This window comes from Equus quagga, chromosome 2 (assembly GCF_021613505.1).
Source record: "Equus quagga isolate Etosha38 chromosome 2, UCLA_HA_Equagga_1.0, whole genome shotgun sequence".
Classification (NCBI taxonomy): Eukaryota; Metazoa; Chordata; class Mammalia; order Perissodactyla; family Equidae; genus Equus; species Equus quagga.
The window spans coordinates 118,612,490-118,673,437 of NC_060268.1; the positions used below are offsets into that span (position 1 = coordinate 118,612,490).

Below are 60,948 nucleotides of genomic sequence, written 5' to 3' on the forward strand. Positions count from 1 at the left end.
GAGGAATACCTCAATTTCTCCTTCATTTTTGAAGACTATTTTGCCAGATATAGGATCCTTGGTTGACTTTTTTTTCTTTCAGCACACTGAATACACCACCCCACTGCCTTCTGGCCTCCATGGTTTCTGACAAGAAATCAAATGTTAATCTTATAGAAGGTCCAGTGAATGTGACGAGTTGGTTCTCTATTGCTGCTTTCAGGATTCCCTCTTTATCTTTTGACCGTTCGGTTATAATGTGTCTCGGTGTGGATCTTTTTATATTATAGTTCACTGAGCTTCTTGGATGTCTAGATTAATGTCTTTCATCAAATTTGGTAAGTTTTCAGCCATTGTTTCTTCATATAATTCTACTTTCTCTCTTCTCTCCTGTGACTCCTATCATGCATATGTTGGTACAGTTGATGGTGCCTGACAGGTCTCCTAGGCTCCGTTAATTTTTTTCTTTTTGCTCCTCAGAATGGGAAATTTCAATTGACCTATTTTGAAGTTTGCCAATTCTTTCTTCTGCCTTCTCAAATCCACTCTTAAACCCCTCCAGTGAATTTTTCATTTGTTATTGTACTTTTCAACTCCAGGATTTCGATTTGGTTCCTTTTCTAATTTCTCTTTATTGATATTCTCTATTTGATGAGACATCACTCTCCTGGTTTCCTTTAGTTCTTTGAGCTTTTTAAAGACAGTTGATTTAAAGTCTTTGTTTGGTAACTCCAATATCTGATCTTTCCTCAGTTTGTATTAACAGATTTCTTGTTTTCCTGTGTATGGATCAAACTTCCTTCTTTGCATGGTTCATAACTTTTGTTGAAAACTGGGCATTTTGACATTATAATGTGACAACTCCAGAAATCAGATTCTTCCCTTCCCCAGAATTTGTTGTAGTTTTAGTGACTTCTAAAGTTGGTATTCTTTGTTAAGGGTGGCCATTGAAGTCTCTGTTCAGTTAGGTAAGTGGTCACTAATGATTCAACAAATTTCCTTAAACTCCTGGAACCAAAAAACCCCCCAAAAATCTCTTTGGTCTTTGCAGATGTGTTGTGTGTGTTGGGCACATCTACTGACAATGAGCCAGGCAGCCTGTGACTCTGCCTTAACTTCCTGTTTGTGCAGAACCTGAAGGTCAGCCAGAGGCAAGAGCTTAGGGCTTTCTCAAGGCTTTTCTGAAAAGCATCCACCCAGCCCTGAACATGTGTGTGAGAACCAGGACCAGGATGAACACAGGTGGTCCTCAAGTGTGTAGACCAGGGATCTTAAAGGCTTGCAGGGGCCAAATAGGTAACATGTGCTTGGTGGAATACAATAGGGAGTGGTGGGGCCTGTGGCAAAATGGAGAGCACACGTCTAAAGGGGACAGCTGCAATCTGGCTCCAGCAGCAACTGCTGTGCAGGAATGCTGGGCCAGTGTTGCCAGAATTTCTGGGTTTTCAAGAGAAACCAGAATTCCAGGTTTTTTAAAATACAAAATCTCTCAATGTTTAAATGTTGACAACAAATCCAAATGTCTAAAAAGACTCTTTGGAGACCAAAGTAAATGCATGTACAGGTTAAATACTGCCTGCTGGACAGCAGTTTGAAACCTATGGTATAGACAACAGGGCAAAGTAATATCACAATACATTTACAGTCACATTAGAGCAGGTTGAATCTAGGCCCTGGCACAGCTCAGGAGGCCTGCCAGTAGCAGCCTGAGTTCATGGCAAGTTGTGCAATGCCAAGCAGTGCATCCCACCATGCAGTTCCCACCTGATGCCCAAGGGCAAGGGGTCTGCCCCAGGGGAGGAGCACCTCAGCCAAGCATGCTGGGTCTTGGTCAAGAGGCTCCAGGCATGGAAACTGGGGCAGAGCTGAAGTGATGAGCAGGGCCTGTTATCGATTCCAGTGCCCACATCAGCCTCCTCTGGTGAGGAAGGCAGGTCTAGGTAGGCCAGGTTGGTGTCTAGCTCATGGCTGCTGTATGCCCCTTGCATCATCTCCTCCTCTATGTTCAGGTAGCAGTGAGGAGTCCAGCAGTACCCACAAGCAGATGTCTACTTTGGAGACAAGCCACTCCCTAGGGCCCTGCCAGGGCTCAGCAGGCTTGATCTCAACCCTAGTCTCTAGAGTCTCGCCTTTCTAAACTTTCAACACTGCAGATCACAAAAGGAGTGAGTGGAGACCCCTGACCAGCAAGGCAAGCTCTGGGCTTCTGGACGTGAGATAGTGATTTCTAGAAATGCTTCCCCTTTTGGACTCACCCCCTCCTACCACCACCAACCAAGAGACAAAAGGCTGGGCGGGGACCACACCCAGGAGCACCCTTTCAGACTGAAGGGTCCCTGAGGGAAGGCACTGGTCTTGTGCCTCTCTGAGTTGTCCCCTCTCTCCTCTCTGGCCCCTGGCCATAAGGCCTATCCCAGGAGTCATGCACACCCCCTCTCGCCCATGCCTTTCCTTCAGGACCTGGGTGAAGAGCCACCCTCTTCCTACCTCACCCTCACTGGACTTCAGTGTGCCTACATCTGACTAAATCCCCACACCTTTTCAGTGTCTGGGCCTCCAGAATGGATTTCAGAAACTTCCCTTCTCAGGTCCAAACAACCAGGTCCCTGTAAATTACTTATGCTCAGGGTTTCCTGAGCACAAATTTCTATTTAAAGTCATATAAATTTTCACCAGCTAATAAGCCTGGAGCTACAGGGCAGAATCACAAAGCAGAAAGAAACAAGCTGGCACCAGGGAAACATTTCCAGAACATTCCAGAGCCGGCTGACTTTAATTTAGAAACAGCTTTTGGCTATCGACATTCAGGTTTAAGGCACATTCCAAATTATAAGAAGCCCTGTCAATGGCAGGGAGCTGCCCTTATTCTTGTGGTTTTGCATGGAAGAAGGAACAGATGACTTTCTGGCTTTTTTTCTTTTCTTTTCTAAAAAGGAGTGAGTTTGGCAATAACAAAGCTCATAACACATTCTCACCAGATGCAAAGATTACCCTTAAAAGGTGCTCCCTTTTACTCCTCAGTGAGGACATGGTGTCCCCCCACCCGACCTCTCTCACTCAAAATATGTATGCAGGAAAGAGTCTTGTATGCATCTGTCTGGCAATGACTATAAAAAAAAATGCCTCCAAATAAACATATAAAAACTACATGACTAAAACAAAGCCAAGAGTCTCAGCCACAGGCAAAGGAGAATGATTGCGTGAGTCAGGAAACAAAACGTCTACTTGAGAAGAGAGAAGCAAGAGGCTGTGAGGGGTGAGGAGGAAAGAGATCCTGCGGGAGCTGGAGATCAAGCACGTTATACGGAACAGGAGGAGCACGAGGAGGACAGGGCCAGGGCTCTGCGGACAGTCTGCAGTGGAACACCTGAGGGGCTATTTTGAGGATTTGTTAGAAACAGATGGACATTCCTTTGGCCTTTTCCCGGCACTGCCCTTGCCAGCAGGTGGACAGAAGTGAACCACCAGTCACCGCTCAGTCGTTGCCACCACAGATCTTCAGCAAAATCTTCCGGTAATCCCCTGAAGTGTCTCCCTGGTCACAGAAACAAGGAAGACATCAGTTAAGGGTGGCAGAGCTAGTTCTGGCCTCCTGGGTCTGGATTTCCTTCTGCCTCAAGTGCTCTGACAGAGAGGTAGGCCCATCCCAAGGAAATCCCCCAGCATGCTGGGTGAGGGGCTCACAAACTCAGCGTCACAGCTGGCACAGACCTTGGATAGTGCAATTCAGCCTCCCCAACCCTCTGTAAAAAATAGAAGGCTGCACTCACCCCAAGGACTAAAGTTAGAATTTGAAAAATAAAACCAAAAACATATTTAAACAGCCAAAAAAAACCCCTCCCCAGGGCTAACTAACAGTGGTCTTTTCACAGTGCACTGTTGTCGCACTAAATTGGGACTATATCGTAATGTAGTATTATGTCCCGCGCTGGGAATGTAATCTATTGTGAGACGACCTTCCAGCGGAGGGTGCTGTTATTATTTAGGTATCCAAGCTCACACTGATCTCTCCTCCATCTGAGCCCAGCGCACTTTAGAAGCACGGCCCACGCTTAGAAAATTTCTAATCATTTCCTTCCTTGAGGGCAAGTCCATGAGTTCTTCAAGATGCCCACACAGAAGACACTTTGTGAATAATTACTAACTCTCTGCTATCAACAGCATCATTTTATAGCCAGGGAAATGGAGATTGGCTTCTCTCAATGATACGTCCAACATCAAACACTAGTGAGTCTGAAATCAGGACCTGGTCATGGTGCCTACAGTTTCCAGGTTCATGTGAGTTCAGAATGTAACTTTCAGACCACCCAGACTGGAATAAATTTTGTCAGACTGGCTCTGGCAGACAGTGATAAAAGAATGGCTAGTGTTTATGAGACACTTATTGTCACACAATATGCTTTACCTGGACTGCCTTGTTCAAGACTCACAATACTCCTTGGGGGAGCTATTAGCAACCTCGTCTTATGGAGGATGAAACTGGAGTTCAGGAAGGTTTAAAGAAGCTGTTTGAGAGCACTCAGTGAGCAAGCAGAAAAGCCAGAACTGGGCTCTGAGCAGGTGACCCCAGAGCCGTCGCCTCTGACTGCCTCTCTATACTGCCTCCATCACAAAGCTGAGTGAAGGAAGCAGTTATCAGTGAGCCAGAGCTGCATTCTAGGGAGTGCTGGGACCCGAGTCTCACTGACAGATCCCAGAATCACAGGGTGGCTGGGACTCTAAAGGCCAGGCCCCAAGGTAGGAGAAGTCCTGCATATTCTCTGATGCAGATGTTTAGAATCTCCTTCCCCACCCATTTCCTGAGCAATGAATGTGCTGCATGCTAGGGATGTAGGGTGGGGGTGACAGCAGGGTCAAGACCCCTCCTGCCCTCCAGAGCTTACAATCTGTTCGGGAGCAACCAGATGAACCAGTGAAAACTGGAGAGCAAGGACAAGGCCCATAAACAAGACGCCCATATGGGGCAGAGACCAAGCCCATGGGAGTTCTGAGGAGGGAGATGTCAAGGAGACAGTGGAGGTGGCCAGGGAGGTCCACAGGCAAGTGGGACACCAAGAGGCAGCCCAGTCAGCCCCGAGAAGGCCCGTACCGAGATGTCGTGGTACAATGACTTGCCATACAGCCGCTTATATTCCATTCTGATGTCCAGAAGGTCAATCTCGCTGCGAGACACCATGATGCGAATCAGGGTCCGGTCCTTTGTTCCTGCTCCCTGAAGAGAGTCCGCCCAAGGGCATGAGCAATGGGCCTCCTCACTGTCCCACTGTCCCACCTTCCCCAGGCACTCTGGCCCCCTCTCCACCCATGGGCTCTCTGTCCCCTTGGCTGAGGGGTGGCTCAGCCCATGCCTTCTATGCTGAGCCTTTGGTCCCTGAGACACCCCCACCCAGACCCTGCACATGAGATTTACATACCCTCATGGCCCTGTTGAGCCTTTCAGCAAAGAAGGCTGGGGTATTCTTGAGACATTTCACTAGAAGAGAAAAACAGAATAACTCGATCTGCAGAAAACTCAGTCCAAGTGGGCATAGAGTACACGAGTATCCTCTTAGGAAGCCAGATGTCAAGCACATCACTGCATCCATCTTCTTCTCCCCCATTCTCCAGGTTCAATTATCCATGGTCTTGCTCTATCTCTTTGGAATAGAAATATCCAGAGCCTGGACCAACCCAACCTCTTTCTTGGCAACCCACACGGTAAAAGGAGCTGTGTGGGGAGAAACATGGACAGTGATGAGGCCCGTGTGCTGCTCAGATGGGAGAGGTGAGCTGGAGACGCTGAGACCCTCATGGAGAAAGGACAGCCAGGAGGAACAAAAGTCTCCCTAGACTTTTTAGGCCACGACACAAACAGTGAGGGACACGCAGAGAAATGAGGAGGATTTTCCCAAGTGGGTATAAACCCTCCTGGGGGGCAGGACCTGGCCCATCAGGCCCTGCCTCATAGGGCAGGGCTCAGGCACAGCAAGAAGCCCACCATCATCCTGGGAACTATGCCAGCTCTCCTCAGCAAGGGCCTGTTTCGCTGTTGCAAGGAAAAATCTTTCCATGTGTTTCCATCACAAACATCTGACAACTGCCTGCAGCAATGTATTTTTAGAGGAAACTTGGGAGGATATGAGTCATCTTCCTCCAGGAGAGCAGCTGGTTGCTGGCCCACTAATAACCACACTGCAGCTCCCTTCCCCAGAGCTGCGCCTGAAATATAAACAAGACGCCTCCAGGATGGTTAGGGTACAACTGCACAGGAATCCAGGCAGCACTTTGATTTGCCACCATTTGGGCATGCTAGATTTAGCTATCTTGGATCCTGTGTTTCTTTCACTGCACCACCCTCAATGAGAGGTTGGGTGAGCACCCTGAAAATTACAATACACACCAGTCTCCGGTGGGCAGGCAGGTAGGCAAGGCAAGCCCAAGACACCTACCCACGGCCAGCATGCCCTGCTCCAGGTCCCCAGACATCTCCCGGCAGATGCTCTTCTCAATATCTCGGCCTGTCATTCGCTGATACTCGTTGAAAACTAGTGGGAAGACAGAAGGGACCAGTTATAGACTGAATTCTGTCCCCCCAAAATTCATATGGTGAAATCCTAACTCCTAGTATCTCAGAATGTAACTGTACTTGGAGATAAAGTCTTTAAAGAATTAAGTTAAAATGGGACCCTTAGTGTGGCCCAATCTGACTGGTGTCCTTTTAAGAAGAGATCTGGACACACAGGGAAACGCCAGGGATGTGCACACAGAGGAAAGACCATGTGGGGACATGGCAAGAAGGTGGCCATCTGCAAGCCAAGGAGAGAGGCTTCAGAAGAAACCAAACCTGCTGACACCTTGACCTTGGACTTCCAGCCTCAAGAACTGTGAGAAAATAAATTTCTGTCATTTAAGTCACCTGGTCTGTGGTACTTTATTATGACAGGTAGAGGAAATTAATACAGGACACACAGTGAGGAGACCTCTGCCCCTTCCTCTCTTCCACTTTGCTCCCAGCACCCTGGATAGCCCTATTGACCATACCTTCCCAGCTCTCAATCAGCCAGATGCTTCACCCCCAAGTCGAGTGCACTCCCCTCGAGCTTGTTCATGCGGTCCCGTCCCCTCACCAGGACTGCCCTCACCAGGCTGCTTACCCCATCACACCATAATCCCCTGTTCAGGACCCCTACACACCGATAGCCTGCCCTCTCTTCTCAAATCCCCTACACTTCCAGTCCATGCCATTCCTTCTCCATTGTCCATGTATCAGCCTTGTCTTTCCCAATCTGACTGAGCTATTGCCCACCCAGCACCCCCAGCTCACCCTAGGACAAGCTGAGCACCACAGGAAGTGGACTGCAGGTTCCTAGAGAGGCAGGCGGCACAATGAGACCTGGGTCCTAACGTTAGCTCTGACCCTGGATATAAGTCCTTCTCCAGCCTGGGTCTCAGTTTCTGTCAGTGTTCTCCAAACTTCTGTCATCTGTATATCAGTGTCACGACTTCTGCTATATCTTTATCTGTCTTCATTACTTACTATTTGCTTCAGATCAGCTCCTCTTTTCTCCTAAGTCATAATGTTTGTGAAACCATGGATTTGATGTGCTACTTATATAAGTCTATACTCATTAAAATAAATAATGATTAAAATGAAAATACATTCACTCACGTTCCATCACAGTGTAGTGTAAATGTTAAAAAGTGTGCTGTGGAGCCAGACAGGTGGAGTTGAAACCTGAGCTCGGCCACATTACCAGCTAGATGACCTAATTTCCCGCCCCTGCCCTGGGCCTGCTTTCTCATCCACAGAATGGGAGAACAGCAGCACCTGTCTGCGTGTACGTATTACAAGACCTCGTGCACACAGAGCAGGTGCCTAGGCTTTCACCTGAGCCACCCACCCACCCACATTTCTAAGCGTGGTCAGCATTCTCCGTCTTCGCCTGCCTCACACATTAGCTGTTCTGACACTGCTGGCCTCCAGGACTTCCCTTTCTCTGAGTGTTCCTGCTTAAGTCTCCTGCAACGGCCAGGGCCCTGTCCTCTGACTGCTGGTCTCCTCCTGAGAGGATCTCATGCAGTCCCAGAGCCTCAAACACACCTTCAACCCACTCACAGCTTCCAAACCACCATCTCTAGCCTGACCTCTCCTGATCTCCAGACTCATAAACCCAGTTGCCTACCTCATATCTCTAGCCTGAGGCTCCCAATTTCCTTCCCTCCTAAAGCCTGCTCCATCCACAGCTTCCCAATCTCAGTTGAGGGCCACCTCATTCTTCCACCGGCTCAGCGGGAAGGAATCCTTGTGTCCTCCTCAACCCTTCTTTCTCTCATACTCCATGTCCAATTCATCAGCGAACAGGGCCAGAATCCTACCCTTCTCACCACCTGCCCTTGCCACCTGGTGCTAGCCACCATCATTTCTCCACTGGATTACTGCAGCCGCCTCCTAACTGGTTTGCTGTGCTGCCATTGACCCCTTCACTCTTCTCAACACAACAGCCAGTGAACTTGCAAAATCTAAGTCAAATCACATTGTTCCTCCACTCAGAGCCCTCAACGGCTTTCTGTTTTACTCAGGATAAACAATGAGTCCCAACAACTGTCAGCAGGGCCTCCTCCCATCCCTGACCTCACCTCCTACTACTCTCATTCACTCCATCTGCTCCAGCTACACCGACTGCCTTAACCGGTGCTCAGTCACGCTGGGAGCCCCCTGCTCAGGGCCTTTGCACCTGAAACTACTTCATGTTTTTAAAAGAAATGTCATTACCTCGGTGGACTTCCCCAAGCACCCGCCAATCCTCCATCATTCCCTATCCCTGTTTCCAACTTTATTATTTTCTCTAAAGGATTTACCATCTGGTAGGAATTTTATTTTTGTTTACTGCCCATGTCCCCAAACAAGAAGGTGATCCCCATGAGAGCAGGGATGATGTAGTGCTGTTTCCTACAGTCTCCACACCTACTGCAAGACCTGGCACACGGCAGGAGCTCAATTTGTTGAATGAATGAGTTAATAAACGTTAGTCTTATTGTTATGCTCATTTTTTATGCCACATTTTGGATTAGATGCTCTTGCGCTCTCTCAATCCTAACATTCCACATTCTAGCATGTAAAGATACCAGCCAAGAAGGCTCCCAGTTTCCCTTGCCTCTTCCTTTGCTTTCCTCCAGAACTCGATGCTTGCAGAAACTCGGGAAACCTACTGATAACATCTTTTAAATCACCACCAGGGGCTCTTTTAAGGAAGCGAAAGCCCCATGCAGAGCATAACTGCCAAGTGTTCCTGCAAGCTCTGTTTCCCACAATAATTCATCTGCCCTCATATACCTGGCCCCAGGGAGGCCCAGACTGCCTTACCTGCCACTAGGTGGGCCCGGCTCCGGGAGCACAGAACTGCATTGAACTTGGACTCATCTGTTCCCAAGCGGTTCTCCCCAGCTGCATACAGCTCCTGGACAGACAGAAGGGAAGATGGGCATGCGATACAGGCCTCGACCCAGACACAAGGCCCATGTCACCTGGGAGACCTGGGCAGAGCCTCCAGGCCCTGGAGGCCAAGAGGGAAAGGAAATGGGAGCAGCGCCTCAGCTGTGCTCCATTCACTGTGCCAAACTAGACACCATCCGCACTCCCTCACTGGGCAACACAGAGGGTTCTGAGGCTGGGGGGACTCAGGACCAGGAGAACCAAGACCCATTGGGGCCCAGACAAGGAACAGCTTTAACCCAAACAAGGGAGCAGCAGCACAGAGGAAAATGTGAATGAGACGCCTGGGCTTGAGTCCTAGCTCTGCTACCAACTTGCCAGGGGACTCTAGACAGGCCCCTCTAAGCCTCAGTTTCTCATCTCTAAAAGGCAAAAGCTGGATTAGATTTGGGGGTCACAAACCTGAAAGACCAAGGGGGCCAGCTGGGTAACTTAAATGAGGGAAACAGGCCAGCTATAAGGCCAGGGAGTGGTAGGGACCAAAGCTAGCCACACAGAAGGGCAACTGATTTCTCAGCATCAGCTGAGAACAATGATGGAGGAATGCAGGCTCACAGCTGTCAGATCCATTTCTCATGAGAAGCCAGAAATCCAGATTTCTATGTGAAATTCCCCAATCTTTAAAAAGCAGCTTTCCTATCTAAAAGGAACACGTGAGACAATAACTATCACAATAATTGAAAGATCAGAGTGACAGATGTGGGATTTCATGGGTTAGGCACTTTCCCTGTGTTTCATTGCATATACCATTGCATTAGCAAATGGGCAGAATCTGCACTTGCCTATTAAGCTTTTGAAAGTTTCAGCCCAAATGGCTCTAAAGTGCTTTCCAGGCCTCAGATAGCAGCTCTTGATGGAAAGGCACTGATAGGTGAGAGCAGAAGATGGCCATTGGGGGCATAGATCAAGGAGAGGCCGAGCAGGTCCAAACCAAGAAGGCAGAGCAGTAGGCAGGAGACCTTGAAACTGAGGCAACTTCTGCCTCAGCTAGGAAACGGCCTCTATAAGAAATAGGAAAAGCAACACTGGAGCACGAGCCAGAGCCTGGGAGCTTGGGGACTGTCCAGCCCTGAGTTCACAAATGAGAATGGATGTCTCAGGCCAGGGAGATGTTAACTGAGGCAGACCCTGCAGGAGGGGTCTGGGACCAGGGGTCTGTGTGCTGCCTGGGCAGAGAGAACAGAGCCAGGAGTTGGGTGCTTGTCCAGGCTCTGCCTCCAGACTTCCCTGGGCACAATGCTCAACCTTTCTAGCCTCAGTTTCCTCATCTGGAAAGGAAATGGACCAGACCAGAAGAGTAGCTCTCTTCCAGCCCTGACACAGGGCACTCCACAGAGGTCCTCTTCGCCCTGATAGAAAGCAAAGATAAGAAGACCACTGGCGGTGCCTGGTGAATGCCCTGCCACGGGTGGCAGGAGTAATGAAGGGGGAGAGAGAAGTATGGCCAGCTCCCTCCCACCAGGAAGCCATGGCTCTCTCCAGCCAGAACCACTATGGTCTGAATTCATTAGTGGCAAACCCAAACTCCTCTAGAGAGGCACTCAGATGCCTGGACAAAGAGAGGAAATGGCAGGACACTTTTCATCTTTTGTCTGCAATTCACACAAGGCTGGGGACAAGGGCAGAATTCTAAGGCTACACAACTAATGGGACAGGTGGTTTCTAGGCTCAAACCTTCAAAAGTTTAACAGGCAAGTATGAATTCTGCCCATTTGCAAACATCATGATATATATAAGCAAACCCAAGGAAAGTACCAAGTCACGTGAAATCTCACATCTATAACTATGATTCACCAAGGACTGTAATATTTATTATCTCCCACATAAGGGAACCTCTTATTGGTGGGGAACTATAACCTAGAGTGGTTGGGTAACCTGTTCAAGGCCACATGGTTGATAAGTGGCAGGGACTGTATGAAACGCACAGCATCTGGATACTCCTTATCTGTTGCTCTTTCCATCCCAGAACTCCTCCCTTGTGAAGCAAGAAAGTAGAGGCCATCCCCACCCCCCGGCTTAGGAAGCCAGGTGGCGTACCTAGCCTGGCCATCACACTCACCTGGACATCTCTCTGGACAAGCGACATGTCCACATTTGTGCTTTCATCCCGGTTTCCCTGAAAGGAAGCAGGTGTATGGTCAAGCCCACTCCGTGGAGTTGCACACCCCTACCTCCCCATCCCTTTTCCTCACTGCTCCAAGATCCACGCCTCTCTGAGCCCCAAGCTCTATTGTAGGAAAGGTACCTGAGAGAGAGAGATAAGCAGCCGCTGAAAGTGCCCTGATGTGTCACTTCGAATGGCTTCCTCCAGGGTCTTTTTGAATTCTGAAAGGGAGACACAGGGAAGGTCCAGCTTGCAGCCACATGAATGAAGCTGCCCACTGTACATAGTCAACAGTGGGCAGTGGCAAAAGAAGGGCATGGGAGTCCTGGGCATGAAGAGACAGGCAGCCCACACAGCATCCTGGGACATATAGTTAGAGATCCAGGAGGGGCTATGACCTCCAGGCTGACCTGGTCTCTGGCCAGTCTTGGCCCAAACCACACTCAAGATATTTTCCCCAGCTCTCCCTTACCTTAGTCACCTGGCCTGTGTGTAAACAGCAGGCAAGGTTGGGTCCTGGATCAAAGTCCAGTGCTTGATGAGTGGCAGATGAAGAGATAAGAAGGCCAGGAGAATAGAGACCCTGGGAGAGGGTGTGGCCGAGGCCCAGAAAGCACAGGAATCAGCAGAGGGCAGAAGGCCCTGGGGGCCAGTCTGACCTGTTTTGTAGGCTCTGCTCAATTCCCTGATGTGTTCGTTGCTACGGGAGGCGAGGATCTCAATCAGGCAGGCCTCATCGGTGCCAGCCCCCTGTAGTGGCCGAGAACACAACAAGCCACAAGCTTATAATAGCTCCCTCACTGGTGCCCAGGAAAGAGAGCAGGCGCCATGCTGCTGCCCCATCCCCCAGGGCACAAGCCCCAGCAACAGAAGCCCCAAACACAGGGACACCCCCAGAGGGCTGCTGCCACCTGGGTCTGCAGCAGCTAAGCTCTCTCCACAGGCCCAGGCAAGTTCCAGAGAATGACAGCAACATGGTGATGAGCAGAGATTACAGGATCATCCCCATTCCACCCACCAGGAAACTGAGAACCAGAAAGGTATAGTGACTTGTCCAAGGCCACACAGTAAATGGTGGGTTGAGATGTGGACCCATATCTGTTTTATTCCAAGTTCAGCCTATGAATGAGATGAGAAAAACTGAGAAACTGGGTTTAACACAAGAGAGCAGACATGCGAACAAACTAGAGTCCTAGAGTGAACTGTGGAGCATCTGGAGACATCCAGGAAAAGGTAGCAACAATGAGGATGCAGAGACGACCATGTCAGGGACAGTGAGAAGGTGGAGGACAAGGTGAGCAGCCAGGCTTCTATGTTGGTTTGAATCTCGGCTCTGCCGCTTACTAGTTGTATGACCTTAGGCACGTTACTTAAGCTCTCTGTGCCTCAGGTTCCTTGTCAATAAATGGCAGTGATCCTAGCACCTACCTCACAGGGAAGTCATGCAGATTAAATGCGTTACATACGTAAAGCACTTAGAACAGTGCCTGTCACACAGGAAGCACAACAGAGGGTTAGCTATTTTTTTGATTACTGCTACCATTAGATTACTTAGGGTTTACAAAGAGCTTCCATTAGCCACCTCGCTCAGTGTTCACACGTTCCCATTTTACAGATGCTCAAGGATACATAGGTAGTTCGTGACAGCTGCCCCTGTGATTCACCAAGGGCTATAATATTTATTATCTCTCATATATAAGTGAACCTCTTATTGGTGGGAAACTGGAGCCTAGAGTGGTGGGGTGACTTGCTCAAGGCCACACAGTTGATAAGCAACAGGGACTGTATGTTGTTTCCAGCACTCCACAACCACCACCACCTCATGAAGCTGGCTGGGGGTTGGGGCTGGGCAGAGGGCTGGGGGCCACTGCTGGGGTCCCAGGCCATTGCCCTCCCCAAACGCCTCCTGACCTCCTCCCTAGAAGAAAGCACGTAGGTGTGTTTTAGTGGAGTCACAGTGTGCCCACCTATCAGGCCTCAAAGAAAAGGTGGATTCTTTTGGAGCATCTGTTCGATTCACAAGAATTTCCCCTTCTGTGGGAGCTGCCCTCTCCCCATCCGGTGGATACCTGCTGTGGGTCTTGGGAGGCATGAGACTCTCCAGAATGGTCATAATCTGCCCTTGGTCATAACCAGCTGGACTGGGGGAGATAGTGAACCCAAACTAAGCCAATCAGAATCTGCCCCCTGTTTGGAATTTGGAATGAGGGGACAGTGGTCTCTTCTGTGGCTGGATCCCTGAAAGGTAAATGGAGAGGGGTCAACAGGGATCCTCTGCCAAGCAGACATAAAAAATGCAGCAAAGAAGTAGATGAAGAATGACTTGGACACTCAAGAAGAAGCAGAGACAAGAGGCAAACCCTGCCTGGGTCCCATCCCTCTCCACACCAGGCTGCTAGTCTTTATCCCCATAACTGATTCTCCATCTTTGTTCTGCCTACACTACTCAAGAGTGTTTCTGTTATTTGCCAATAACAGAGCCCTAATGAATGAGGATGACATCACCCATGCCTCATACCCCTCTTCTTTTCACTGCACCACTAGCTTCCTCTACAACCCCAGCCTCCACTATGTTTTTAAGATGGAGAGAAACTTAGATGCTCCCTGATGCTGAATGACACCTCATCTGCCTCTTGGGGAAGTCATTGGAAGTTCCCCTTTCTGTAGCACTTAGACTCCAACCCAAAGGGGTCCAGAAGCCACAGTGACAACAGTAGCTAATGAGCAGGCTAAGATACATCACGCCATCCAGGCCTTCTCCTGGGCTGTGTCTACACATGTGAACACAAACACACACACATTACACACCTTGATGGCTTCCTTTATCTCATAAATGTCAAAGAGGATCGGGGTCTTCATCAGAGCCAAGATTGTCTTCTCAAAGTTTCCTGACAGTTCAGATTTCAGATCTTTGATCAAATCCTGATTGGATATGCAAACAAACAAAAAACCCTACTTTGAGAATCCACAGAAGGTGATTAATAGGGACAATATCCCAGATCCGAGGACCCGCAGCATCAACAGAAAAGCCAAACCCAAGGCCCCAGCCCAGACCTGCAGAATCAGAGCCTGCATTTGAACCAGATTCCAGGGGATCTAGGGCACATTAAAGTTGGAGATACTCTGGGCTAGAACACTTGCCTATTCAATATCTACTGTTTTCACCTTTCTAAGATTCAAAAGTTCAAAATACAACCACCTTGCCTTTTCCTTCAAAGCTCTTCTATCAGCTAAACTTCCTGAGGTGGTGGTGAAGAGGGCAGGGAGAGCAGCCTGGGTTCCAGGAGGAGACACACCAGGTGGGAGTGGAGAGGAAATGAATTGCCCCTGGTCTCAGTGAGTGATGGCAGACGCAGGGCTAGAACTCGGATCTCTGGGCACCTCTCATCAAACCTCAAGTATCCTATGGACTGTGAGATTTCTCCCTCAGAGCATCCTTCACCTCTAGAAGACACCATCAGCTGAGAGGCCACTGGCCAGGTGGACAGCAGGAAATACCCTAATACACCTTATGGTCCATTCCAGGAGATGGAAGCCCCCCTCCGCCAAGGAAAAGCAAGAGTGAGTAGGGCTAGCTGGAGACTATGCCTTGATTTGCGAGGGACCACTCCCCTACCCACAAAACACATATACACACAGACTCACCTTTCCATAAGCTGTCTTGAAGGACAGGAGGATCTGCTGTCGCTGCTTATTGGAACGACTCCCCAGGCAGTCAATGATGGCCTGCTCATCAGTCCCTGGAGGAAGAAGAGGTGGGAGTGGGCAGGGCCGGGGGTCGTGGGCATGCTCTGCAGCTGGAGACTTCCCTGGTCTGGGTCCTCCAATTCTCCTGGGCCTCTCAACTATACCCCCATATCCACCTTCTCTTCCACCACCCCTGGTGCCAGGCTGCCTCCACGTAGCAGCCCCAGCCCACAGAGCCATGTGTAACTACTTGGGGAATCAAAGGGCAGTTAGCATTTGAGCCACCCAGGGTCTCTCACCAAAGCCTTTCATAGCCTTCCGCAGGACCTCAGCATCTCGCAAGGGGTCAAAGGCAGAAGCATCTGTGATGGTGCCTCGGTTTCCAAACTGCTCAGACAAACAGACTTAGGTGAGATGCTGCATCCCCCAGATGTGAGATTGCCCTACCCCAGACTCTGGGAATGGCCTTTTCTCTAAAAGTTGGGGTACCAGAAGGAGCCCGCAAGCAACAGTGCAGAGGACTCTACATGGAGTTGGACTAACGTAACCATTATCTGTCCTCGTGTCCTGGTACTGAAGCTTCTGCTTGGCTCTCTTGGCTAGGAGCCCACCTCTAGCTGAGTCCTGACGCTGAAAAACCTGCCCAATGCCCAGGTCCTCCAGGGCTTGACCTGGGTTCCTGATGAAGGGGAGGCCTTGGAAACAAGGGGCACTGGCCTCTCTCAGTGCCTCACCACCATAGCACACGAGAGCACATATCAGGGTCCTTGTAACAGGGCCTGGCTAGTCCATGGAGCACCTTTGTGTGAATTAGAAAAAAGTGCTCCCTCTAGGGGAATGAAGGTGCCCGACCTTCACAATGGTACATGTAGCCCGACTACCTCTTAGACTAGCACTGGTTCCCTGGCACTGTTTTCTAAATTCTGTGACCTGTGTTCCTGCCGGACTTCCTCCTGACACCAACAGCTGCACTCCCCAGCATACCTGAATTTTCCTGCCTAAACTGTGTCCTGGTGGATTATCTTCTGTGGCTAGTACAAACTGGTTATAACACAGTTAAGGAGATAAGCTCAGAGGAAAGATAAGGCAGAAGGCAGGGAGGGAGACAGCAAGCAGGGCAGGGGTGGGAGAATGTGTGGGGGTAGAGACAGGAAGGAGAGGGGATCCTCTGTCTAAAAATAGTAGTCAAACACATACCACTAGCCTTGGGCTTGGCTGTTTGGCCACATAACCATGACAATGAATTCTAGGCTCTGCAAACATGAATTGCTCTTCAAAGTGAGCCAAGAGCAGCTCTGAAAGAACTGCCAACAATCTTCCCTACCCAAAGGAGGTTTTAAGAATCCTCTAAAACAAGCCTGGAAAGGCACATCCAAGGGACTAAAGACTAAGAGCCGTTGGGCATAAAGCCTGGAGACCAGTGGCCCAAACAGTTCTTACAAAACACAGAGCCCAGGCAGCAAATAACACAAGAGGAATGAAGGGTACCCTGGGACGTTAAGACCCAACTTGCACACAGAACATCTAATCAAACTGGGAGAAACCAGGCAGCTCCCTGAGGTCTTCAGAAATACAAACCAGGGGTGAGGAGTCTTTGAGAAAGTGACAGTCTCTTAAAACAAGAGGTTATAGCCAAAGGACTTAGCTCTCCCTTGTACCCTCCCTGGCCTTGCTGATAGAGGACGCTGAGCCACACGTCTCAGGCCTTTGGGGCCCAGGCTAGACTGAGGGTAGGGCAGGGCTGGCACTCACCTGGGCTGGGGACACAGCAGGGGTGACAGTCCCAGACCCTGAGTATCCTGGATAACTTGGCATGGGCTGCTGCTGCTGCCCAGGAGGTGGCATTGGTGGCTGTCCAGGGTAGGTCATCGGTGGCTGCCCAGGGTAGGCCCCTGGGGGCTGCTGCCCAGGGGGCGGCATGGGATGGCCTGGCACAGGAGCCCCTGGATATGGCGGATATGAAGGCATCCCGGAGGGTGGGTTTCCTCCAGGGGGTGGGTACATTCCATATGGAGGCTGCTGGGTGGAAGGGGGTTGCCCAAAACCCCCAGGGGGCACCGGAGGGTAACCACCCCCAGGGGCCCCAGGGTACAGGTTGGGCATGTTGGCTCCTCCGAATGTCCCAGACATGTTGGCTGCCTGAAAGTCCACAAAGCAGAGCCTAAGATTAATGGCCCCTGCTGAGAGAGCCACACTCTGCCATCTGCCCTTCCCTGCCTTGAGCCCTGCAGTGGGCTCTCAGGAGCCACAACCAGAGCTGGAGCAGAGTCTGAGCACCAGTGGCTTCTCAGCAAGGCCCACCTTGACACTGTTCCACATCCCTTCCACCTGTACTGCTGATCTCCTGACTTGCTCTAACACCACACCATTTAATATGGCTACTACCTGTCTCCTCCCAGTGGATAAGTACTCAAGGCTGAGACTTTCATTTGTTTTATCCACATATCCCCAGTGCCTAAAACAGATCTGAACAAATCAGACTATGCACTGATTGCACTGTTTACATAAAGCATACATTTGTTTTCAGATTACAAAATACACTATTTTAAAAGCAAATCAACAAATAAAAGTAGTATGCCTGTCCATGCTACCAGGCACCCGCTCCCAGTCCCAACCAGAATAGCCATCCATACAGACATGCACAGGCATGTGAACATGCATGTACACAGCACATGCACACACATACACATTCTCACCTCCTGATCCTATGCTGAGCTCATACAGAAGGTGCTCAATATGTATTTCATGAAGGCATCACCCCTACCCAATCCCCCAGGGCTGAAAGGGACCTGAGAGACCACGCAGCCAAGGCATTCCCCTTGCCCTCATTTTACAGGTGGGAAACGTCAAGATGCAGAGAGGGATAGCAAGCAGGTGAGAGTCCCTGATGAAAACTCTTCTGTCCTAAGATGCAGCTCAATACACTCAGCACCCACAGGTCACACACACACAGACACCTCTGATGCCATGGAAGCTAGCAGCCTCTAGCCATGCAAGTGTGGCCCCAGCGGCAGCCCCAGCAGGAGGGCTGGACTCACCAGTCCTGAGAGGTAGTCCTGGTTGAACTGCCCTGTGTAGCTGGCCACATTATCCAGCCCAATGGGAGGCATGTTGGGCGGGGGGTAGCCAGCACCTCCCCAGGCACCACCACCTGAAAGCAACACCAAGCCCTTTAGCTCCTTGTTGGCCCTCCAACAAGGAAAGGCAGAGCATCAAGCTCCCAGGGGTTCAGAAGGGGAGACTACCCAGGGAGGGCCTTGAGGATGGTGCTACAGACCATACAGAAAACACTCAGTCAAGAAAGTCTAACCCAATCCCACTGCCAGCGGAAGAGAAGAGGGAACCTTCTCCTCCTTCCGGGGAGGAAGGTGAGGTTCAGCAAACACCCCCACGACCCTCTGTGGGGTATTAAGGAGTAGGAGGCCAGGGACAGGCTCTGCTTTTAGGAGCCTAGGGGCTCACCACAGAGAGGGAGTGCAGACACAAGAACAGGACAGTGTCATTTTAGGACACTGTACTGAGCCCATGACAGTGGGGAGCTCAAGGAGCACCAAGAAACCAGAGGCAAAAGCATGGCAGGGGGCAGGTCCTGCCAAGTTGGCTGTTTGCTTTTAGGAGTCTGTAAGAGGCAGGGAGAAGTAGAATGAGAGGATGGAGGGAGATGGGGCTGAGTCACATGTCCTTGTGAGGGGACAGCAGTGAAAAGCCCCAGTTCTGAAACCAGCAAGACAGGGGTATGTGCCCCAGGGCGATGCCCTCAAACCCTCTGGTTCAGTTTCCTCAGCTGACAAGTGGGGATAATAGCTAGCATTTGCCTCAAATTGTTGTGATGAGGACTGAGAGAGCTAATGCCTGTGCAGGGCATAGCTGGGTGCCCAGTGAGTGTTCCTATGTTACAGTTGTCACTGTGACAAGCAGTATAGCAGTGAGCATCATCATGTGAGCTGCTTGCCTATGAGATGCATTCCTGTCCATGGCAGTGAAAAGGCCCAGGGACCTCGAGTTTGGCTTTTCAGCTCCAGGACTCCGGGACAGTCAGGACAGAGCCTCCTAGGAACCACCTGCCTGCTCCCTGTCTTGCTGCTCAGAGGTAGAATAGCTGTGCTGACAGAGGTGGCAGTGGTAGGACACAGATGGTACGATTCCTACTAGAGAGGGGACTGAGGCTAGTGCTGGCAAATCTGGGCCCAGGCTTGTTCAGAGGGAAATGTCCCAGCTCAACCCCCGATACACCCTGTCACAGTGGCGGAGCTGCACCTCCCCGCTCCACCTGTTCTTCACCTGTTGAATGGAAGGGCGGATCCAAATGGGCTGCAGGGCCATCAGTGCTCAGACTCAAGGACCTCAGTTCTAGGGAAAAGAATGTGCCCAGTGGTCTCATGGGGTGAGGGGTAGCACAGCTCAAGCAACCTCAGGATGACCTGGAATGGTATCTCTTCTCCCCCTTGTCCCAGGAGCCCTCATTATTTCCTTTCCTACTGTGGGGATCAAATCTCATTTCAGGAACCCAGGAGGGGAAAGGGCCAGAGAAGATGCCTTCTAAGTGTGAAGAGAAGCATTGTGGCTGGGGCCGGGATCCAATCGCCTGACCGGCTGGTGCAGCCTCACTACTATTGGCCCACAGCTTCTTGCAGCCTCAGCAGGAACATCTGACTCTTAGCAACTGCCCCCACTTCCTCCCCTCGGCAGGGAGAACCCTGCCGCTGCAAAACCATGCACCTTGAGCACAGGGTAGCAGAAGTGACAAAGGGCAATTGTCACCTAACAATGCTTCGGAGGACACCGTGCCAGAGGCTTTACCTGGCTATCTCATTAGTATCCGGGACAGCCCAGGGAGGGAGAGATCCTTGAAGCCATTTGCAAAGGAGAAAACTGAGTCTCAGAGAAGGGAAGCCATTTTCCCACTGCTATCAGCTAGTAAGGCAAGAGACCAGGTCCTGGCCTGGTTCTAGACTTCCAGAAGCAGCTTGAAACTCAGGCCTCTCCTGGCCTCAGCATCCATGCTCTTCTCCAGTCCCTCCCCAACCTGGCTGTGCTGTGGGAGCATGACAGGAGTGAGGAAATGACTGGAAAGCCCTACTCCTCCTCTACTCTCTACTGCTGGACACTAAGCAGAGAAGGCATTCCCACTCCGGCCCGCCCCAAACCCTCTTACCTGGTGCAGCTGGGGGATAGCCACCTGTGGGCGGGGGAAAGCCAGGGTAGCTCATGGTTAGATCTGAAAAGGAAGAGGAAAGCGCGCTCAGGCTTCGCCAGGAGCTCCCACCAGCCTTACTGGCGGCTTCTTTGTAGAACAGCAACACCCACAAACCGGTGCCCCTCTTGTATCAGGTGTGACCTGTGGCAACCCAATTTATCCTCTACCTGCTGGGGCCTTCAGCTAGAAATGGCAACCAAGGTGGGCTCATCTTCAGGGTCAGGCTCACGCCCACACCCCACTATAGGATTCACCACCCACCAGCTGGTGGGTTTCCTTGAAAACCCCTTTCACCCAAGCTTCATTCCCACCGCTGCTGACAAAGGATGCTGTGTTTGTGTGGAGCTGTTCTCCAACTTCAGAAGATAGCCTCATGCTCAGGGGTCCAGGTCTGTTTGGTCTTATCTTCCAGTGTCCATATCACCCTCCATCAAACAGGGGAAGCCAGAGTCCATCTCCCTGTGCCCAACCTATAGACTCCAAGCTATCCAGAGCAGCCTCCAAACTGGATCTGCCCCAAGCTACACTTTTCATTCTCCAACCTCTGGTTCACCGGGCAAGGGAACCTGGTACAGTATGGAGAATCATTACTCCTAGAAGCAAGAAGAGACCTCAGAAGGGTTCATCTGATCTAGGATCCGGAATCATGGCAAGTGAGGCAGTACCATCCCATTTCTACAGATGAACCAGCTGGAGCTCAGAAAGGGTAAGTGACCTGCAGATCACAAGTAAGGGAAGAAGAAAGGCCTGGAACCCCGGGCTCTTGCCTGCTGGTGCTGAGTGGGATACCTGCTCTAACACACTCCCTCTGTATACAAATCCTTCTGCCGTGCCCCATGCCAATTAAACTGCCCAGGACAGCCACAGATCTGCCATGACACCAGTCACTCAGAGACTGTCATGCCACCTGCCTACTCTTGCTAATCAGTGGCTGCTGCAGTTTGCAGAGCCATCCAGTGATAGGTGAGGATATGTGAGGAAACCTGTAGGCCCCCTTAACAATCATACCTGCTGGCCCCAGGTGAGCTGCTCCTCCTTGCATGCTGGGCCCCAACCCAGATTAGACCCATTGCTTCCCACACTGCACTGCACTAAAACCACCTGGAGGGCTTGTTAAACACAATAGTGGGCTCCACCTGCAGAGTCTGAGTCAGCAGATACAAAATTTGCATTTCTAACAAGTTCCCAGGTGATGCTGCTGGTCTAGGGACTCCACTTTGGGAACCACTGCTCTAAAGGCTGCTCTCCACCTACAAGATTCTAGTGGCCCTTCACAGCCACATTCGAGAACTGGGCATGTTGTTTTCAAGAAAGCTGAAGGATTTCCTTAAAGTGGCACTGGTCCCCACAGGGTAGGCCTAGTTCTCAGCCCTATGGGTGTGGTAATTCGTTTTGGTCAGTGGGTCCAGAGGTGACTATAGGCAAAGCAATATGAGGCCAGATGATGGGCAAGTAACCTTGGAGAAAGCTAGAATTGCCTACCTGCGGTGTGTGCCAAAGCCCCTTCCCCTTGCCCATTGCAGTGAGGTGGTTGAGCTCCCCAGTGGTGCTGCCCTTGTCTGACTCATCTCCCTGTGGCTGGGTGAGCCGTCAGCACAAAGCCCTCCCAGGTCCTGCCCTCAGCCTGACTCTCCTACCAGAACCCTCAGACCTCGCTGATGAAGAAAGAGCCTGGAGATTTAAAGGATGGATGGGCCAGGAACCTTCCGATGGGAGAAAGAGGCACTCCCCTGCAAAGGAACAGGGTGTGCGACAGTTGTTTTCCTACATCTGTCTCTGGAGACCACCACTGCACAGAAGCTTTGGTCACCAAAGCCCCTCCACCCACCCACTTCTTGTTTCCTCCCAGAGCAATGAGGCCAAAAGGCCTATCCACAGCCAGGTGGGGAAAAAAACAAAACCAAACAAAAGCTGGGTACCATCCTGTTCGATACACCAAAATAAATTTCAGCCAGACCAAAGATTTAAACATAAGAAGTGGTCCCAAACCGCAAAAACATAAAATTAAAGTTCTGCATAAGAAATAAATAAGGAAAACAACTTAAAAAGAAATGACAAATTTAGGAAAAATGTTTTATGATAAGAAAAAGATCAAAAACTACTAGAGAAACTTAAATGATGGGAACAGGTAATTACAGAAAAGGAAGTGAAGCTGTTTACCCTCACTAATACACTGAGAATTGCCAGTCAAAAACACAGACATCAAAATTAAAAATGACACTCTTTGACCCAGAAAGTCTACTTCTGGAAATGTTTCCCAGACACACACCTGTGTGAAATGACATACACACATGAATTTTACTGCAGCATTAGCTGTTACAACCACCACCACCCCCTACATATCCACCTGTAAGAGGCTGGTTAAATAAATAACAACAGATCCATACAATGGGTACTCTGAAGCTGTTTTCAGAATTAGCCAGCTCTACATACAGGGACAGGAAATGATCCCCATTATTAATCAAGGTGCAACACTAAGCTGACTTAAAAAAATAAAACAAACACAAACTTAGTGGGGGTGTGTGTGTGTGTGTGTGTATATATATATATATATATATATACACAGAACCACAGAATCATCCTGGAATAAACAAGAAACTGGGTAAACTGGTTGCCTAGGGAGGAGAAACCTGGGGACAGAAATGAAGCTTACTGTTTATATTTGCATTTTTTGCCACATACATGTATTGCCTGTTAAAAAACAACTTTAAAAAAGGCCCAATTCAGGTAGGGATTTCTGGGCTCACTTGAGGCCATGGCTGTCCTTCTAAGGTTTGAACAACTCACACAGGCTCATTCAGTCCAAGGCAGCGGGCTCTGGGTCTGGGGTTAGCATTGTTACATAAACATACCATGGACTCAGAAATGGAGGCACTGCTAGTATTCCCCGCCCCAGACAGGACCACAGGCCAGCCTCTGCGGCTCACAGGGCAATGGCACTGATTCCCAGTAGCGCTTCACAGAGTTCTCAGCAAGAGTCAAAATCAGTCTCCTGGTGACTCTGGTTTAGCTCTGCCCTGAGTGCCCCACAGGCCGGGACTAATCCCATGTCCAAAGAGCAGTCCTTCATCCCTGGGTCTTCCCCTCTCCCCAAGAGACCACCTCCAGTCTTCCCCTCTCCTGAAAAAAGTCTCATTTTTTTCCACCAGTTCCTGCCTGAAATAGTTTTCAGCCTGCAGCCCACTCCCTTTCTCTTTCTCTGAAAGCTATCTTCAGAACCAAAGGCCCCAGGTGTGGTCTGAAGAGTGCAGGACCAGGTGAAGGGCAGGACCATCAGCCCACTTCTCCCCATGGGTGTGGCTCCCAGCCCCTCTGGCTTGGTAACTCTTGGGTGTTCAGGACAATGAAGACCTGATGCGGATCCTTGTTAAATTTCTCCCTTAAGTTCTGCCCGTTACTCCAGCCTACTGAGATCTCCTGAGATTCTGACTGACATCAAACATCTTTGTGCGCCCTCTCAGCTTTGTTTTATATCTACCAATTTGGTAAGCGTGACATGCGTTCTTCCAAGTAACTGACACAGAAAGGGCCAACGACGGACACACCCCAGCTCGACAACAGCGGGTACAGGCACTCAACCAGCTATCTGGCCACCTAACTCCACCACGACCCAGCGCACATTTCCCCATCTTGTTCACAACAGTATAAAGAGGGCCTCCTCCAAATTAGGATTCTAACACATCTCCCATGCCCAGAGCCCTGCAGTTCATTTGCCTAATAATCCCCAGGAGAAAAGCAAATGCAGCCAAATAACCTGGGGCAACCTTGGGATGCACCATGTTGGCTCCAAGTGCCTACCCAACCCACCCACATCCTAGGGGACTTCAGACATTGCATACAACTCTTTAACTTGCAACAGCTACATTCTTCCCCCCTTTTCAGAAAATTCAGGAATCTGCTGGGCAATTAGACTTTTGGTGATGTAGTCTCTACAGAAGTCAAAATATAATGATGTACACTTGAAATTTATTATAAACCAACGTTACTTCAATTAAAAAAAAAAATCTCATCATCCAGTCTTTGGGGAACTTTGGCCTCCACTTTTTCTCAAAAGAGGCCACCATCAGGGCCTGTTGTCTTTGGCAAGCCATTCCCAGCTAGGACAGGAGCTCCAGCAGGCTCCCAGGTGCCCCTCACCTTCCCCTCACAGCCTGTCCAACCCTCACTCTCCAGGACAGAAGGGGACACAGCGAGTTTCAATCCAGCAGATCTGCTTTCTCTCTGGCCTCCATGGTATCACACACGCACCGACCAATGCCTTTCTCCTACTTCTGTCCTTTAGCAAAGAAAAAGGGTGCCTGCATGGGAATGCGTCACACTGCTAATGCGATTCTGACAGGCTGGGAGATATCCCTGTTCTATGCTGGCTCTGGTCACGGCACTGCCACGGGGACTCAATAGTGAGAGCCTCCCGCACACAGCAGGCAGCTGGCCTCCTCAGGGATTACTCCAATTCTTAGAAACTAGCCTCCAGGGAACTTCCAGCCTCTGGTCCTACCTCTCTCAGGGCACACTGCAGCAAAAATAGCACCCTTCCTCACTAGGACCATCTACCAGCAGCTGTGTACCCAATTTCATCCAGCTGTGGCCCTCTCTGGCTAAACTGGTGATTCTCAAACTTCAACCTGCAAAACAATCACCTGCTGGGCTCGTTAAGGCGAGACTGCTGGGTCCCTCCCCTACAGCCTCTGAATCAGTAGATTTGAGATAGGCCCCCAAACCTGCATTTCCAACACACTTCCAGGTGATGCTGATGCTGCCTGACTGTGGACCACACTTTGGCTAGCACTGCTTCATCATGCATGAGAATCACCTAGAGGGCGCGCTCAGAATGCTGAGGCCTGGGCTCCAACCACTCTGGGCCCTTCAACCTGGGATTAGCCCAGGAATCTGAAATTAAAACAAGCGCCCCATCCCCATACCCAGCAATTCTGATGGAACTGATTCTGTGCTCCACACTCTAGGAAACACCTTTCCCTTCAAGGTACTTGGATACTTTCTACTTATACTGTCTAGCCTTTCTTCCCAGCAGAGCGCTGAGGACAAGCACCAAAACCTGGGCATCCCAGGATCCCATCAGAACCAAGCCTCAGAATGCTGGGGGAATGCTGAAATAATACAGCAGGTACACAGCAGGCTTCTCAGGGACTGTAAAAGGGCCTGTCCCCTAAAGCTGTGTATACGTACACCAGAATACCATTACATCACAAGGGCTCCACAAGGGCACTGGCAAGAGTCCCCAAACAGAAGAATCTAGAAATGCTGTGTAGAGAAAAGAGGCAAAATCACTCAGAACAAGAAGAATCTCACTCACCCCAGCCAGCTACCCCTCTACCATAATGGAGAGCCTTGTTTCCCCACCCCAACAATGGGAGATAGAGATACAGGCTGGGCCACGCACTATGCGCATCTTCTGGTGTCCTGCCTGACTTCCAGGGGCACAGAAGAAAAAGAAGGGATGGTGAAACTGGCAGTTAGCCATTGATGATTAAGTAGTTAGTAACTAAAGTTTTTTTTTTCTTTTTTGCAATTACTATTATAGCTTTCAGTTGTTCACCCACCCATTGTTAACCATGCTGTTTAGGACACACGCTATCTGACTCCCACTAGGTTCCTATAGATAACATCTCCCTGGAGCCTGGGTCACCATGGTAACGGGTGTGTGAGCTGTTTGACAAGAATTAGAACTCCTTGTCCACTTCAGGGCGTTTGAGACCACCAACCCATCCACTGGGCCTGCACAGATGTCTAATAAGTGACCTTTTGACATCAAGAGGCTAAAACCCCCACCCCCAGATCATGCTAACAACACCATTTTGTGAACATAGGTCCTATGAAGAGGCATGAAGTTTGACTACACTTGCGCAGATCATCAATTACCTCACCTCTCCTCACCTCCAAACACCTATCTCCACATTTCAGACCATCTTGTCCCTCTACCCCATAAATATCCCTGAGTCCCCATTTCCAGGGAGGTGGATTTGAGACTTGTTCTCCCCTTTCCTCACTTGGCTGCCTTGTGATTAAACTCTCTTTCTGCTGTAATCTTATCGTCTCCGTGCTTGGCTTTCTGGGCAATGGGCAAAAACGAACCTGGTTCAGTAACAATGGGTGGCGGCAGTGCCTTGCCTTGGCACAAGGATACAGAAGTGTCCTCCCCAGAGGACCAGCACAGAGCTCAGGTGGGATGGAGCTTGCAGCAAGCTAACGCTGGGAGGAGGCAGAGGCCTGAAAGCATCATCCTGCAGCGAGAGCTCCCACCCCTTAGAGCCCGGCAGCAAACCACGCAGGCCTGGACTAGAGTGGATGCTTTCACAGGGTGACCCCTCCAGTGGCCTTCCCCAGCCTGCAGGCTGGACAATTCATTTGTGTGTTCATTTTTTAATATTAAATCCTCAATCTGTTTTTATGCAAAAATTCAGAGTTTAAATCATGCAGCTCAGACAGTCCCTGCTGATGTATTTTTTAAAATAAAAGGAAGAGAAGACAAGCCACAGACTGGGAAAAATGTTTACAAAATACACATCTGACAAAGAATTGTTATCCAAAATATCAAAAGAACTCTTAAAAACAACAGTAAGAAAACACACAACCCAATTAAAAAATGGGCAAAAGGAGGCCAGCCCCGCGGCCGAGCGGTTAAGTTCACGTGTGCTCCGCTTCAGCACACAAGGGTTTCACCGGTTCAGATCCTGGGCGTGGACAGGGCTGCTCTCAGGCCACGCTGAGGTGGCATCCCACATAGCACAACCAGAAGACCTACAACTCGAATATACAACTAGGTACTGGGGCTGGGGAGAAGAAGAAGAAGGGGGAAAAAAGAGTATATTGGCAATAGATGTTAGCTCAGGTGCCAATCTTAAAAAAAGATTTAAAATAAAAAAACAAAGGGCAAAAGACCTGAACAGATATATGAAAAGACACTCGACACTATACAACATTAGGGAATTGCAAATTAAAATAACAATGAGATACCACTACACACCTATTAGAAGGGCCAAAATCCAAACCACTGACACCACCAAATACTGGGAAAGATGTGGAGCAACAGGAACTCTCATTCACTGCTGGTGGAAATGCAAAAAGGTACATTTTGTCACTTTGGAAGACAGTCTGAAGTTTCCTACAAAATTAAACATATTCTTACCATATGATCAGCATTAGTACTCCTTGTTATTTACCCAAATGAGTTCAAAACTTATGTGCACACAAAAACCTGCACACAGATGTTTACAGAAGCTTTATTCATAATTGATAAAACTTGGAAGCAACCAAGATGTCCTTTCAGTAGGTGGATGGATAAATAAACTGTGGTACATCCAGACAATGGAATATTATTCAGTAGTAAAAGAAATGAGTGATCAAGCCATGAAAAGACTTGGAGGAAACTTAAACACATATTACTAAGTGAAAGAAACCAATCTGAAAGGCTACATCCTGTATGATTCCAACTAATATGACATTCTGGAAAAGGCAAAACTATGGAGACAGTAAGTTACCAGGAGTTAGGGAGGTGGGCGGGATGAAAGGGCAGAGCACAGAAGAAATTTTAAGGCAGTGAAGCTATTCTATATGGTACTAAAATAGTGGGCACATTAGTCAAAACCCACAGAATGTACAAGGCCAAGAGTGAACCCTAATGTAAACTATGGACTTTGAGTGATAATGATGTGTCAATATAGGTTCATCAACTGAAACAGACATACCACTGGTGGGGGATGTTGATGGTGTGGCAGGCTCTGTATGGGTGGGGGCAGGGGGTGTATGGAAATCACGTTCCACTCAGTTTGGCTGTGAACCTACAACTGCTCTAAAAAATAAATTACATTTAAAAATAAAAATAAAAGGAATACAAGCACATTGTAGAGAAATTTAAATAGAACAGAAAGGCACAAAATAAAAAGGAAAAGTCACTTTCCCCTTTAAGCCCCTACCGAAGGTCACCGCTGAGCAGTTTCTAATGTATAATTCAAAACCAAAAAAAAAAAAACCACATAAATGTATATGCATATATGTATCTATATAGTTTGCTCATATACATATGTATAACTTTTTTAAAACAAGAAAGATTTGCTTGTCGGCAAACTCTCCTCACTCCAGTACAAAACTCAGTTTGGGTGGGCTCAGGAGTAATGAATTATCTACATTCCTACCTGGTGCACCTCCTGGCACTGCTGGGGAGATGAGGAGTTAGTCAGCCCTCAGCTAGTCCAAGAAGCTCCCAGCCTCCATAACACCATCCTGGGAGTGCTGGGCACATTCCTCCCCGGGTCACTGCGCTGGACAACAGGAGGCAGCGACCCAGAGCAGGATAAAAATGGGGCCTGAGGCAATACAGAAACGTCTACTTAAGGTAGTCCAGTTCCAAGAATCTCAAATGGAAAAGGATCCCAACCAGTGACCTGAAGCCAGGCCCTCACTTCCTCAACCTCCCTACGCCATGTGCATGACAGGGGGCTTCACCCCTCAGGACTCTTCCTTCCTCTTGGATTTTAGGACTCCTGAAGGGGATACCTCTTTAGATTTTCACCCCAATCCTAGATTTACAGACACCCAAGATGCCACACTGGAAGCGATCTTGAAGATTCTCTAGCTTCCAACCACCTTGCTTTTGGACCTAAAATACATCAGGGACATGGCTTACTCAAGTCACAAATGTATAGGGAAAGGGTCCATGGTAGAACTTAGTCTGCTGAGAGCAGAGCTTGCCTGCCTTCCCCTAACAGTGCCATTGTGCAAACCTGTGACCATTTTAAACCAGGGCTAGGCTGGTTTGTTTGGTGGTCCCAGCTGGTGCTGCCATTGGTGACTTACTTTAAGACTCCTCCAAGGACAGAAGGAAGACAGTGCAGTAACTGTGCTCTGAACCAGGTCAGCCAAGACCATTCCTCATGGCAAGGAGGTTCCAGAAACCCTCAGGTACCTTGGCTCACACCAATTCCTTCTCCCCATCCTGTGGGGAGGGGACAAGAGAAGCGAGGCACAGCCCCAGCTCTGCTACATACAGTCATTCAAAGTCTTGCTCAGGCCTAACCTGACCCTCCATGTCCAGCTCAGCCTTGCGAAGCACAAACAGGAAGCATGATGTACAGTGCTTCCCGAACCGTGTTCTTGGACACCATCTTAACATTGTGCAAGTTGAGAATTTATCAGGTACCCAGTTAAAAAAAAGAGAGAGAAAGATTGGTTGTCCAAAAGCGTTGGAAAATGCTGCCTGCTACATCCCCTTCCAGGAAAGTGCCAATTCATGATAGCGTAATAAAGGTTCTGAGAAGTCCTATAACAAAAGAGCCTGCTTAACTTTATGCCCAAATTTCCAAAACTCATTAGGCAAAAATAATATTAGTTAACATTTATTGAATACTTATTATGTACTAGGCACTGTTAAGTGCTTTACATGAAATTTAACTTTACGACAACTCATTAAGACAAATACTAAGATTATGATCCCCATATTAGAGATAAGGAAACCAAGGTATGGAGACATTATGTAACCTGCCCAAGGTTACAGCTAGTAAATGACTGAGCCAGGATTCAAACCCAGAGAGCCAGGCTCCAAAGCCCAGGACTTTTAACCCCTCTGCTGTACTTCCTCACAGAGCCCGCTGGCCCCAGAAACTAGGATTTCAAAGACGGAAACTAGAAACACCTGTTTCACCACGATCCCAGGTACTTCATTAAAGGCAGCATAGGGTGTTGGGAAGAACAAACTCTGAAGCCAAACTACCAAGTTCAAATCCAGTTCTGTTCTCTACTAGGTGCGTGATCTTGGGCAGGTTACTTAACTGTTCTGGGCCTCGGTTTGCCACATCTATAAAATGCAGATACTAATAGTTTAATATCAAATATGTTCTCATTATATCATTTAACTTCTCATTATATCAGTTTCCCCAATATAAAATAGCAAAGAGGATTAGAGGGTCCCAGAGGACCCTGGGCCATTTGATAATACTCAGGATGAGAAACGTTGGGGCAGGGAGGGGGTGGGATAGGGGAGTAACAGGAGAGGTGGGGAGAGTCAGGACAGTGTGAATGGCAGGGGAGGGGAGGAGTGGAGCAAAGTGTGCTGGTTCCTTCTCCGAAACCAAGCCCAGCCCTGTAGCAGCAAGTCCTGGGAACGGCTGTGTTGGCTTTTCCAATCTCCCCAAGGAGAAACCACCAACAGGAAATTGGCAATGTTTTCTTTCCATCCCCTCCATAAGCCAGGTGCCCAGGGGCTTGGTTCAAGCACCAGGAATGCTGGGGGGAGGGGGGTGTAAAGACAAGAAGCTGACAGTAGGGGGAGGATGAGGGGGGAGCAACTTTGAAAAGGCCTCTTGGAGAGAAAACCTGCCTGGGAGGAGAGACCTGTGCCTTGGTCTGCACAAAGCCCATCCCTGCAAACAGCCAGCAGTCTGCTGTCAGTACTTCTACTCTGTGCCCCTGCCCGGACAGAAACCATCTCTCTCCTCTCGGGACCTTTCCAGACTAGGTCCTTGGAACCGAGAAGGGGAGGGAGGCAGGAGGGACTATTTAAAGGTACCGGGAGCACACACAGATTGGCAGGTGAGACCTCTCTACCAACTCCTCCACAGCACAGCTCTCTGGCAAACCTGGGTCCTTCCTGTTCATGGGAACAGCCCCCTTTGAGACCTGCCCACACCAAATGGGCTTCCAGGTAAGCCAACACTTAGTCAAATGCCAACCCCAACTCAGGATTTCTGAGGAGTGGAAAGCAGGCCACAGAGGGGGAAGGTGAACCCAGATATGGTGTCATTATCTGGCGACACCCAGGCCCAGAACATGAAGGGGCTCAGGCCGTGGTCCTCGTAGGTGCCAAAGTTCTTGTGACAGACACAGTAGCAGCGACAGAAAAAGTCCCCTACCCAAGTTCTAAGTCCAAGGTGTGGTCCGGACCTAAGGAAATACTCCATCCCCCCGGAAAAATAGGGAAATTGTGGGTTGTGTTTCTAAGTACAGTTCAGGCTGGAGAGACACATCTGTGTCTTTGTTTCAGCACTTTCACATGGGGGAAGCTGCTCCCAATTACACCACCTAATCAGAAGGGGCTCCTCCCAGGACCAGCCTGAGAAACAAAGTAGGAGGGACCAGCAGATGTCAATCAAGCACAAGTCCCAGAGGCATCTGAGCCCTCCAGGCTGTCTCCCCCCAACCCCCGCTTAGCTCTCAAGGCTCTCCATTTCCTGCAGAATCCAACCCAAGCACCGTTTCCCCAGGATCACCTTGGCCCACAGGGGTGCAGCAGTTACTGACTGCACAACGTGACCCTTCAGTGCTCAGCTGGAAGGGAACTTGGGGAGCTCCTTCTCTGAACTCTTCCCACGTCTGGATGGGAAAAGGTGAGAGTGGCTCATCCCAGGTCACACAGCCTAAGCATCACTGACACTGGGTCTGATAACATCCATCCCCAGATTCTCTACAGGCCCTTTACCACCCCAAATTACTATCGCCCACACCCTACGCCAGTTCCCCCATCTTCACACAACCCACCCTCCCTCCACTAAGAGCCACAAACATCACAGGATGGTCACAAGAGACTTCTCCGTTCTGCTGAATGAATTTTTACCCATGGTCCACACAGCTCTGACATCATCTTCCAACACAGCTGCTAGGAACAGGGTTTGGAGTCCAATGACAATGATTCCAATTCTAGCTCTACCGCTTTCAGGCTATGTGACCTTGGGCATGTCACTTGACGTCCTTCTGTAAAACTGGGAAAAATACATCCACCTTACTATGCGGCTGTGAGGATCTGATGCACTGATATATACATATATAGCGATCCACCACGTAGTTTATTAGCATATAGGAGGTGCTAGGTTAATTTTAACTTACTCCCTAAGAAGTATTAGCCTGGGAGCTAGGATCTGGGTCCTAATTCCACCATACCTTCACTAGACAATTTAACCTCTCTGAACTTCTAAGCTGTCTGCAAAGATATGATCTGCCCACCTACCTTGGAGTTACTGTGAGGACTAAATGACGTAAGATCAGGAAAGACCTCTGTAAAGTGTGGGCAGTTCTCTTCACTCTGTGACCAACTCACCCAATGTCATTCTCTCCCGAGTGGCCAAACAGGACAAGCTCTGACGTTTGGAGAGGGGAAAAAGGGTCGTCAAAGATCCTAGACATACACCCAAACTTGTTCAGTCTCTACCAGATGTCAGCCCACACACTGAGTGCCATACCTAACCAATTGTTATGGTCACAGGGTACCTCAGGACAATGTGGGGAAGGGGAAGAGCAGAGAGGGGAGGGTTTTTCAAAGCCTGAGATGAAGGCACCATCAGGTAGGTCCTTCAAAACCATCCCAGACAGTCCACACCCTGATCCCTGAGAACCTATGAATATGTTATCTTCCATGGCAAAAGGGACTTTGCAGATGTGATTAAGGTTACCAACTTCTCGATTATCCAGGTGGACCCAATCTAATTACATGAGTCCTTTCCTGAGCAGAGAGCATTTCCTGCCTGGGTTAAGGATGAAAAGAAAGAATAAGGAGAAATAAGGATGAAAAGAAAGAAATAAGAAGCATGAGAGGGTTTCCATCCATGGAGGAAGGGGGCCATGAGCCAAGGAATGTAGACGGCCTCCAGAGGCTGAAAAAGACAAGCAAACAGATTCTCCTCTAGAGCCTTCAGAAAAGATATAACCCTGCCAATAAACACCATGAGACCCATGAGACAAAACTGTAAGACAGAAAAGTCATGTGGTCAAACGGTACAGCCGCTGTGGCAAACAGTAGCAGAAGTTCCTCAAAAAATTTAACATCTGATCCAGCAATTCCACTTCTGGCTATATACCCAAAAGAACTGAAAGCAGGCACTCAAACATATTTGTACACCAATGTTCACAACAGTTTTATTCACAAGAGCCAAAAGGTAGAAACAAACCAAATGTCCATCAACAGAAAAATGGATAAACAAAGTGTGGTATAAACATAAAGGAATATTATTTGGCCTGAAAATGGAAGGAAATCCTGTCACATGCTATACCATGGAGGAACCTTGAGGACATTATGAAAGTGAAACAAGCCAGTCACAAAAAGATACATACTATATGATTCTACTTATGTGAGGTACTCAGAGTAGTCAAATTCAGGGACAGAAGTAGAACTGTGGGGGCCGGCCCCGAGGCTGAGTGGTTAAGTGTGCACATTCTGCTTCGGCGGCCCGGGGTTCGCCGGTTCCCGGGTGTGGACATGGCACCACTTGGCAAGCCATGCTGTGGTAGGCATCCCACATATAAAGTGGAGGAAGATGGGCACGGATGTTAGCTCAGGGCCAGTCTTCCTGAGCAAAAAGAGGAGGATTGGCAGCAGATGTTAGCTCAGGGCTGATCTTCCTCAAAAAATAAATAAATAAATAAAAATTTTAAAAAGATATTAAAAAAAAAAAGTAGAACTACGGCTGCCAGGGGCTAGAAGAAGGGGGGACGGGAGTGTTATTGTTTAATAGGGGCAGAGTTTCAGTCTGGAAAGATGAAAAAGTTCTAGAGATGGATGGTGGTGATGGTTGCACAATAATGTGAATGTACTTAATACCACTGAACTGTATACCTTTTAAAAATGACTAAAATGGTAAATTTTATGTTATGTATACTTTACCACCAAAAAAAATTGTGTTGTTTTACGTCACTAAGATTATGGTCTTTTATGGCAACAATAGAAAACTAATACATACAGTGACCATTGCTTCTGTCTTTCCCTCCAGATCCTCCCATGATATTCTCTTCAAAAAGGCCTCTGCTTTCTTTAAACAAGAGATCTGTGCACAAGTATACCTAACTCAGCAAACTTTCTTTGACAAAGAAAGCAATAAACCACCAAGATCACAAAAAGACCATTAACCGAGAAAGGAGGGACCAGGTGCTCACCTTTCCTGCATGTCTAGAAATAAGAGCTCAATAAAGCTTTGCTCACTTGTATTATCAGTCAACATGAGTCACCTGTGTGGCCAGGCCAGCCCCACCCAGCCAGCAATGCAAATACTCCAATGGGGGGAGGTTCAGCAGTGTGATCTGCATGGGCGGGGCAATCACACCCAGTCAGCCAGGATCACACAACTGAGATGCCAGAGGTCACTCAGCCCTAGAGATGACTCAGTTCATTCCCACCCACCCCACCTCAGCTCTCATTTCACAAGTGGGGAAACTGACAACCAGAAAGGAGGAAGTGACATGCCAAGGTGACACAGCAAGATCCTAACAGGAATGGCCCAGGACCCCCACCTCCTGCCCCTAAGCCAAGAGCTCACTGTCCAGAAGACAGGATGCCAGCCAATCGCTGGGTTTTTACCAGCATCTAAGGGGGGAGGTCCAGGTTTTGTGGAGCTTACGCAGTTTTAGAGACCTTCTTCAAGAAAAAGAATACACAATATCTCTTTTTTTGCAAATTTTACAATACTGTATGACTTTGTGAGTTCATTGCTAGGGCCCCTCCTAGAGCTTTGGAAGGGCCACTGGGGCATGAGGGGGATGGCTGAAGCTGAGAATGAAATTTCATTAGATTCACAGTAATTCCACTTCTGGGCTCAGAGAGGCACTCAGCGCTGGGCTAGACTCCCCAGGGACAGAAGGGGAAAAGAAGTCCTGGCCTGCACCAGGCTTTCCCTCTAGACGGGGCGATAAACACAAAGAGCAGTCACAGGAAAATACCCACGCCACGTTGAAGAGCCATTCCCCCAGCAAGAATAGAGATGAAGGCTGAGAATCAAGACGTCTGCTCTTTGGGAACTGAGAGGAAGGGTGGGAGGGGTGTCTAGAAAGCTGGCTTCTCTCTGACGGACCTTGGCAAACCTAAGGCTCTCCTGGGCATCTCCCTCCCTCACCTACAAAACAAGTGAACCTGTGAGGGATCTGTGGTTGTCGACTTGTGCTGCCCAGAACCTGGGGCTCTGGGAAGATTTTGTAGTTGATGAATATTCATTTCTTTGTAGGGAGGGGGTAGGTCTGAAAAGAGACTCTCACCTGATTTAAATTTTTTTTTAATGGAAAAATAAGAGATCTGGCAACATGTCCATTTCCATATGGTAGCACACAGCTAGGGCTACAGGAGCTGTCCCCTTCAGCCAGGTGTGCCTGCATCAGCTGCCCACTGTCCCCACTGGGCTGTCCCTGCAGACAGCTGCACTTGTAATCAGAGAAACCAATGTCATCCAGGGCCCTGCTGGTTAAGATGTGATGAGCCATCTCACCTCCATATGAAAGTCACTAACAGATCCTCTCTCACAGTAAATTGGGGGAAGTGGGGTGGCAGATAAAACTAAATAAAGATCTAAAGGCATCAGGGAGAGCCCTGGGCTCTACTAAGGAGACCCTGATACACCACCGCCAAGTTCTTGGAAAGGCTCAGTCCCTTCAGACCCAGAAGACCTGAGAGAGTATCTATTCCAGCTCCATATGGCTGAGGTACCCCTGCCTTACCTAGAAGCCCCTGGAAACCTCTCCTGCAACTACCCATGGCTGCTCTTCTAATGGTGACAAAGGCCCCAGCCAGCCTTGTACAGCCGGAAGCTGAAAAGAAATCCCTACCAGAGCCTATAGATCACATTAGCGGAGAAGATTCTCTCAGATCTCCACTATGGGCTGACCCCTGTGCAGGAGGGAGCCTAAGCTCAGCTAAAGGGCCGTGGGCCAAGAGTTACACTGTGCCATGGCAAGAAAATGGAAGGTTCCCACAGATACATATGTGATGGAAAGAACTGCAGGAAATGCATGTCCGAAGCTCAGCCAAGCCATTATCTCAGCACTTTCCATCTTCATGACTTCTGCTCAGATAGTCCCTCTACCTGGTCTGTCTTCCTTGTCTCCTTTACCCCTTCCTTAAGCCTATGTCAATCCTGGCCTTCCTTTAGGACAGATGGAGCCCTAAATCCTTCAGGAAGCCCACCCTGATCTCCTCACCCACATTATCGCTCTTCCTGGAATTTATCAGCACTTGACCTAAAATGTTTTCTATGTCCTCTAGTGTTCTAATAATACTCCCCTTTTCCCAGTACCTATAATAGGTACATATATTACCTCATTAACCTTCACAGTGTTCCTCCAAAGTAGGTATTATCACCTCAAGGGAACTAGGGTTCAGAGATGATTCTTGACAAGCAAGCGTCACACACCCAACCAGTGCTAGAGCCAGGATTACTTTTTCCTAGGCCTCTCAGTGACAGAGTCCGTGCCCAGGCCATAGGACAGCACTCTCCACCTCCTGCCAGCAGCTAGCACAGGGCTGGGCACAGTGAGGTCCTTGACACACACCAACAGGACACCAGTGGACCCTGATTCATCTCTTCCACCCTGGGTGGCACCTGTTCCAACGACCTCTTTGATCAGAGCTTCTGGGACACGGGCTCCAGGAATTCTAGGGGTAGAGAAGACACATGGAAGACATTCCCCTTTCTCCCTCCCACAGCAAGGCAGGACCTCAAGTGACTTGGGAGGGTGTATGAACATCCCTCACTCTGCTGGGAAGGTGTACATGGCCCTCCCCTCTGCAGGCACTGCAGAGCCCTAGTGCCCTGCCTTCATGGGGCTCTGCCTCACCTCTGAGGTATGGGTCATGAGTGCCAGTAGGCCACAGAAGCAAGCCACAGAGCCTAGGGCAGCATTCCACCAACCCTGACCATATTTTTCCCAGACTGAACAAAAAGCCTAAGGAACGTACTGTTAAACATTCAACTCCCTAGCTACGCGCCATGAATTAAGAATAGCTGGAGCCTATGTCAATCCTTAGCCAGGCAGTGGCTCAGACCCTGCCTCCAAGGGCTGGCACCGGAGCAAAGAAGGCTGGGAGAGTGGCAAGGGGGCAGTGTCCAGGCCTCACCAAGGGGCTGAACTTGAGCCAAGCTGGGTCTGAAAGACACGTCTTAGAAATAAAGTCAATTCCCAGTGCACTGGCATTTGGATCACATAGAAATCCTAGAACGTCAGAAACAGAAGGGGCCTTCATGAGATCATTTGGTTCAACTGGCTTATTTTACTGAGGTGGGAGCCGAGGCCCAGAGAGCAGAAGGGGCCTGCCTGAGGTCTCAGGATCAGCTGGGGGCAGGACACACACTAGAACCATGTTTCTCAATTTCCAGGCTGATACACCATGGCGCATGATGGCTCCCCTCCAGCCAGCACACCTCAGGGCTCCAATCCACCTTCCTGGGCTGGAGAATGCAGCTTGGGAAATGCAAAGGCTACCCTGGGAAAGAGAGAGTGACACAGTGACTCTGCTGCCTCCCAAATAAAGTCCCATATAATCAAGCCACACAGAAAGCATCATCTGCTCCAGGGAGGCCTCTGTAAAGTTGCTTCTCTCCAGCTTCACCTCCCTGTGAGTTAACAACAGCAGAGAGTAGGGGTCGGCAGACACTTGTTCTGATCTCTCTAGGGTATCAGGAGATGCACGGACCAACAGCCCCAGCTCAGTTCAGGGTTCAAATGCCCTTTGCCCCCAAACTCTCCTGGAAAGTCACTTGTGTGTAATACCTTAAAGTGAGGAAGTCAAGCTGGGAGGAAGAAGCACAGCCAGATACTCTCCAACCTGAAGGTGAGTCTTGGAGGGGCCAACCTAACCCCATAGGGCCTGTAAGATCAGGAGGTGGCTCCAAGTGGCAGAGCGCACAGCTGCCAGACGTGACTATCGGGAACAGCCTGGAAGCTGCTGACTCTCAGAACACAAGCTTGCCTCTTATTCACCAGCCCACAGGATCGAAGCTGCCACGCTTCCACTGCCTGCTGGCTGGCCACTGTTGTGACATACCATTGCCACTTCCTAACTGAGGAATACTGGCTTAACCAATGGCAAGACTGATAAGCACAGCACTGGTTCCAAATTAAGGAGAGCAGTGGGTGGTGTTCCAGAAATGTCTGGTTATCCCCCTCAACCATCTGCCCCCTCTTGCTTCCCTAACAGCCTGGCACATGGCGACCCCAAATAAGGGCTATATTTCCGAGCCTCCCTGGGAGCTAGGCAGGGCCATGCCATGAAAGTCAGCTGTCCTGGGCCACACAGGGTAGGGAAGCACTTAGAGCAGCACTACCCAAAGTGTGGTGCCCAGACTGGTGGCTTCAGCACTGTGTGGGCACCTGTCAGAAATGAGAATTCACAAACCTCACCACAGACCTCATACATGCTCAAGTTTGAAAACTCCAGCCCTGGAGAATGCTGGAAGCAACTCTACCCAAGGAGACTGGTGCCTAGACAACTTTACGGAACAGACACTTACTAACCCTGAACTCCAGTTTCTCAAGAGAGAGCGAGCAGCTCTTCTCCTAATTCATGACCAAATCTGAATCCTAATGCAGGTAGGGTGGGGAAGAGAGATGATGAAAAACTTAACCAAGATAGCAGAAGTCAGGAAAGAAAGAACAACCAAATATATAACAAATAATAAATAGGAAACAAGATGCAGGGCCGGCCCAGTGGCCAAGTGGTTAAGTTTGTGCGCACCACTTCAGCAAGGCAGGGTTCACTGGTTCGGATCCTGGGCGCCAACCTAGCACCACTCATCTGGCCATGCTGTGGTGGCATCCCACAGAGAACTACAATGACTTACAACTAGGATATGCCACTACGTGCTGGGGCTTTGGGAAGAAAAAAAAAAAAGGGAAGAAGACTGGCAACAGATCTTAGCTCAGGGTCAATCTTCCTCACCAAAAAAAATAGAAAAGAAAAAAGAAAATAAGATGCAAGGAATAAAATCAAGACAAGCTGGGAGGCAAACAGTCTGAATTCTCTAGCAAAGACAGAAACTACCAAATCTGTTTTGTTGTTATCATTGCCTTCTGCCATCTTCCCCACAAACCCCAAGTCATGTGCTGATTACAAGATAGACATTTTTTTTTTTTCTGAGGAAGACTGTCCCTGAGCTAACATCTGTGCCAGTCTTCCTCTATATGGGATGCCACCACAGCATGGCTTGATGAGCAGTGTATAGGTCTGCCTCCAGTATCCGAACCTGTGAACCCCAGGTCACTGAAGCAGAGGATGCAAACTAAGCCACTATGCCACTGGGCTGGCCCCAATTTTTTTTTTTTTTACGAGAGAAAGAAAGGTTAAAAATTAAGGGTTGGCATATAACCCAGCTATCTCACTACTGGATATTTACCCAAAGAACTGGAAATCAACAATTCAAAGAGACTTATGCACCCCTATGTTCATTGCAGCATTATCCACGATAGCCAAGACATGGAAGCAACCCGAGTGCCCATCAACAGATGACTGGATAAAGAAGATGTGGTATATACATGCAATGGAATACTACTCAGCTATGAAAAAAGACAAAATCATCCCATTCGCAACCACATGGATGAACCTTGAGGGCATCATGTAAAGTGAAATAAACCAGACAGAGAAAGACAAACACTGTATGATTTCACTCATATGTGGAATATAAACAAACTTACGGACAAAGAGACTAGTGGTTACCAGGGGAAGGGGGTGGAGGGTAGGCACTAAGGGGTGAAGGGGCATACTTATATGGTGTATGACAAACAATAATGTACAACTGAAATCTCACTATGTTATAAGCTATTATGACCACAATAAAAAAAAATGAAGAAAAAAAATTTATGTCAACTGGAACCCCAAAAAGATAAAAATAAAATAAAATAAGGGTTGGGTAAAGACATATTAGGTAAACACAAAGAAAAACAAGAAGTGAAAATATTAATATTAAAAATATTTTGAAGACTTTTCAACAATCCTGCCTCAGTAGGCTGAGAGTTTTTTCCAGCCATTTGCCTTTATCTGGAAATAGGACTTAGAAAACCACTCACTAGGATTTCATGGTACAACAAGGCTTAGCCATTCCAGTCCCCTGAAATAGTTTATGTGACTTAAAATGCAAGCATAGAACAGAGCATAAGACGGGCCCAGTCTTCATACGGCCCTGAAACATTTTTGTGTACTAACTATTTTGTCATATCCCTTGGGGAACAGAGAAAGTCCTTCCTGTGGCCTCAAAAGGGGAAGGAAATGTGTAACAGCAAGTCAGAGCTGTCTATCTCGGACCTACAGGAAGGAGGCAGGAACTGCCAAGGGAGAGAAGCAGTACCCAGGCCTATCCCTGGGGTTTGCAGGCAAATCTCATTTTACCCATCCCTTCTAAAAATCTGGCTATCATGGGGACCATGGGACCACAGGCCATCCACACTGCTAACTTCTCAGGGTGCAATGGGAATAGGAGGATGACTGGTTGAGGAAACAGAAGCAAATACCCCCTCAATGTGGTCCTCCACCAGCATCACCCAATCTTTCTCCTCACCTTCAAAACCGACATTTTCAAAGCTTGTCTACACTCAGTCTCCCCAGATCCTCACCTCTTGCTACTCCTCCACCCATTCATTCCCACCTGGCTTCTGCTCCCATCATCCCACCAAAACAGCCACAACTTAAGGTGTTGAATCTCCTCCACATCACTTCCTGTGGCAGCAATGGCCTCTGCTGACCAATGCCTCCTACTGAAGCAGACTCACCCTGGCTTCTGTGATATGACACAGTCCTGGTTTTCCTTCCCCCTTCTGGCTCCTTTATAGGCTCATCTTCCTTTACTCAGCTGTTCTAGGTGAGTTCCTCAATCTCACCACGCCCTTGACATCAAACACAACCTAGACAAAAATATCTCTCTAGCCTATATCCCTCCTGAGTCCCAGACCCACCTGTCTACTTGGTATCTCAAACGCACCATGTCCAGAACAGAATTCATGATCTACCCCAGCCTGCAGACCTGGTTCTCATCCAGTGTCCGATGTCTCAGGGGAATCCAGGACAACCTAGGGAGGATGGGAGTGGCCTCTGCTTTTGTGCACACAGCACAGGGCTAGGCAAACAGTGGGTACTCACTAATGCTGAGTTCAACAGAAATATGCCTTGTCACCCACTTCCTAAAAAAAGCTGTGACCTTTTAGGTGGACACAACAAGCTCACATCTGCTATCATGAGTCCCCCCAGATACACACCACTTTCCCTCAAAGATGCCACTCCCCAGGCTTAATCTGCCATACTCCCTCTGCCTCCCTGTTAACAGCCTTGGAGGTCCTCCTCTTCACCCTCCCTCAGACTGCTCTCATCTCACTGCCCTCCAAGCCAGCCTCAACCCATGCTCCAGGTGTAAGAGGCTGGCAGCACCTGACTTCCCTCTCAATTTCAAGAGTGAGTCCTCCCTTTTCCACTAAGGCAACAGGACCTTCAGGAGCACAAGCACACCACTGTGTGACATCAGACCTTTATGTCATGGAGTACAGGGTCAGGATCAGTTGGCCTAACTCGGTATGGTTTCACTGATTATTAGAAAGTTCCACTACTTTCAACAACTCCTTTTAAAAATGCAAATTCCTAACAAGGAAACTTCAGTTTCTTCATTTTCCCTAAGAGCTTTCCTATCTAGGCATCACTCAAATTTCTGGTGTTCTAGGGGCAATGGGGTCAGAAGGTGTTGTAGAGAAAAATGCAGAAAACCCTAAGCCTGTTTGCTTGTCTGTGATTGTGAAGCACACCCACACACAGACTCTCCCGACTGCCCCCATGGGACCAAGTGCCAGGAACAGGCTTTCGGGTGGGGGGGTGGCAGGGGGAGACAGCGAAGAGAGATGACCACAGCATCTCCCACTGATCTTGGCCTTCTAGCAAAAGCAATCGAAATGGACCCTATCGATCATCCTCAACCTGGCTACATAAAGGAATCAAAAGGGACTCCAACTTGGCCTCTCGACCAGTGTCTACCCTCAGCTCTCAGTCTGGAATAGTTTCTATCTCACTCTCCTCACCGTTTTTTGTTTTGTTTTGTGTTTTTTTTTTGCCTATCTAAACCGAGCCTTCAAGGTCTAATATTTTACCAATAGAGAAATCTTACTCCCCTGGTCTGCCACTGTCACTCAACCAACATCTTCTGAGCACCTACATGAGGCAGGCACCTCGATGGCTCCCATAAGGGCTGTGATTAATAGGCAAAAATGGGGAAAGCAGGGCATTCCACCATGAGCTAAGACAGAGAGACAGGTTAGGAGAGGAGTGGCTCAACTCAGATGGATCTTCAGCTGCATGAAGGGAGTGACAGCTATTATTATTATCATTATATTACTATCGCTGACACTCACAGATCATTAGTTACACACCAGGCCCAGCTGTAAGCTTTACGTCTAATCTGGGTGACATCTACCTGGAACACACAGGTATAGTGTACCAGTCACCACCTGTTCTGACTGTTCTGTAGTGCCTGAGCTGTAAAGTCCTTAAATATAGTAACTCACTGAATCCTCACAATAACCCCAGGAGGCAGGTATTATTAGTACCCGTAGTTTAAAGATGAGGAAACCAAGGCACAGATACTGGTAAGAGACGAGATTAAGGAGGGATGCAGGAGCCCAAGGTAGTGAGCACCCAATGCCAGGGCAACAAACTGCCCTAGCACCTCAGCTGGCCTCTCTTGTCGGGGAACCCCTTGTAGCACAGAGAATGCCTTGAGGGAAGAGGCCATGTTAATCCTCCCAGAATCCCCAACAATGGACTGAAGCAAGGAAGGAATGAAGATCATAATCAGGCCAGTCAGGAGTGAGCAAAGTAGCATGCCCTGCCTGTCCAGCTCCTGGACTCAGCCTGACCCTGCCCTGCAAGCTTCTGTTCCTGTTGTGTGGGCAGGGCAGGGGCTCACCCCTCACGGAGCCACTCCATGCCCAGGTCAGGGCAGCAGGGAGCAAAGGAAGGCTGCGGGGCGACAGCAGAGTGGCTGGCTACCATGGATTTCTAGGGTCTGTCCTAAAACACCCAGTCTCCATAGACAGGTCACTCATCAGAGGGGCGGGGACAGAAACGTCTAGGGCAGACTGCTGCCAGCTTAGGCTAGCACTAGCTAGCTTAACTCCTCCCCAGTCTCTAGATGACGAACTTCACAACTCTCCTTTAAGCCAATAGACGGGTTTCTACCTTTTTAAGCCCTCAGAGGGCTGGGCTGAGCCGAGGGAGAGATAAAAGTCCAAGAATCCTTCCCTGAAAATGTAGTTTAAGATTGGAGAGGAGGGAAAGGCAGAGACGGTAAACACAGGTGAACACAGCACCTGGGATGGATCCCACGTTCTCTCAAATAAGGTGCCTTACAAACTCCAGCACTAGCAGCTCCCAGGAATTTGTGTCCTTCCAGTTCCGGAGGAAAGTTCCTGAAGGCAGCCTCCTCTACTCTCTCCTCAGCACAAGTCTTTCCCAGAAGGGCACACATACTCTCGAGAACTCAGCTGGGTCAGAGGGCCCTGGGCCACCGGCCATCCCCCACACCAGCCAGTCGCCTTCTGGTCGCTTGTTCACCCAGTCCCAAGCAGGCCTAGGCCGCACAGGACAATCCCATGGCCCTACACACCAGGGTCCGGCCTGTGCACCGCCCACCCCACAGGGAGGGCACCCCCCCGCCGCTTGTCTAGCTGAGCAGGCAGGCCGCGGCAGCCTGTCCGGGACCAGCCCTACACCCGTCCCCGCCCCCATGCTGTGCAACCAGGAAGCCGCAGGGCCAGGCCGGGAGGGGGCGCGGGGCTGTCCGGGCCTCATCTGCGGGGGTCGCGGCACACAGCCGCCGCCCCGTCCTGTGCCCCCGGGCAGCTGGGGACCCTCACTCACCGGGCCACTGGACAACGCGGCGGGGGACGGCGTGGGACGAACGGGGATGTGGGCAGCAGCCGCTCTCTCCGCGGGCGTTCGGGGTGCGGCGCCTTGGCTCAGCCTCAAGCTCCGTCCCACTCCCGCTCTCCAGGGGCACTTGGGACACTCCGGACTCCCGGACGCCGCAGCCGTCTGGGCGGGGCGGGAGGAGAAGCCCGCTGTGGGGAAAACTGAGCGGGCGCGGCCGCTCTAAGCGCCCCGGGGCGGGGCGGGGGCGTGGTCTGGGTGCGGCCCCGCCCCCAGGTGAGAGCCCAGGCCAGTGGGTGGGGACCAGCCTCCAAGAGGCGGGGGAAGGAAGCCGTAGGCCTTCCGGCTCCCGAACTGAGGAGGGCACAGCGAGGGTTTGGAGGTCGGCGTGGAGCTTCTACTATCCTCCACCTCCCTCGACGGATCCCGCCCTACACCGCACTAGCGGGGAGGGAATTCCTCAAGCCCTTTCCATCCTCCCGATGTGCCATTGTTAGTGACTCTCTTTAAGGTAAAGAAAACTTTCTGCATTAAGAAGGTCACACACAGTATGCAAATAGGGGTGGGGGTGGGGAGAGTAGAGAAGCCTGACACACTGCCTCAGCCACGTGATCAAGGTCAACGTCAAGTGATCAACCAGCAGTGATAGTATGTACTCCGTTCTGGTCTTCCTCCCAAGAATACATAATTCTAGTCTAATCGTAAGAAAAACATGAGAGAAATCCCAGTTGAGGGATATTCTACAAAATACCTGACCAGTACTCCTCAAAACTGTCACGGTCATCAAAAACAGGGAAAATTTGAGACAAGTACTGTCACAGCCAAGAGAAGCCTAAGAAGATATAAAAACTAAATGTAATGTGGTATCCTGGTAAAAATACATTAGGTAAAGACTAAGGAAATCTGAATAAAGTATGGATATTGGCTAATAATGCATCAATATTGGCTCATTCATTGTAGCAAAACCACCATGCTAATATGTTAATAACAGAACAGAATAACACAGTGTTTGTGAGAACTCTGTATTCGCAATTTTTCTGTAAAATCTAAAACTGTTCTAAAAAAAGTTTTTTTAAAAAAAAAGGTCATGCACTTAAGATATAAATATATGGTAATTATAAAAGATTTTTTAAAAACTGAGATTGACTCTTCACTTCCCCAACCCACTTTTTGGTGTGCCCTACCGGATCTTTCTCTTTACAATACAGTCTTTGTGTGTTGTGTATAGTATATTCACGTAGATGTATTGTTTATGTTGGGGAAGTGGGAGAATTCCCCTCACTCTTTCCCTTAAGGTTCTTATGGCCGGTCAAATAATTAAAAAGGCAGGTTAGCAGGAGGAAATCAAACAAAGCTTAATAACATGTATATATGGGAGAAACTCAGGAAAGAGTGAGTAACTCAGCCATCTGGCTGAGGCTACCTGTTTAAATATCCTCATCCATAGACAAGGAGGATGTTGGGAGTAGTGATTTGGGATTTCAGAGGAGAGGAAGACAATTTACATGGAGATGGAAATGGAAATGTTTGTCAGACAGCTTTTGCTGGGCCAAAAAATGGGTTTGTTGGTGTCTTTCCATCAACACCTATTTAACATTATACTATAGCTATCATATGGTATGAGCTCCTTCTTGGAACAGGGCTTCTATGTTAAATTCTTTAGGCAGTTTGGGGGAAGGTTGAATGTTCTTCCTAAGTGTTTCTGAGCCTTTATTGTCTTCAGCTCAAAATAATCCACACACATCAGAGTGGAACATCTTGAGGCAGCCTGCCCTGAACCCCATTAGTTACAAAACAGTGGTGCAATTATTTTTCTGCAATGTGATTTTTTTACTCGTATCTTGGAGAGGCTTTCCATGCAAGCGCACCTGGATCAACTTGGTTCTTCCTAACGAATGCACAGTATGCACCATCCTGCGGGGCACCATTCTTTATTACCTAGTTCCTTACTGAAGGACATTTAGGTAGTTGCCTATTTGGGGCTGTTACAAATAAGGCTGCTGGTCCTATTTGCATTTTAACAGGAAATGAAGTGGGAAGGACTGGCAGCTCTAAGCTGAAAAGGAGGCTCTGGCCTCAGCTCTGCCCATGCAGGGGTGTGGGTACCTGACAGAAGCCGTGCCTGGGACAGACTGGCCACTGCCCCACTACAACGCTGGGGACCCAGTCATCTTCTGGCCTCTCCAACATACCCCCTCCCTCAAGTCCCGGCTCTTTTTCCGGCCTGGACTGCATTTTTTGGACATGAATGGGTGGGCGAGGGTGAGACTCAGGCTAAAGGTTCCAGAGTGACTCCGAGGAAACGCTCACTGGAGCAGAAGAGGAGCGGAGGGTATGAGGCACCAGGAGACTCCCAGGAATCATTATTACTCTGATGGGGGCGCCGCAGCAATGCAGTAGCAGGCGGGACTCGGGGCGTGGGCGTGAAGTCTCCAACCTAGCCGCGGCCTTCCAAGGGGAGCTTCTCTTTCCCTCGCTATCTCTGGGCAGGGGGATTCGTCCTGGAAGGTCACCTGGCGCCGACCCAGCCTCCCCTGCCTGGACACTCTGCGCCAGAGCCCCCGGCCCAGAAAAGGCGAGCTTCTTTGAATGGCTCACTTTTCTCCTAGCTGAGAAAATGCTTCTTTAAATACCACATTAAAAAATAATAAGTCATTTAGGATGGAATTCCTTCTGTATGTAGCACACACTTTCATGCCTCAGAACTGAACTCTTCAAGTCCAGAATGGTGAATAGCTACCACTGTGCTCACCTTTTCATGATTTTCACCCATTTGTTTTCAACAAACCTGTGTTGATCCCCACCGCGGGGGAAGCACTGTGTGGGGGAAAGGATGCTAGATTTGATGTTCAAACACCTGGGTTCTAGTTCCGATTCTGACATTTGGAAGTGATGCATTCTCCCAGACTTGGTTTTCTCGCCTATACAATCTTCAAAATTATCTATAAAAATCTGTAAAATAACCCCTGCTTCATTGCTTCTCAGGACTGATAGAAACATCAAATGAAGTAAGTGCTTTATGAAAAGGTCACATTCCACGGAGCTCTGAGTAGTGTTACTGCACAGAATTGGAGTTCTCTGCGTGGTGTTGCATAAACAAGCCGGTTGATTGTGGCGCCAGCCTTGGGGGAGAGTCAGCTTTGATTCTGCGAGATGGATCTGCAGGGAGACAGGGAGCGTGTGCCCTCAGAGCTGTCTCCCTGATTCAGGATTTGGGGCAAAATGTAAGGGGTTAGGGAGAATAGGCTGGCACGTGGAAGTGCTCCTGGGACAGGCTTTGATTGGTGGGCTTCAAGTATTTATGGTAAGGTTTTAAACATTTATGACAGGCTTCTAAACATTTATGACGGGGCACTAAACATTTTTGGTGAGGTGGAGGAGGAACTTTAACACCGGATCTTCCTGAATCAGGGACCCCTTGCTTCTCATAAGAGTCAGACTTTCAAGTTCTGGTTGTGTTCCCGTCCTTGGGTTCTGTGGGGAGGAGGATCTTTGGTTCCAAGGTTGTTTCAGGTCACGATTTCTTCTTTTGCGCATACCCTGGGTGTGTGACTTTGCAGGTTTTTCTGAAAGACAATTCTTAATCACTCCGTTGATGAGAGATGGGGTTAGTTGAACTGGTCCTGGAGGGCCTTCAGTTACAGTAGTACAGTATTATTATAATCTTCCTTACATTGACTCATTCAACAGACAATGGTTGAGTACAGGTAATGTGACCAGCCCTGTGCTTTTGTCATGGAAAGAGGGACAAAAAAACCTCCCTTACTCTAAACACAGATCTTCATCTAATGGAGAAACAAATAAATTGTAAAAAACCCCACATAACAGAGGATCCCCACAAAAGGGATCCCTGGTGCAGGTGAGAGGACAGGAGGCAGGTAAGGGGATGGGATCCAGAAAGCTTGCCAGACTTTGCAAAGATCTGACTTTTAATTGTTTAAGTCATGTTAATTATTTTTAAAAATTATCTATTGCTTTAATTTGTACTTTTATCTTTGAGTTCTGTTCCTTCTTTCTTTGGTTTGCTCTGGTGTTCTTCTGGTTTCTAGAGTTGAATATTAGGGTCATTTATTTTCAAAATCTTTTGTTGTTGTTTTCTAATAAATGTATTTAAGACTACAGATCTTCCTCTAAATCCTGCTTTAGCTACATATCACAAGTTTTAATATGCTATGCTTTTGTTTAATATGCCATGTTTTGTTCTTTCTCAGTTATGAATACTCTTTTTTTCCATTAGGATGTGATCCTTAATTCATGAATTATTCAGAAGTGTGTTTTCCACTTTTGTTTTCAAAGTTATGGCTTTTTAAAAAACAATAATTTTGTCATAGATTTGTAGCTTTAATGCTTGAAGATGAAAAAATGTGCTCTTTTTAGAATTTGTTGAGACTTCTTTGTGACCTAATATACAGACATTTTTTGAATGTCCCAGTTTTTGTGAACGTATATTCACTTTTGACATGCACAAAGTTCTCAATGTATATCTCTCCATTCAGCTAATCTGGTTATTTATATTATTTATATCCCAAAGTTTTTTTTTCTGTTCAATCCATTGATTTCTGAGAGAGTGGTTTAGTATTTTCCACTTTTATTGTACTTTGTTAATTTCTCCCTATCATTTGGTTTGATTTTGCCTTATAATTTTGAGAGCAAATTATTAGGTTCATACAAGTTCATTAATTGTTTTCTCTTTTGGTGACTTATCTCCTTTTATTACTTTTCTCATTAAAAGATTATTATGCCTGCTATAAATATTGTATCTAAGATAGGATTTGTCTAGTATTTGCTTTCTCTCTCTTTTTTTCACTCTTTCTATTGTTCTTAGGTTTGTCTCTTGCAAATAACATACAATTTTTTACAAGATTTAAAAAATTAATCTGAATGTCTGCTTTTTTTTTTTTAAAGATTTTGTTTTTTTCCTTTTTCTCCCCAAAGCCCCCCAGTACATAGTTGTATATTCTTTGTTGTGGGTCCTTCTAGTTGTGGCATGTGGGACGCCACCTCAGCATGGTTTGATGAGCAGTGCCATGTCCGTGCTCAGGATTCGAACCAACAAAACACTGGGCTGCCTGCAGCGGAGAACACGAACTTAACCACTCGGCCACGGGGCCTGCCCCATGAATATCTGCTTTTAATTGGTGAGTTTAACCAGTTTATATTGATAATGATTACAGAAATATTTGGACTTATTTCTGCCCTTTCTTTTTGTTATATGCACACACACACACACACATATACCCTCAGGGCTGATATTCACCTAGAATATGTTAGTATAACCCTGTAACTTGTTACAAATTGAAATTCCTCCATCCTGCCTGCTAAATACTTGTTGCCCTGAGACCTCACAGTGCCCTGACCCCCGACCTTCCCCCGATCTAGCAACAAAAGGGGCAATGCTTGTCATAGGGAGGTCCTCCAGGATGTTTTCCAAGTCTCTAATTGGTCAGCAAATAGGCCATACAGGTGGTTTACTATTTTGAATGTCATGTGAAATGTGCTTTCTCTTTGTTTCTTTTTTCCTTTTCCCTACCTTCCTTTGGATTGTTTGAATTTTCTTTGTTTAAACAGTGGGGTGATATTAGAACTGCAAATACATGAATGAATAACTTCTTACTCGATACTCTGGGGGATCAGAATTGGCCACCCCAAAATGTGTCTCTTTGGCTTGATTATTTTTAAGAACAGAAGACGCTGAAAGAAACTTTGACCTTCCTCCTAACTGCCTAAAAGAAATTTAAAATAGGGGCCGGCCCCGTGGCAGAGTGGTTAAGTTTGCGCGCTCCACTTCGGCGGCCCAGGGTTTCACTGTTCGAATCCTGGGCACAGACATGGCATCGCTCATCAGGCCACGCTGAGGCAGTGTCCCACATGCCACAACTAGAAGGACCCACAACTGAAAATGCACAACTATGTACCAGGGGGCTTTGGGGAGAAAAAGGAAAAATAAAAAAAAATTTTTAAAGAAATTACAAAAAAAATTTTAAATAAAGTCCTGTCCCCAGGACAGGCCATCGCCATAGATAACTCTGGGTATCAGTAGACTGGGAGGATCCTTGCTAAACCCACTCTTATCAAAGTTTATTTACCAAACATTTGCTTTTCCATTTCCGTGTGAATTGCCTTCCTCTCCTTTGAAGCCCCAAATCACCAACCCCAACATCCTCCTTTGTTTTTAGCTGAGGATGGTATTGAAGATAAGAACCTCTGCCATTTTGGTGAGTTGCTCAGTTTTCCTGAGTCTCTCACATATATACATGTTATAAAGCTTTGTTTGATTTTCTCCTATAGTTCTGTCTTATGTCAATTTAATTCGTAGCCCAGCCAGAAGGACCCAGGGGGTAGAGGCTATGTCTTCCTCCCCTGTAATACCTTTACCAGAGTATCCCACAAAAAACTCAAATTTATAATGTCAAAAAATAAACTAACCATCTTTCCCCTTCAACCTGCTTTTTTCCTGAGTTGGTACCTCAGGTGCGATACCATTGTCTGTCAGGGCATCCAGGCTAGAGATCTGATTTCTCTCTGCTGGAATCACTTTTCAAGTGCTGTGGATTGAGGAGGATTCACCAGGAAGCTGCAGGGCCCCTCACTTCCATGGTCTCCTAATGGGAGAGGCTTAGCAGTGTTTTATGTGGTCCTATGTTTTTGTAGAATTTGCAAAAGAAAGGGGCCGGCCCCGTGGTGGAGTGGTTAAGTTTGTGCACTGCGCTGCGGCGGCCCAGGGTTTCGTCGGTTTGGATCCTGGACGCGGACACGGCCCTGCTCATCAGGCCATGCTAAGCTGGCGTCCCACATAGCACAACCAGAGGCACTCACAACTAGAATATACAACTATGTACTGGGTGGGGGGGGGGGGGGGGGGGTCTGGTAAGAAGAAGAAGGGGGGAAAAAAAGCAAGATTGGCAACAGATGTTAGCTCAGATGCCAATCTAAAAAAAAAAAGTAAGCTATTTTAAGTGCAAACAGTTAAGATGGCTGACTTTTTCTATTCTAATTTCTCCTCTGTGACAGTTCTCCTCAAGCCCCTCATGTTGGAGCGGCCGTAGGCATTATTGGGATCTGGCTAGGGAAAGGTGAGCTGGAGATACATTTAGTTTGGGTTCAGTAGGATATGTTCATGTCATTTGTGGTCTGTACGCAGATCTGTAGGTCTGTACACATAGGTCTGTGTTTCTCTGTGTAGTTACATTACTGCTGTTCTTCCCAGCGTAGGAATGGCTTCTAGGAATACTGACCTGATTCTGCCAGCAGAGCCAGAGATGGTATCTCTGTAGCAAATATGTCCTACAGCACCTGTTTTCATAATTACCTAGGCAGTGGAGGAGAAGCAAGATTTGACATGTGTGGAGCCAGAAACTAGCCTATGGAAAATTCTTTCAACCATCATATGTATAAAGTTTTAAGTGTATAAGTCTATTCTCACTCATGCCTATTTAAAATGGAAGTTCTCTCCCATGGGGAATATGCTTAATAAGGTGACATACACAATTGGAACATACACACATATATAAATACAGCTTTTTTGAATGTCAGGAAACATATTTTATTAGAACTCTTGTATAATAAAGCGCGAACTGTAGGAGTACTGCAAATATAAGTATGCCTGCATGTGAAATTGTGTTTTATGCATCTCACCATATCAAATTTCATCTTAGCTTATCTGACATATTTTATCCTGATGAAGTCTGTAGATTCTAAGTGTACACACCAAGAAAAGATTACAGTTTATAACTTTATATGAAATAGTTACATCTACAAAAATAGCACAAAACTCAATTCACCTCCACAATAAGAATATCCATGACAAACTGGAAAATATTTATATCAGTTCAAGAAGTATTTATAATTAGACACTGCACAAGAGAAAACTTAAAGTGCCATGAAATTTCATAGCTCATACATGCAACTTGATAGAAATATTTGCAACTTTGACAATTATCATAAAAATTTAGATAGTGTTACCAGCAATATTAACAGTTTGCAACTAAAATATCTTGCTTTTTCAAATTTTTCGAAAACGTATGACCATACTGGAAGAGGACTGAAGTCTTTATATTCTAGCTAAAGAAAACCAATACTATTAGAAAATTCCCCTCAGTCTATAGATTTTTCTTCCTAGACATTTCTTACCTCTGACTCCTACTCTTCATCCCTTAAGCACCATTGTCCTAGTTTCCAGGCCCTGTGATTTCCAACCTGGACTTCTGCAGAAGCTTTCTAACTTGTCATCCTGGCTCCAGTCTCATTCCCCTCAAGTCTGTTTTCCAGAGTGGTATGAGATGCACATCTGACAATGTCACTCTGCTAGAACCATCAAGGGCTCTCTGAGGTAGGTTAAGCATTTTAACCTGACGTATAAGACCATGCCCTGCCTCTCCGCTTGAAGCCCATACAACTCTTGCCTCTCTGGAAATGTCTTATAATCCCTCCTCCTCTACCGTACCATCTCGTGTCCCCATACCTTTGTTCATGCTGTCTCCTCAGCCTGCAATACCCTTCTCTCCCCTTTTCACTTTGGCTGCTCCTACTAATTCTCCAAGATTCTTCTTAATTGTCATCTTTTCTAGAGACTCTCTGACTTCCCTTTTCATGATAGTGGACTGAGCACATGCTATAGTCTTTGTCCTCAGCCCCAAACTCTAGAAATGACAGGAAAGGAAAAAGTGAGTGTCTTCAAAAACAATGACAAGGAATGTTCAGAGAATCAGAAGCACTGAGGAATTTCTGAGAAGCTGAGAGCAGACAGGATGAGATTTAACATTACATGCCAGCTCATGAGCATACACTACATATATTCTTGAATGTATATACTACAATATATGCTGCAATAGTGGGAGCATCAGCTAGGGTACTCCATGCCTAGAGGTAGGGGAGTCCTGGAGTAAGAGGGGGCCAATGGACTAATGATAGCAGGGTTAGATGAGGGTTCCCATGGCAGCAGCTAGATGAGTTGACTCCTGAACAACTTCCTAAACCCCACTCTTGCAGACAAGATGGCCAAGACAGGAATATCAGTCTCTGGATACAAGTTGAGTTAGGGAATAAGAGACAGGGCAGGGCTCAGATGGATGGCAAAGCCCGGGAGAAATGGGCAGCAGCTAAGCTCCAAAGACCAGCTACAAGCGCATCCACCCGATGATGCATCTTGCCCTTTCTGTGCTCTCTCTGAGAGGAGTGTGGAACACACATTCGTGAAATGGTTTTCACCTCTCCATCAGAGTTAGCAAGCAGGTTTCTTGCAGGAAATCTCATGGACAAACAAGAGTTCACTCTCAAAAAATTAAATATCATTTGAGAAACACAAACACTATGAAAGGGAGACTTATAACTGAGAAATCATAATAATCATGGCTAATATTTACTGAGAATTTATGTTATATGTCAGGCACTATTCTAAATATATTGCACATATTAAAAAAACTTAACCCTACCAGCAATCTTTAAAAGTGGGACTATTTTTTATCCCCATTTTAAAATTGAGGAAACTGAGGTGTAAGTGATTAAGTGACTTCCCACAAAGTCATACAGCCTTCATGTGCAAAGCCGGGATTCTGCCACCCCAGGCTGTCTGCCTCTAGATTCCAAGATTAAACAGAACAAATAGGACAACCAGTACTGAGCTTTGAAGTAAGTGTAATTAATGTTCTCAAATAAGAGAAGATGAAAAAGAATCAATCTGAGATGTTGGAAAAGAAAAACATACGTATAATTAAAGGAAAAAACCTGCTTCAGTGGATGTACTAAATAGTAGAATGTATGCAGCTGAAGAGCTGACGAGCTAAAAGACTAGACCAAGCGATTTTCGCTGAAAGCAACAGAAAGGAATAAATAAATAGAAAGTAGAAAAGAAAAGATAATAGACACAGAAGATAGTTCCAGAATTGCCAACATCTATCCATCAGGTGTGACAAAAAGTGAGACTAGAGTAATGGATGTCTAGTTAAATGTGGTTAATTGGCAGCACAAGTTTATTTCCTCTCCCTCCTGAAATCCCAGTAAAATAGAGGAATAGCACAGGTGAAATCCTGTAAGCATGAAAGCAACAAGAAAGAAAATAGTGGACAAGAATTTTCAACACATTTTTTGAAGATAGAGAGCATATGGAGGAGTAGTAGCTGACTTGGCAGAATAGACACTGCTTTAACTTGCGTGCCCCAGAAGGAGAAAACATGGAGAAGCCAGCTGATTCTCCCACCCCACCCTCAGAGTCTCAGAAAGGCTTAGCCCTGAAAGATGTAAGGTACAGTATGAGGCCGCAAATGGGAACAGGGACATAGATGGAAACTCTGGGCTACTTTCCCTATCCCCTTCAGTAGAGGTCCCCTCCACCTATGGGAGAAAGGAGACTTATTTGTCATATAAATTGAACTGTGAGGACTGTAGAATGGGAGATGTGAGGCACAATGAATTTGGGAGGAAGAGGCAAGGTATGAGGCTAAGTGGGAATTAAGCAAAAATCTGCATACTGAATAATGGGAGCCCAGTCCCCAGGAAGTAAGCAACCTCGTTTCCAATCCACAGGCAGGGAACTGGAGAAGTCATCTGTGGAGAAAATGAGCATCCTGGACAAAGGTCCAGTGACTGATATTTGCTGGTTCCCTTAGTGCAAAAGCTGATTGATACTTAAACACCCTGCAGTGAACTCCATCAATCAACCAGCCCCATCCCATGCAAAGATTCCGGTTTTGAGTCTCATCCTAAATGCAGGTGTCCAGCCCAGGATCACCAGCCAGTGAAGAAGGCCTCCAGGTGGGGTGATCAACCATCCTAGTTTGCCAAGGACCAAGGGGTTTCCCAGGACATGGGACATTCAGTACTAAAACTGGAAAAGTCGCTGGCAAACCAGGATGAGTTGTCACCCTACTCCAGCATCTAAGAGCAAGATCCATGAGCTTGGCTTTCTCTTAATGATTTGCAAGCTTGACCCTCTATGCGTATAGCTTACAGGCTATGAGCACAGTCATCTGCTATAATTTATAGGGTCTTGCGGCAAAATCTGTCAAAAATTGTATGAAATGGTTTGTGACTTTTGTGATCCTCTTCCAGCCTTTGACACAACATGTAGGAAAAAATATGGACTATACTGTTCATAATTTCCAGTTGGCTAAAACAAAGACGTGTCTGGCTCCTTTTATTTTTGGCTTGATCTTTATAACTTGAAACCACTTTGAGATGGGCTGCAGGCATGCTTTCCTGCTGGACTCAGTGCAGCCTACCAGCCAGTGTTGGTTCTCAAAGGTCAGTGTCTGTGCCATGCAGCTTGTTAAATATGGTATCACTGTGCCATCCTTCCCTGCACCAGAGAACAGAAAGCTAAATATTCTCTTGCATGCAAATTACCTGATTCATGGGCTAGGAATGGTTTTTCTTAATAGACAACTGATACTGCTATCTAATTACCTCCAGAAACAGGAGCTACCAATTCTGGATCTAAAATAAGCATTTTAATAGATAACCTCCAACTTTAGAGAGATTTATAGAAAATAATTATAAACCATAAGTTACCTTATTTAGTTACTTTGGGAGTATGTTTCACAACCAGTTTAACTAGCAGGGTCTGTTGCTCAAAATGAGATGTGCTGCAGATTTTTGCATGTGTGGCCAAATGGGGTATATGGTTACACACCTGCTTTGCAATTTTTCCGGGCTAATTTTTATCGCATTGCACATTATGATGTGGAACTGTGGGTCTTCAATTACCCATTTCTTGCATTGTTAGCAAACTCTCAAAATTCCTCCCAAAGCAAATCTTGGTTCTGCCAGCAGGAACTCCCTTGGTGAGCTTTACAGGGCATGTGGGCTGGCTTCTCCTTAGGAATATATTCTTGCTGGTGCCTGAGTTTTCCTAAAAGGATCACATTGAAGTCCTTGCTCAGTTTATTATTAAGGCATGTGGCACATTTCTTAATTGGCAGTGGAAATTACCAACACTGCAAGTAGAATCTCAACCTCATAACCACAATGTACTTTTCAAAAGCTTGGCTAAGGGAAGTGCTGTTTGTGGACAAGTGCCTAAAAAGTATGTGTTCTGTTCAATCACTACACACATATCCTTAAAGATATTACCTATTTAGCCAGAGCAACAGAGTTGTGTGCTTGACTGCCTCCTATGGCTTCTTGCAGAATTAGTTTTAATGCTTTGTGCTTTGGTAGGTGGCCCTCAACTTTCACTGGGAAACATTATGAAAAATATTATTCTGAACATTGATGGCCTATCTGTTGTAGGGATGTTGTTGAGGATGTCACTTATTATGTCCACTGTGGTCTCTCCAGGAGGATGACTCATAGAAGTAAATATACTCTTTGGTCTCACTCGCTGGAATAGTTCCTTTTTCTTAGAAACTTGCAAATACTCTGGATCTTGTAATGGGTCATATTTCCTTCTGCCTATCAGCTGCTAGGGTCTTAGAACTAAATTAGTGAACAACCATGAGACCATACAAAGGAGACTAATCACTCAGGTTGGCATAGTTGGTGAATATGGAATCAGAGCATGGGGTGTTGGCAAGATGCTCTGGGGGCTGTGCCTGCCACATTAAGTGTCAGAGAATCTCCTCCTTGGAGGAGGGTTGAAGACAAACATAGGTCCCTCCAAACCACTCTTATAGAGGTAACTGCAGATCATCCCTCTCCCTTAGAGTTAGGGTCAAGGTCAGGAACAGTAGGGCAATGACATGGTAAGAGAGGCAGATCTAGTCCTATATCTTTTGCCCTCACCAGCTTTCTATCTCTTAACACACGTGGCATGGTAGGCAACCAATAGGCAGTGTATGTTAAGTCAAGTACCATGTGCTTTTCATTGTTTCACCTATCATGGTCCCCAGGTGTAGGGACATCATCACCTCAGAGTTCACTTCTATCATGTGAGCCAGGGAATTAGGAGACTGTAGATGTTAAAAGTGTAGGCTCACGGGGCTGGCCCCGTGGCCGAGTGGTTAAGTTCGCACGCTCCGCTGCAGGCGGCCCAGTGTTTCGTTGGTTCGAATCCTGGGCGCGGACATGGCACTGCTCATCAAACCACACTGAGGCAGCGTCCCACATACCACAACTAGAAGAATCCACAACGAAGAATATACAACTATGTACCGGGGGGTGTTGGGGAGAAAAAGGAAATTAAAAAAAAAAAAAAAATCTTTAAAAAAAAAAAAAAAGTGTAGGCTCTGGAGTCAGAGAACCAATTTCAAATCCCGCCTCCACACTCACTAGCTGAGTGCCCTTGGGTAAGAAATTTAGTCTCTTCATCTATAAAACAGGAACAAAACACTGCTTGCCAAACACAGTTGTTACAGGAGACCCATTATATAACTACTGTGAATCATCTATCACAGAGCTTGACACAGCAATAGATGTTTGCTGTGAAGAAATACCTCATGGTGGTTAAGTTTGGGCTTTGGAACTGGCTATACCGGGGGTCAAATTCCTGCTCTTCCTGGGCCAACTGTGAAACCTTGGGCAAGTTCCTAACTTCTTTGATCCTTAGCTTTTCTCATCTGCAATATGGGGATAATAATACATACAAAACTTTTGGCATACGACTTAATATAAAGTGTGTGCTCTATAAGTGATAGCCCAAATGGCTTGTTATTTTACTGCTACACCAAGAGAGAATGCAGCTCAAGCTAAACAGGCAAAGGGACCTCCTAAGAGAGAGTGTCTAGAGCTGCCAACCCTTTGTGGTAACAAGGAAACTGATCCCAATCTCCAAAATTCAGTAGTAACATAGCTGCTTAGATTTATGGTTTTCTGTGTACTAAGCGATAGGATGAGAGTTTTATATTTTTATTCCATCTGGGACTAGGTTTGGTAGAGCTTAATATTTTGGGGGCCACAAGTACTGTATCAATCTGGGTCCAGTCAAGAGACAGAAACCACATAGGGGTTTAAGCAATAGAAGTTTAATGTAAAGAATATTATGCTACAATAAAAGAGTAACTAAAGGATATAAAAAGAACCCTATAGGGCAACTCTGCCTACAGCTGAGGCAGCGTACTCAAGGAAGGACAACCTTGTAAGGGGGCACCTCCCCAGGCTAGGGATCCGAACTCATTGAAGAGGAGTCATGGCAGCCCCCTGGTTGGCAGAAAAGTTTGCTGGTGCCTGAGTCAGAGCTGGTCTGCAGTTGCTGGACAAGCAGGAAGCAAACCTCTGGGGCACAGGTGACCATAACCCCATGGGTGAATGTGTGGGTATGAAGAGGGAGTCAGGTGACAGTGTAGGTGGGTGGCATGGACCACACAGTGTCTATGTTGGGAGGGTCATGGGAATGTGTTCACCAGCCCAGGCAGGACTGCAACATCTCTGGGGTACCCTCTGAGGGGCATGTTGGCACCCCTCATGTAAACAGTAATCTTTGCTATACATATTAAAGATTTTGTTCTTATTATCTTTAAACTAAATCAGGGTATAGGGCATTGCTCTGGTCTCTGATGCATATCCAGTAAAATAAGAGATCATAAGGAACTAAGACCAGATGTCTGCCCCACCCAGAGACCAGATGCCTCCCCCACTCGGAGACCAGTCCCCTATATAACTGGCCTTCAGTCTCTGTTCTATAAGATGGTTCTTTTGGACATTACTCAGCCATCTTCCCCCTTGCTGGTAAGCTGTAATAAAACCCTTTCTCTCCTACCACCTTGCCTCTCAACTTATTGGCATGTCTTGCAATGAGCAGACGACCCTGCCTTGGGTGGTAATAAATTTGGCGACCCAGATGGGACCTCTAGTCCTGCTCGTGGCCAATTGACCTTGGACAGGCAACCTGTCAGGAAAATGCCTAGCAGCTTCTGAGGCTCTCTTTGTCTCAGGAATCTACCCTTCCTACCCTCCCAACTGCCAGCTGCCTCCTAACACTGACTGTGGTAGGAAGAGAAATGGCTATGTCTGGCGAGTCCACAGCCTCAATCAGGAATAGGCTAAGTCACCTTGGGGACACCTGTGAACTCCCTTCTCCTCCATCTGGAGTCCTTCCACTTATGGCAGGATCATTTGGGTTCTCCCATTTATGGCAAGGCCATCTGGGGTCCAATAGGACCGTCTGGGTGTGCACTCAGACAGGGAACAGTTGTAGGACTTTTTACCCTAAATCTGGGAACTGGTTCACTGGTGTCTGGTTTTCCTGTGTCTGTGTCTGTAAACAACTTAAAATTGGCTGTTTGGGGACTGGGTTTCTTCAGAATCATAATAAACTCTTTTTAGAAATTACTTTGTTGTGGCCACCTTGGAGAAAAAACCCTAAAATGGGGATAGCTGATAACCCAGGATAATTTAGAATTACAGTGGCCACTTTGGGCTCCTTTTGAGCTTCCAAACTGAGAAACAAAGAAATCTTTAAAAAGTCAAGGGCTCCCCCTTTTGACAGAAAGTTTCCAGAAGCTGTAAATATTTACAGAGAACAGCAGAATGTTACCAAGCTTGTTTTGTTTCCTGAGGGCTTGGTTTGATAATAATCAGGACAGGGGTGGGGTGGGGTGGATGGGGCGGGGGCGCAGGAGGCAGAGTGGGGAGCAGGTCCCAAGACTACGCTGGGACGAAAAAATGCAGTTGCACTCCATTTTGCTGTCAGAGATGGTGGGACAGAAATGCAGGTTGCACTCCTGTTTGTGGCTAAGGGTCCTACTTTCTGTTGGCCATTAGAAGGAAGCTTTGGCTTGGCCTTCATTGTAAGGGTCTTGGTTTTGGGGACACCTGAAAATGTTCACAATCTGGTTCTAGCTGCAGCATAAATATACTTTTGACCAGCCATGTCTAAACTCTGAAACAATGAGAAGTGCTAATTTGATCCTCAACCTGTAGCCCCTTAGGCTGCATTTTCCAAAATTGGGCAACTTTTAGCTGTAAGTATGTGGTATGAGCTACTGAGTACTCTTTGGTTTATTGATCTTCTCCTCTCAAAGATGGTCACTCTGTCTTTTGTGTCATTTGTTATGGAAAAACCATAGGGCGAAATGTAGGCATCTCTATAAGCCTGTTGTCTGGGAATATGTGTATGAGGTGAAAGCTGTTGCTAAGGTCATCTTGGAAGCCAAAAGACCTGCAAATTTGGTGGGCATGGGTAGAGCAGTTAAGAGCCATTAGGGTGTTCACCACCTCAAGAAGACTTCCATGATAGGATAAGTTGGTCATGGAATGGGGTAGATGACACAGGTCCCCTGCCAACATCAAGAAAATGTCCATGCCATGAGGTATTCTATGAAACCACACACAGTCCCCAACCCCGAGGCACCTCCCACATAGGTATTACTTTGGCTTCAAGAGACCCGAGGCTTAGCTAAAGATGTTAATGTGCATATAAGATGAGGTTTTTTCTTTTGTCTTGTTCCATTCTTGAGAGCTTGGCTTTGTGACATTTCTGGTCTCCGTCATCCAGAGGATACATGTGCTGGTGCACATCTTAAGTTAAATGATAAAAATTTGTTGAGTATTTAGGCCATTTTCACATAAGAAAAAATATTATAAATTGATTATTAAGCATAAGTTTGTCTGCCTTTGGTTTCTTATCCTCAGCGAAACTAAAAAATGCTTAGGTTTGTTGCTAGACATGTTTCATGCATGATGAGAAATTTCCTGTGAGAAAGCATATATGTGTAGAAAGTCTGTATACAAGGAAAGTAAAATGTTTTCAGTAAAGAAGCTATAAAGAATAGAGATATTTGTTTGTTTTTTTAAGAGACATAAATTTGTCCTAAAGTACTAGGAAAGAAAAGAGGAAAAAACTTGGGACAAATTCTAAATGTAAAAGTAAGTGACAGAAAGTTTGTGAAAGTAAAACCCTGAGGAGTTTTATGCATGGTCAAGTTGGCTAGGATAAAGTAAATCCAATTAAGTAAATGAGTTTTAATGTCAAAATTAAGCTGGTGCAAAATTAGAATTTGGTTTTGTCTCTCTTAAAAGGATAACTTTCTTGAACTTTT

At 47.5% G+C, this 60,948-nt stretch overlaps 1 protein-coding gene across 3 annotated transcripts; it reads right to left on the reverse strand.

Moving 5' to 3' along the window:
• Nucleotides 1–2,718: 2,718 nt before the first annotated feature.
• Nucleotides 2,719–44,266, reverse strand: ANXA11 (annexin A11). 3 transcript variants are annotated; one of them, XM_046653274.1, is made up of 16 exons: nucleotides 44,030–44,266; nucleotides 20,398–20,460; nucleotides 19,524–19,592; nucleotides 18,281–18,393; nucleotides 16,995–17,381; nucleotides 15,542–15,629; nucleotides 15,201–15,295; nucleotides 14,364–14,477; nucleotides 12,215–12,305; nucleotides 11,697–11,776; nucleotides 11,511–11,567; nucleotides 9,323–9,416; nucleotides 6,408–6,503; nucleotides 5,394–5,452; nucleotides 5,069–5,191; nucleotides 2,719–3,514 (listed from the first exon to the last, which is right to left on the reverse strand). In XM_046653274.1, exons 2-16 carry the CDS (start codon nucleotides 20,450–20,452, stop codon nucleotides 3,455–3,457), a joined length of 1,581 nt encoding a protein of 526 aa, XP_046509230.1. In that variant the 5' UTR covers nucleotides 20,453–20,460; nucleotides 44,030–44,266; the 3' UTR covers nucleotides 2,719–3,454. The 3 variants fall into 3 exon arrangements, with proteins under 3 accessions (XP_046509230.1, XP_046509231.1, XP_046509229.1); XM_046653275.1 differs by lacking the exon at nucleotides 19,524–19,592 and having other exon boundaries at nucleotides 44,030–44,265; XM_046653273.1 differs by lacking the exons at nucleotides 18,281–18,393; nucleotides 19,524–19,592; nucleotides 44,030–44,266.
• Nucleotides 44,267–60,948: the final 16,682 nt, after the last annotated feature.

Excerpts from the sequence above, each read along its gene's own strand:
- ANXA11 (XM_046653274.1), bottom strand. The coding sequence starts at position 20,452 with ATGAGCTACCCTGGCTTTCCCCCGCCCACAGGTGGCTATCCCCCAGCT. Across the intron at positions 19,593-20,397 it reads CTATCCCCCAGCTGCACCAG|AACTGAGGTCCTTGAGTCTG; the intron begins GTAAGAGGGTTT and ends TCTTTTCCCTAG. Across the intron at positions 6,504-9,322 it reads CCGGGCCCACCTAGTGGCAG|TTTTCAACGAGTATCAGCGA; the intron begins GTAAGGCAGTCT and ends TCTTCCCACTAG.